The sequence below is a fragment of the Lupinus angustifolius genome, chromosome LG07 (assembly GCF_001865875.1).
Source record: "Lupinus angustifolius cultivar Tanjil chromosome LG07, LupAngTanjil_v1.0, whole genome shotgun sequence".
Classification (NCBI taxonomy): Eukaryota; Viridiplantae; Streptophyta; class Magnoliopsida; order Fabales; family Fabaceae; genus Lupinus; species Lupinus angustifolius.
Window position 1 is genome coordinate 8,091,113 of NC_032015.1, and position 72,089 is coordinate 8,163,201.

General features: G+C 31.7%; 3 protein-coding genes across 5 annotated transcripts; 2 read left to right on the forward strand and 1 right to left on the reverse strand.

Annotated features, from left to right (window-relative positions):
* LOC109352174 (ADP,ATP carrier protein 1, mitochondrial-like) lies at window positions 27,236–30,411 on the forward strand. Of its 2 annotated transcripts, none has more exons than XM_019594036.1 (4): window positions 27,236–27,252; window positions 28,478–28,987; window positions 29,080–29,451; window positions 29,878–30,411. In XM_019594036.1, exons 2-4 carry the CDS (start codon window positions 28,490–28,492, stop codon window positions 30,172–30,174), a joined length of 1,167 nt encoding a protein of 388 aa, XP_019449581.1. In that variant the 5' UTR covers window positions 27,236–27,252; window positions 28,478–28,489; the 3' UTR covers window positions 30,175–30,411. The 2 variants fall into 2 exon arrangements, with proteins under 2 accessions (XP_019449581.1, XP_019449582.1); XM_019594037.1 differs by lacking the exon at window positions 27,236–27,252 and having other exon boundaries at window positions 28,480–28,498; window positions 28,583–28,987.
* Window positions 36,658–38,552, forward strand: LOC109352175 (ADP,ATP carrier protein 1, mitochondrial). Of its 2 annotated transcripts, XM_019594039.1 has the most exons (4): window positions 36,661–36,679; window positions 36,768–37,165; window positions 37,258–37,629; window positions 38,033–38,552. In XM_019594039.1, the coding sequence occupies exons 2-4, from the start codon at window positions 36,839–36,841 to the stop codon at window positions 38,327–38,329; spliced, it is 996 nt and encodes a 331-aa protein (XP_019449584.1). In that variant the 5' UTR covers window positions 36,661–36,679; window positions 36,768–36,838; the 3' UTR covers window positions 38,330–38,552. The 2 variants fall into 2 exon arrangements, with proteins under 2 accessions (XP_019449583.1, XP_019449584.1); XM_019594038.1 differs by having other exon boundaries at window positions 36,658–37,165.
* LOC109352891 lies at window positions 55,606–56,745 on the reverse strand. Its single transcript, XM_019595074.1, has one exon. The coding sequence runs from the start codon at window positions 56,743–56,745 to the stop codon at window positions 55,606–55,608; it is 1,140 nt and encodes a 379-aa protein (XP_019450619.1).

The window sequence follows — 72,089 nt, forward strand, 5'->3', positions numbered from 1 at the left end:
TATGATCTTACATAACTAGACCAACGATTTGTTGGTACCTCTTAATATGTTTGCAAAGCAAAGCATTGTTCTAATTACATAAATTATGAAATTAGGATTCATTATAATTATCTTGTAATTAGTTTTTTCAAACATAAAACAAAAATATAATGTACATACGAATTGAGGGATATCACAATTATCAATTTTTCACACTTACTTGCATCTCAACATGAAGTATAACACAAATATTTTAAAAATGAATAACTAATTTAAAAAATAATATGTGTTGTCTCATGCCACTCTTATAATTCAAGGTTTCAGCTAGGATTAGTGAAAGCCCCTCCTCTTGTGAACTTCATTGCTTGAAACAACAACTTTTTGGAAAAGTTTCCACTTGTAACATGATTTCAACACGTGGAGCATTATCAAACTCAAGATTTTAAGAGAGGGGTAGTCGGCAATGAACAGTGTTTTGAGGAGAAGAGAAAAGTTTTAGCTTGAAAATGAAATGCTAGTGTAATTAAAGATAGTGGCTCGTAGAAGCATGTGACAATGAAGTTAGCAGAGATAGTGATGGACAAATTAAAACTATTTTAGAGATCATATTATTAATAGAGGAAATATTTGATGGGGGTATTAATTTTGGTAACAAAGGCCTAGAGAAAAATATTTCAACCATCAAGTTACTAGAAAACTAAAATAATCTTGAATTTTATTTTGAGAAATTTGTTTGGTTTTAATTGGTGACCTCATCAACCTAGCTAAAACCCATAGGATTTGAGGTTTAAACGTGGTATTAAATCCAATTCTTCTAATTCCCATTTAGTCATTATCACACTTATGCATAGATGAAAATCTTCGGATGCTTACGGCTCTCCACAATCTTAAGATGATTAATACTAATATTGGAGCTTTTATATTGTAAATGACAAACAATGACCGTATAAAGTATAAAGTATAAACATGAAGAAAATGACAGAATATGGATTAAGGGTAGATACACATCATATCAAAGATTTTTCACTTATTCCTTTGAGGAAAAAAAGATGTATACACTGATACTATAAGAATTTTTTATACTATTATTATATCACTTACTGTTTATTCTCTATCATCATTGACTCTTTGTAAAAATAAAAATAATTAAAATAAATGATGAATAATGTACTAATTATATATACATCTTGATACTATCAATGTATAATATTACTCATATATAAATAGGTATATCCGGTCATTCGTGTGGTTGACCAAAGAAGCAACAAAAAAATACACATAGAGAAATGAAAATTCAAAATCGAAATTCCACTATAGGTTAAGGTGTTCGATGATTGTACATGCCGAAACTATAGAGAAATGAAATTAAAGTGGGAAATATTTCCCACCATTTTGACACGTTAATGACACAAATTGTATCAAAAGTGTCACATACGGGCCTCTAAAATAATTGCACTAATTTAATTGGAGTAATCCCGTGTTTTCAGGCAAGTTGCAGAAACACATGGGTGTCGAAGTCATGTTGAACAAATTTTTGGCGTGAAATTGATGCTTCATGCATTTCTTAATATTTGTGTTGCCGTAGGATGATATATATATATATATATATATATATATATAACATCAATCTTCACCCATCTTTCCTACACTATTTATTTTTCTCTTACTTTTTACTTTCACATAGTACATTTCTAAGATGAAATTTTATGAATGATTAATAAATGTCTGAGCTTCTTGTTCAACAATGTGTATTACTCTCACGCACCATACTCTACAGTCTACACCTACGCCTTCACCTACACGGCTATATAAGGAACATTCAAGTGAATATTGATTTCCTATGTATAGTGATGATCAAAGACAATAGACCCTAAGGTCTACGAATGTTGTAATCCACGAGATCATATGAAAAAATGATTAAATGCTGTCGGATAACAATAGGAGATTTTCTTTCTACTTTTGTTGCAGATTAATTTCTACCTTGAAGTTGTTCGAATATATTCAAGTTCCTTGTTTATGTTACTTATTGTTGGGTGTAGCTATTAATATTTTAATTATCAATATTTATTTTTAACAAATCACAGTATGAATGTGATATTATATTTTTGTAAATTTGTGATGAGAGGTGTGAATAGGTAAGTTGAAGCATTAATAGCTTTATAAGTATTTTAAGTTTATATGGATTAATTTATTTATAGGTTACCTAGTAATATAACAAAGGCCTAAAACATTTTGAATATGAGAAATGGTAGGTACAGAAAAAACAGAGAAAATTTATAGGTTACCTAGTAATATAACAAAGGCCTAAAACATTTTGAATATGAGAAATGGTAGGTACAGAAAAAACAGAGAAAAAGAAAAGGTAGTAAGTAAATGGGCAAATTCACCTATATGGTACACCTTGACTAAAAAATTACGGTCTTAGTGCACCTTTTAGGAAAATTACAAAATTAGTGTAACTTTATTGAAATCGATGATGAAAATGCCGATTTCGGTTCTTTTTTCTCTGACTCCCCCCAAATCGACAATAGGGGGAAGTTTTATTTAAATCAATTTTTTTTTACATTTCTCCCCCTAAATCGTCAATGGGAGAGATTTATGTATTAAATTTGTTTTATTCCTCCTCCCCTAAATCGGCAATGAGGGAGGAGTTTTTGTTTTTTGATCTGTCCCCCTCTAAATTGGCAATGGGGAGTTATATTATTAGTTTTGGGGTTTAATTTTTCAAGTACTAACCCTAACAACACACAACATGATATTTTTTATCAGATTTTGGGATTTATACAATTAAAATTTTAATAGTGTCAAATTTTGTTTTTTTGTATAGTATTAGTGTTGCAAAAAATTGTGTTCTATTGTTATGGTTAGGGTTGACAAAAATTATCATGTTGTGTGTTGTTAGGGTTAGTGCTTGAAAAATTAAACCCAAAACTAATAATATAACTCCACCATTGCCAATTTAGAGGGGATAGAGAACAAAAAACAAAACAAAAAAACAAAAACTCCCATTACCGATTTAGGGGGAAGAGGAATAAAAAAAATTAATACAAAATCTACCCCTGACAATTTAGGGAGGAGAAAGGCAAAAAAAAATGATTTAAATAAAACTCCCCCTATTGCCGATTTTGGGGGGAGTCAGAGAAAAAAAGAACTCATTTCCATTGCCGATTTCAATAAAGTTGTACTAGTTTTATAATTTTCTTAAAAGGTACACAAAGATCATAATTTTTTAGTCAATGTGCACCATATAAGTGAATTTACCTAAGTAAATGTGTATTTTTATACTTATTTTTTAGTAGACTCTGGTTGTGTACATATTACTACTCTTGGAACTTTGAATATGACCCTACGGTACTTTGCATCTGCACCCATAATTTTTTTTAGCTAACCTTACTCACCGTGTGTATTTTTAAGACACGAGCTAAGATTTTCATTCCGCTGGGCAACTTATTGTTTACCATAGGAGTAATATTGCAATTTGGGCTGTCATGTGTATAGTACATGTGTATGTGTAATGGCTATGTCATTAATAAAATTGCATAAAATGTTATGTCATTAAAGTAAAATGAGAAAGAATATTGGAAAATTTTAAGACCTAAGATTTGTTTTTGAAGAAGTATGACTAAGAAAATATAAACATAATTAAGATTTCAAAATACTCAATAGGCCGAAAATTCAGCGGGTGAAACAAACGACGAAACGGTTTAATAAACACAATTGTCATGTCATGACACGGTCTAATAAATATAAAGGTCAATGATGGATGATTGCTTTCTTGGGATAATTTGTTGTTGTTGATGCGGAAGACATATGGAGAAAATATAATAGAGAAAATGACACCGAGAAATTAACGTGGTTCAGCAATTTGCCTACGTCCACGGTTGAAGAGCAACAATGATATTATCACTATGATAAAAGAGAATTACAAGTTCACTCAAGTGTTTCACTCACTTCCCAAAACCCAAGTACACCCAATATCACTCTCACTCAAGTATATCTTAAACACTAAAATATTCCTCACAATATTAGAACAAGAGAAGAAGAGAGAATATGCACTAAGGCTAGAATATTGGTGTGTCTTACAATGGCTTGGAGCATTCCTATTTATAGCCAAAGCCTTGAGGATCCTATGGCCAAAAACAAAGATGCTTCACCACAACCTCTTCTTCTCATTGGCTACAAAAGAGGTTACACTATAGTCACTCATTTTACTTGGCCACAAGAAGGTTTCATCATAGCCACTTCTTTTGCCACATCATTCTCTTTTTCTTTTAAGCCAATATTTAATAAATCTCCACCTTGGCTAAAAGACTATCATAACTATTTTCATGTTGCTCTTCTTCATGCCCACTAGAGATTCTGGACATCAATCAAGTCCAGACAATGCCTGAACTTCGTTGTTGGAACTGGTTTCGTCATCATGTCAGCAGGATTATTTGCACTGGGTATTTTCTCCACTTTAACAATTCCTTTCTCAATGATATCTCTGATAAAGTGCATCCGAACATCAATATGTTTTGTTCTTTCATGATACATTGGATTTTTTGTGAGATGTATAGCACTTTGACTATCACAGTAGATGGTTGTTTCTTCTAGTTGTATACCCAACTCTTCAATTAGACCTTTCTCCCAAATGGCTTCCTTTACAGCTTCTGTTACTGCGATGTACTCCGCTTCAGTTGTAGATAAAGCAACAATTGATTGTAGTGTTGCTTTCCAACTAACAGTACAACCACACAGTGTAAAAACATATCCAGTGAGTGATCTTTGCTTATCCAAATCTTCGGCATAATCTGAGTCAACATATCCGATGACCTTACTTCCAACACCTTTGACTTTTCCATACAATAAGCCAATATCCATGGTACCCTTTAGGTAGCGCATAACCCACTTTACAGCCTTCCAGTAAACTTTACCAAGACTTGCCATATACCTACTTACCACACTTACTGCTTGTGCAATATCTGGTCTAGTGCATATCATGGCATACATAAGACTGCCAACTGCACTAGCATAAGGTACACTTGACATCTCCTCATTTTCGCTCTCAGTTTGTGGACACAAGGCCATTGAAAGTTTGAAATGAGACGCCAATGGAGTAGTGACTGGTTTAGCATTTTGCATGCCAAATCGTTCCAACACTTTCTCAATATACTTCTTTTGTGATAGAAAGAGCGTCCCTTCTTTTCTATCTCTCTGAATCTCCATTCCTAGAATTTTCCTTCCAGCTCCTAAGTCCTTCATTTCAAACTCTGAGCTCAATTGAGCTTTTAAGCTTTTTATTTCTGACATGTTCTTACATGCGATCAACATGTCATCAACATAAAGAAGGAGATAGATAAATGACTTATTTGCCAGCTTCTTGTAGTAGACACAACTATCATGCTCACTTCTACAATAGCCATTTTCGAGCATGAAGGTGTCAAACCGTCGATACCACTGTCTAAAAGATTGTTTTAAGCCATATAAGGATTTCTTCAGTAAGCAAACATGATCTTCCTTCCCTTGAACTTCAAATCCTTCAGGTCGTTTCATATAAATTTGTTCCTCCAACTCACCATGCAAGAATGCTGTTTTGACATCTAGTTGCTCAAGTTCCATATCAAATTGAGCTACAATGGCAAGTAGGATGCGAATAGAGCTATGTTTTACCACAGGGGAGAAAACTTCATTGAAATCAATTCCTTCTCTTTGTGTAAAACCTTTGGCCACTAATCGCGCTTTGAATCTTGCATCTTCAACTCCAGGAATTCCTTCCTTCTTCTTGAAGACCCATTTGCATCCAACAACCTTTTGAGACTTTGGTCGTTTCTCAAGAACCCAAGTATGATTCTTATGAAGAGACTCAATTTCCTCTCTCATGGCAGAAATCCATTTGGAAGCTTCTTTATTGTTGATAGCTTCTTCATATGATTGTGGCTCACAATTGCTGATATCATCAGCAACATTTAGAGCATAAGACACCAGATCAGCATAACCATATTTCTCAGGAGGTTTTATATGTCTCCTTTGCCTATCCCTAGCCAACTGATAATGTTGCAATTGGGATACATCACTACTAGTAGATGCATCATGAACTTCTTCTTCTTGATCAAATGTATTTTCCTTCGTTGGCTCCACCTCAAACTCCACCTCAAACTCCACCTTCTCCGAGATACTAGGGTCTTTGTTTTCACTTGAAGACTCTTTATGAGGCTTTAGCATTTCAGCTTCATTAAAAGTAACATCCCTACTGATAATACATTTTCTTTTCTCTGGCCACCACAACTTATATCCTTTTACACCATCAGGATATCCAAGAAAAATGCATTTCAATGCTCTTGCATCAAGTTTTCCTTCTTTGTTATGAGCATATGCAGGGCAACCAAATATCCTCAAATTATCATAATTTGCAGGAACACCCGACCACATCTCTTCTGGAGTTTTAAAGTCAATAGCCGTTGATGGACATCTGTTGATCAAGTAACAAGCTGTATTGACAGCTTCCGCCCAGAATTGTTTTGGCAATCCAGCATTTGACAACATACACCTTGTCCTTTCAAGTAAGGTTCTGTTCATCCGTTCTGCAAGTCCATTTTGTTGAGGAGTGTGCCTCACAGTATAATGTCTGACAATACCATGATCCTTGCAAAAGTTTCCGAATTCTCTGCTACAAAACTCTAGGCCATTGTCAGTTCTCAGTCGCTTGATCTTCCTCCCAGTTTGCTTTTCGATCAAGGTTTTCCACTGCTTGAACTTCACAAATGCTTCACTTTTGTGTTTCAAAATGAAGATCCAAACCTTCCTTGAATAATCATCAATGAAAGTTAGCATATATCTCCTACCACCATGAGAAGGTACTTGGGAAGGACCCCACAAGTCAGAATGTACATAATCCAACGTGCCTTTTGTTCGATGAACTGCATTGTTGAATTTTATTCGACATTGCTTCCCAAAAATGCAATGTTCACAGAAGTCTACCTTCCCGACTTGTTGACCACATAGCAATCCTTGCTTGGCCAACTCGGCTAGGCCTCTTTCACTAACATGACCCATTCTTAGATGCCACAATTTGGTGACATCATAATCACTTGTTGATGAGACAGCAGCAACACCCGTGATTGTGTTTCCTTGTAGCATGTAGAGACTATTCTCTTTCTTTCCTTTCATTACAACCATAGCGCCTTTAGATATTCTTATAGCTCCACCTTCACCTTTGTAGCTATAACCTTTTGAATCTAGTGTTCCCAAGGAAATCAGATTTTTCTTCAATTCTGGAACATGCCTTACATCTGTCAACGTCCTTACGATTCCATCGAACATCTTGATTCTAATTGAGCCGATGCCAATGACCTTGCAGGGAGCATTATTTCCCAAAAGGACCTTGCCCCCATCTAAGGGTTGGTAAGTTGAAAACCAATCCTTAATGGGACACATGTGATATGAGCATCCAGAATCAAGTACCCATTCATCTTTTGAATCGTGCTCTGAGACTATTAGTGCATCTGCACTATCATAGTCATTTGCTACAGCTGCATCTCCATATTCACAAATCTTTTCCTTGCCTTTGCGCTCTGGACAATTCTTTCTTATATGACCTTCCTTATGACAATGAAAACATTTATACTTTCTAGGTTTCGCTTTAGACTTGGACCTAGATTTCCCTCTTTCACCAAATTGATTTCGCCTCTCTGTTCTTCCTCTGGCAAAAAGACTATCACCTGAGCCTTCAGATCTCGAATATGATACTCTTTTCTTCAGTTCTTTTGAGTGCAACGCCGCCTTTACTTCGTCTAAGGTCAGATCTTCTCGACCATACATCATGGTGTCGATGAAGTGCTCATAAGAACTTGGAAGGGAACATAGTAGAAGAATTGCTTGGTCTTCATCTTCAATTTTAACATCAATATTCTTTAGATCAAGAATAATTTTGTTAAATTCATCCAGATGATCTTTTATGGGTTTTCCTTCCTGCATTTGAAGGGTATATATTCTTTTCTTCAAATACAGCCTGTTGGTGAGTGACTTCGTCATATACAGGCTTTCCAGCTTCAACCATAATGAAGCAGCTGTAGTTTCATCTGACACTTCTCGTAGAACTTCATCTCCCAAGCACAACAAAATTGCACTATGTGCTTTTTCCAGGTTTTCATCCTTCTCGTCCTCGGTCAGACTCTGTGGTAACTTGTTTCTACCTTCCAAGGCTTTTCCCAAGCCTTGATGAACTAGTAGAGCCTTCATCTTCAATCGCCATAGGTTGAAATCATTTTCTCCATTAAATTTCTCCAAATCAAATTTAGCACTCGCCATGATAACCGTATACCAGAACAGTATCGTAGTCCGTGAACATACACCAGGAAAGCTCCCAGGAAAGAGAGGTGGGTCTTAACAGACACGCTTAAATACCAGGTCTTTCCTAAGACAGAACTTTCCTAGACATGCACTTTCACACTATTATACCTTTCTAGTAACAAGAACAATTCTTTTCTGGTGTGTAAGATCAGACAATGCTGCAAACACAGAGCATACTAAGAATTTTCTTTTAGATCGTACGGCTTAGCATGCAAGAGCTCTACGAGCTCTGATACCAGTTTGTTGATGCGGAAGACATATGGAGAAAATATAATAGAGAAAATGACACCGAGAAATTAACGTGGTTCAGCAATTTGCCTACGTCCACGGTTGAAGAGCAACAATGATATTATCACTATGATAAAAGAGAATTACAAGTTCACTCAAGTGTTTCACTCACTTCCCAAAACCCAAGTACACCCAATATCACTCTCACTCACTTATATCTTAAACACTAAAATATTCCTCACAATATTAGAACAAGAGAAGAAGAGAGAATATGCACTAAGGCTAGAATATTGGTGTGTCTTACAATGGCTTGGAGCATTCCTATTTATAGCCAAAGCCTGGAGGATCCTATGGCCAAAAACAAAGATGTTTCACCACAACCTCTTCTTCTCATTGGCTACAAAAGAGGTTACACTATAGCCACTCATTTTACTTGGCCACAAGAATGTTTCATCATGCAATTAGGACTAGCTAGGACGTTTTCCGACTATTGTCCTATACTACTTAAATAAGATGATCCTGATTGGGATCCGTATTCTTTTTGCACAAATAATAGATGATTATATGATTATAGATTTGACAATTTTGTAAAAGAAAAGTGGCAAAATTTGGATATATGTGGTCGGGAAAAGTTGAAGAAGCTAAAAGGGGCGTTGAAGGTTTGGAACAAAGATCACTTTGATATTCTCGATCGGAGAATTATAAATCAAGTGGACATTATTAACTCCATTGATAACAAGGGCACTAATAGTACCATTACAGATGAATATATGAACATAAGAAGAGAGGCTACAACATAACTTTGGCATGTTTCAAATAAAAAAGATAATATTTTGCTTCAAAAATCTGATTGAAATGGATTTGTGAGGGTGACTCAAATTGTAAGTTCTTTCACTCCTCTATCAATAGGAGTAGAAGGTTCAAGATTTTGGTTGGTTTGACAATCAATAAGGAATGGGTCGAAGATCCCATTAGAGTTAAAGATCACATCAAATATTTTTTGAGGCAAAGTTTTCTGAATGTCATTGGAATAGGCCGACTCTTAATGTATAGAGTTTAATAGACTACCTAATATGGATAATGATTTTCTAACGGCAAAGTTTGATGAGGAGGAGATAAAAAGGGCTATTTGAAGCTGTGATGTGGATAATGATTATCTCCTTAAATTAGTGAAGTATTCAACACACATGTTGACTTCTTTGTAAATATGATGAAGATTCACTACCCAATCAATCCTAGATCATAAAATATATATAAATCTCTCTAATGAGATCAAGTAGATAAGATGTTAAATTTTAACTCGCATTAAACACATAATTTTACATTTATGTCATATTTATCTACATTTTAATTTTAGCATATAGAGTATAGACATATGTTAGTGACATTAGTTATAAAAGGACTGGGGAGTGGGGGAAGCATTTCCTTAAGAAATATCAATAAATGATACTTTTGCACCATTAAATTTTGAGTAAAATTAACACCTTATACAACCTTTTCTTAGTGCAGTCAGGAGGTACTTGGACCAACATGCCTATATCTCCATTAATTTACTTTTGCAATTTGGTCTAAGATAGTTAGACAGGTAACCTGTGTTTAGTTTAAAAGATTTACAAGAATATATGTAATGGTCTAACCTCTAGAAATTTAGTATAAATTTTGTTAGCAATATATATGTATATCCTAGGGAATAGGTCTCACATCGAGAAAAGGTGAATAAATTAAAGAATATATAAGTTATTAAACTCATAAATTTAATGTCTTCATTTTTGAAGTTAAATGTGATTTTTAATTCACATTCTTAACTTTGGCTCATTGATTATACATTTGTTCGATGATAACAAATTCAAACATGTCAATATGCATTAATTGTTTGTGAATAAGGCTTTGCCTATAAAAAAATGGCCTTTATTGTCAGCAAAAACTCAAACCTGACTAATTCTAAAGCGCTTTGTTAACATATGGAGAAAAAAGTTAGAAAATAATAAAGGCTAAATCTCATTATAAATCGCAAATGAATCCTAACAATTTTTTTAAGAAAGCTTAACATAATTAATTGTTATGATGATTCTCGCTTCTTTTACCTCCTCACTTTTAATATGAAACTATATTATAACAATAAATATATTGTGAGGTCATTATCTCATTCATTGATAAAGTGTCTTGACCCTAGATATAAATTCTTCAAAAATTTCAACGTACAAGTTCTCTTACCGGCTACTGTATTGAGATATGTAATAACATCAATTTTCAATAAACTTATTAAAATACAGCACACGTTAGGAAAACATTAAAATAAAGTAATCACTTGCATTTGAAGTCAAAACACTTCAATGTTTTTGTTTTCACGATCAATAACATTCCTTGACGTTTCATATATTTGCAGTTCCCAATGAGTTGCGGAAGAATTGTTGAGTTTATCCTTCATAGATCTTGAGGTTTTCATATAGCTAATATCCAAGTTATTGCACGGTCCACCTCCATTCGGAAACATTAATCGAGGCATTTAAGAAAAGATAATGAGAAATCCATACTCATAACTTTGAGCTTGAGATTAGTAGAACACGACTCTAGCAACGTATATTTTGTGTTATTGATATTAATAATGGGATGGATCCGCTTACCACAAGATTAGGTTTTTTAAACTCAATCTCTATCATATCCATTAATTTTAGGAAAATATAATAGTTTGAATTAGTTGATAGATGTCCATAAAATTAATGGTTATGATGAGGAGTAAGTTTAAATATTTATCTTTTTACCACAAGAAAGTGACACATATAACTTTTAAACCAAACATTAATAAATAAATATCATCTTATGATATATGTTATTTTTTGTGATAAGAAGATTTAGTATGAAAGTATATCATTTTCCTATTTATATACCTTCCTCCTCACATTGGAAATTTTTTGAAGACTTTAAAATAAAATAGACATTCATTTTGGTTCTAAGAAGAAAAAAGTTAAACTATTACTTAAAAATTACTAATGAGAGATAAAATAATTCATGCTTTGCATCATAAAAAATACTAAATAAAACTAATTTAATCCATATTTGATTTTTTTGGGACCACTTCCGAGTTTTTAAAATTTAAGAACCAAATTGATACTTATAAAAATGTTGAGGAACCAACATAAGCATTTACTTTTAAAAATAAGAGTCAATACCAACTTTTCGCCTCTAAAATTTTTTGTGTATTAATTTGTTCCTCAAAAAGGTAAAACTAGAATTCAAATATTATGAATGTAAGTTAAAGTAATATCTATTATTGGTCATAAAATGTTACAAGTTACAACAAACAAAATTGAGTCACATTTAATAATTTTGCGACCATGTTTTATTTACGCAAAAAAATTGAATTACTAAAGTGAATATTTACCTTAAAAAACTAATACATATTTTATCTACTGCTGAAAACATGTTAGGACTTGACTTAGAGAGGTTCCCCTATTTAACATGTTGAAATATAAGTTTGACATATTTGACTATATGTCTTAAAATTCTCACGTGACTACTTAGCTTATTCAAAATTTTGATATTATGTAAGACATTTAAATATGTTAATATTTATAATTTATTTAATGATTGTATATATGTTATATAAAATAATAAATATATAATTAAACTACATAGGTGAGAATGTTTATTAAAAATGTCTAACTTATTCATATTAAATAAACATTTTTGGAAATATGAGTTTGACGTGATTATTAAAAATGTCTTACTCGACTTATTATAAGTTTGATAGTATACCCGTGATAGTTGGTTTAGCGAATTTTCATTAGGAGTGTTCACGGCCATGACTTTTAGAAAAACATTCATACAATCCAAATATATAAATATATGCAGTCTTGTTTGGTTTGGTTGATTTACATTAAAAAATTTGATCCTAAATTTATGTGCATTTTCTATCTAGTTTGGTTCGATTCTTAATAGAATAAAATAACAAGTTCACACGAATATTTCAAAAAAAAAGTTTAGCATGTTTTCAAGGTGTCAGTTCACATAGAAAATTAACAAGTTACTACTTTTGTTACCAAGGGTGATACACACTAACATAAAATTGAACATTAATAATAATCATTTGAACTAAAAATAAAAACGACGATAAAAATAAAACATCACGAAAGCAACACCAATAACACACCACCACAATTTTAAAAATAAGAAATTATTAACTAATTAATCTTTGAAAATATAAAGTGTACATTTTAGATTATCAATTGTAAGATTAATTAGATTTGTAAATGAAAATCTTCATTTTTGTATATATATATATATATATATATATATATTTTTCCTAAATTGGAACCAAAAGTCGATTCAAACTGGTCCATTTTCTAAAAACTAGTCCAATATGATGTAAATAATTTTCTTTATTGCTATCTCGGTTTTTTAGACTCGTTTTCAGTTTCTTTTTTTGATATGTCTAAATCTAAACACCCTTGATAGCCACAATTTACAAATCACTAAGAACATGAGCAATACTATATCCTCATATTAAACCTCATACTCACAATAAAGTAGGAGTGGGTAAGACCCGACCCGACCCATAAACCTATATCATCTCGATGATTTAGGGACGGGTATGTCCCGTCCAAATAAATAAAAAAGGACATACTCGTCGTCAAAAAATGTCAGGTTCGAGTCTTTGTCTGGGTCAACCGGCTCGTCCCTTATAGTTATATATCAAGAATAGTTGAATAAGTATATATCAATACTTATTATGTTCAATCCACGTAACTCAAATACCAACAAGCTCACACAACATATTTACACACTTATCATATGATCCTTATTCCTTACCTTTTTTTTCATTGTTTAATTTTCCTAGATAGTGAAGGACTGTTGTAACGAGAGTGAAAGACATTGCGACGCTTAAGAGTTAGTTATTTTTTCTTCTTTATTGTATATTTTTCTTCTCCGTTATTTATTTTTCCTCTTTCAAGTTACTAATGCTTATGTTATTGCCTCTAATTACCAATGCCCAATACCATTCAATCTGTCTTCTTCATCTTTTTTACCATTATTTTTAAGTCATCATCCAATCCATAATATACCATAGTCTTTTTCCTTGGTAGGTAACTGCACAAATTCTAACCTTTTACTTTCACAAAATACAAAATTTAAAATTGATGTGACAAACCAGTCATCTTGATTTACTAAGTGCCTATGTGGTTAATCATTCTTTTGTGTAGTAAATTTTATTTAAATAAAATTAATCATTAATTTATAATAATTATTGTAGTATAACAGTACCTTGTATCAAAATGAAAATTATAATGGCGCCTACATTTTGGAATGAGAGTGAAGGTCAGAAGTTGTCATATTTCATGAGGATGTGCTCCATTTGATTGAATATTTGTTTACATGCATATTTTATTTAACTAATTTTATATTAAGCTAAATATTCTTAGTTTTTGTAAAATTTTGTAGAATAGATTTCTACATTTAACTATGGTATTAAATGTTGAGTTGTGTCTCCTGGTCTTCTTGTTTAACATGTTCGAAAAAATTTAATGTCTTCTATTATTTGCAGTCATGTGGTTGTGATAGTTTTTAGTTTGAATAATGCAATTTACTGTTTGTAGTTTATATGCTTATGTATGTGAGATGCAGATTTTAGTTGAATTTATATACAGATTGTGATAATTTTGATTGTGCATGCTTAAATATTTGAGAAAAAAATCTATGTTTGTCATTTTGTCTTTTTTCAATCCGGACTCGTCCATATCTTGACTCGTCTTATTTTGAACTCGTCTCTTATGCGTCCCATCCTGATTAGGAACGAGTTTGAGTTTAAAAATTGAACCAATCAATATTTAGGGATGTATGAGGGACATGCTTAACCCATCCCAAACCGTCATATACTCACCCATACAAGAAAGTGACATATATCACAAACAATCCAATCACTAATAAATAAAATAACACCTTGTGACATATGTCACTTTCCTATGTGTAGGAGGATTAGTAGGATCAATTTTCCTAATAACATACTCCCTCTATTCCAAAAATTTGAATATTTAAAATTGTCCACATAATTTAAGAAGTCAATAAATAATATAAATGTTGTATATGGTTTGAGTAAAATATCTCAATTAAATTTTTATATATTTTGATAATTAATTTTCCATCATAAATAAATTTTTTTTGGAAGACAAATTATTTATTTTTTCTATATATAAAACTAAAATTTGATGTAACTTATACTACGAGGAAGCCTGGGTCGAGTTTGGACGGGTTAAGGTTTGTCATTAACCAGACCTAAATGTTGGTCACATCATTTTTTGAATACGGACTCGACCCTAAATATTGATCGGCTCAACCTTTAAATCCAAACCTGGCTCTAGACCCGATTAAATATAATGCATACTTATTTTAGATAAAACCTTCTCAATATTATTTATTATTATGATTAAGTAATTTGATATATAAAATGATATATGTATATATATTATTAATCATTTATCTATAATGAAAAATTAGAGAATCAATAATACTTACGACCAAATTGTTGCATTACTCTGTACACATTTGAATTAGGTGGAGACCTGGGACAGGTCGAGCCGGGTCATGTTTGATCCCTACCCGACCCTAAATATTGACGAATTTAATTTTTTAAACTGATCTTGATCGGACCGTACTGAGTGAATGAGTAGGATCGGGTCCTGCTCACCCCTAACTATCGCCATGGTATAATTTATATTTTCCTATTTTATTCTTAATATTTTTTAATTTCTACAAAAAAAAAATCATATAATCATAAATAACCACTACCAAAAAAATTATTGCAAATTGAAACTACAACTCTTATTTTAAATTGGAATTTTAGTAAAAACAAAAAATTATAATTTTAAGTATATCCAATAAAAATTATAGTATAATATACATCAAATATAAAAAAAATTCTAATTATACAAAATAAAATATATATATATATATATATATAGGAGCGTCTATTGACATACTAGTTAATAGAAAAGTAAAAATTGAAAAGTGGAGAGAGTAGATGAATTGAAAAGATTACTAAGAGATAATGGTATATTAAAATGTATAAAAATATATAATTTATCTTGTTTTTATAAAACATTTAAAGATGTGAAATAAGATAAAAATATTTAAATCATCACAAGGAACGAAAGAATATCTCATAGCAATAATAACTAATGCATTTAATTATTTCTATAAATTTTCCAACAACGAGTAATTAACCTCATTTGAAAGGTGACGATGTTAAATTAATTTATTTTATCTTTGTCAATATTAGCTCATAATTGTAGTGTGCGATTTCCAATTCTTCTCTTTTATTATTTTTACTTTTATTTAGGTGAATTTTTTTCTCCATCTTTTTTATTATATTTGTGAGAGGAAGGAAAATAAAACATGAGATCCATGTTAATTGTCCAAAGTACACAAGGTTAAAGTTAAAGTATAATGAATGATATGAAGATTAACTTAATCAAGTGTAGGCTACATTTTAAAAGAGCCTTCCTCGGATTAAAGAAAGTAAATGAAAATAAATGAAAATAAATGAAAATAAATGAAATATCGTTAATAATGAGATATTTCACCAAAATGTTTATATCCTCATCAGGACAGGCAGGACCGCAGGACGTGTTCCTTTTCCTTGCTGAAATGTAGGAATGTCAACAGGGTGGATCGGGGTCAGGTTTGCATATACCTAAAGTCGAACCGAACCTGAATTCAATGAGTTTGAAAATAAAGATATCATCATCGAATCCTTCGAATTTCGAGTAAGTGGAAGATATGATATCATTTTTGTTTCATTTTTCTCTAACATTTATATTTTCTTTTGTATTACTTCATTTCTTTTATGTTTGAAGATCCAATAGTATGTAAAGAAAATTTTGAAATTAAAAACATTGGGCACATGATAGAAATTTCAATTTAAAATTGAATTACATTACTTCGGGGCGCGTTTGGGTTAGGGCCTTTGCTCTACCAAACCCGAACCCGAAAATTAAACTCGAGTAAAACCTGAACCCGAACCCTATCACATCGCGTTTTCTCCGTTAATTTCGGGTTCGGTTCGGGCGGGTACTCACGGTTTCGGTTTTCATTTTCATCCCTACTCAAGTGCTATATAGAACATTTTGGAATCAACAACAGATTGGTCTAGTAGTGTAAGGTTCTTTTAGATTCTTAGGCTAGCAAAAAGGGTATGAGTTCGACTCCTGAAAGTGATATTTGTTGGAAAAGACAGTGAGACATCAAAAAATAATTAGTTTATTACTCATAAGATGAGGAAATATATTTGGTAGTACAAAGAATATTGAACATTTTAGATATATATATTAGAAACACGTTTTTTCACAATGCAATTGCTCGATGATTTAGTATATGAATCCAAATTCTTTTACTAATATTACTCAAACAATTTTCAATAGGTGCATGTTTCCAGCACATTCACACCCACATGAAATTTGATCGACACACGTACGATACACAAGAAAATGATGCACAAAATATTTATTGGATTGTTATAATTAACATATGCCATCCCCATCAAAGGACACAATGGTCTCAACAACTTTTAGCCGAAAAAATTGTTGGCTTCTGTGGCAAGATGCTATATTCTCGCTGTAATATCTTCCAAGTCTCTCTCGCTTCTTCATGAATTGCTGGGCCCTGACCTCCACCAACATAACCTTAACTAACGAACGTGAAATCAACGTGCTACGTATACAAGGTTACAAACATGTTACCTCGAAGCTAAGATATATAATTAAATTAAGAGAGTAATATCTATATGTATAAGTATTTATAAATAGTTAGTGCATTATCTACTATTTATTTATATTACTTTTTTAATAATGATAGAATACCGAATGATAAATAATACAATAATAGTGTATATAACTCATACATTATATACATTTTTTTTTGTAAAGTTTTTCTATTAAATATTTAATGCAATTCCACCATTAGGATCATTTGAACTCTAGAACTCTAATAATTAAGTTAGAATAACTCCCATCCAATAATATTTGTAAGTTATGAATTGAGCTATTCCATTTTTTATGCTCAACTTATTACTACCTATAGGATTTTGACAAATATATATTAAATAAATATTAAATTGTTTTTCAAGTTAACAATGTTATACATTATAGTATTTGATTGGTTTAGAATAGAGGGATATAGTTATTTTTACATAGATGATTTATATTTGTAAGTTAGGGGGTGCATCAAATGAAAATAACAAAATTAGACGAGACTCGGAGGATAAGCCTCAACCCTTCGATCGAAATTAAGGACCGAGATTTTTTTAAGATTCACGTGCCTCCTTTTGTATTCCTCACTTCGTGTTTCACATAATGGTGTAGAACACAAAGCACCCATATGCAAATTCGTATTGCAAATGCTGACTAATTAGTTGTGTTTTCCCTTAGAAAAACAATTACTTCGTTTTCTATGTTTATTTTATAGTGTAGAGCCACAAAATCTAGTTCCTCGTTTCTTATCACCAACACAAATTAGTGAAATTACTAAATGTGATAACATAGTCACCAAAAAATAATCCCATGCTCATATTAATAATATTATTAAACACTTATGATTAATTGTCTCAACAAATGAAATTTTGATAGAAGATGTGGAAATATTAAATTTTGGGACAGAAGGTAAAAACAAGCATCTGAGTTGAAGATAGAATAAAAAGAAGCACACATAAGAGAAGAAGCAGGGACACATGCATGATCTTTAAAAGGGGTTTCTAGTCTCGGCTCTTGATTTTAATCTAAGATTAGAGGCTTATCCCTCTCACTTATACAATTGTCTGTCACTTGATACATCACATGTTTATATATAAAAATATATTTGAATATCAAAAGTTGTTCTAGAATATGATGTTTAATGTTTTTTCATCGTGTATTTTTGGGTTATAATATGGATGAAATAAAAATGGGAGCTTGATTTAACTATATATTGTATATGTCAAATACCTTTCTCAAAAATTGGAGTTTAAATAACTAATACTTTAAACCAAAAAAATATGGAGAAATCTATTTTGAATAAGAATCATTTTCATGTAGAGATAAATATTCTTTTATCCCTTTATTTTTAATGATAAATGTATAACTTTATTATAATTGAAAGTATAAATGAGTGATTTAAAATTATATTTCCTTTTGTTTTTTTTTGAAGCATTTGTATCTTCATTAATAAAAAGTATTTTAACCCATCTATTTTACACTTTAAGAAAACCTAGTTATACCAGTATACCACCCTCTTTCATCTTATCTCATACCCACTCTAGTCAATAAAACCAGATATTCTTACTCTTTTTATATAGGATTTCCCAGAAAATATTGTCTTTTTTCTCTACTTTAGTTGTTGTGTCCCTTATGAGTGAAAGGGATGGATCAAAGGTGGGGCAGCAAAACTGCAGAAGACAACTTGTATCATAAAATAGGGTGGGGTGATATTATAAGTACTCTAACTGCATAATCAATTTAAGAGTATCCTCTCATTTTATGGGTAAGGAATTAATTTCTTTTATAATTCGTGGTTGCCTCTTCCAATAAGTATTGCTCATTGGAATATAACCTTGACCTTTTGGTCATCCTAGTAATCTAATGAGATCTTACGCTGCTAGAACAACGCCTTGTTGGTAGGGTATAGCCAATTTGATTAAAGCTTGCGAGTGATGTTGACAGATGAGGAGTAATGCATGGAGATATGAGCAAATCATGATTGGAACTCACTGTTCAAATACACATATAATGTCATACCTCATAACTCCCATGTCAATACCAAATTTTAATTCCTCAGTTTAGGTGTTGCAAGCTCTTGAGTACTTAATGTGGAGACACAATGATAGAAGAGTTTCACTTTTTTCTTCTTTTTTTGGTTAAAAAGGAAATCGTCAAACAGACGAAAAATTAAGTCTTACAGGTTCAATGAATAGAGTAGTATAATATAAAATCTTAATGCAGTTTGGTTTTTGTTTCATATTCTGCCAAGATTTCTGCAATTAAATGAGTGCTTCCCAATAAACATGGTGCAGCTCAACATGCTGCATGTGACGGTTATTATCTCACTCTTTCACAAACTTCATATCCTAGCCAGCTGGTATGAAGGATACATGCATGAACATTGGTCTTAAAATTGTTTGTAATTGTGGGGTGAGTGTTTAAGAAATAAAGTGACGGAGGTTGTTAGGTTCGAGTTTCATCCATAACAAATTAAAAAAAATAGTTATAAGATGATGGGTGAAAATTACATTGAAATGAAAGATGTTGAAAGTTCGAGTCTCACACAATAAATACTAAAGTATTAATATTTCCGAATATAAGAAGTAATAATAGAAAAATGTGTTTATTCTTGTTGTAATTGTGATAGAGAAAACTCCCATAATAATAATATTGAGACCTTAATTACTAAAAGTTAACAACTTGCGTTCAGTTTACAATTTTATTTGCCATTAGATGAATATCTCACCTATTGTTTGTGTACACTACCATTACTCTATATGCTCTAACTCATTATGACAAAAGCACCTAAATGGATTTGGATTAACACAAAATTTATACACAAATGTATATAAAGATACATTAAATCATACTTAAGATTATGGAATTTATCCACACTCAAATTTAACCCATTTGATTTTTTATAAAAGTTGAAACCAAAATCATTTAAAAAAACTACTTTTTTCAAGAAAGTATATTTTTTAAGAGAGGAGATCCACTTATCTGAGGATTAAGTTAAAAGAACTTATTTCACATCTTAGTCATTTATTTTATGAAAATCTAATGATTCACGTATTTTGAATTAGTCAGCATATCTAAACAACTAGATTTTTATAGAATGAATAACTAAGACTTCTCGTAGAATAAATGAATTCTCTCTCCTTTGTTAAATACATAGACATTAATTGTTTTAGAGGTTTATTTAGTAATACATTAAAATATCTAATCAATTAATTTTACATGTGACATTTTAAAATTTTAGGGACTTAATTAGTGACACTCTTTTTATAGAATCGAGTTAGTAGTGTTTATTAATTTGGATGGTCATTTTAACATTTTTACTCTAAGAGCAACTCTAGATCTTCCATATAGTTTAGCCTAAAAATCCATCAAACACTACTTAAATGAAGTATTGGATGATAGAGAAGATATTCTTTGAAATATAAATCACATGCAATCATTTCTTGAATTTTAGGCTAAACTTTTATGGTGATATATTTTTCCTCTCTAAATCTTTTGTATAAGTTAATTTTTTCAATCCTTAAGAACAATGGTTGACATGACCTAAAACATTATAAAGAAATTTTGCTTGTAATGCAAACAAAAATGTTTTCATTTCTGTGGAGTACAAATCCAGAAATCACTTTGTAGGCAACGTGTACAGCTTCTATGGTCTGTGTGAAAGGTGAAAACATAGTGTGGCAGAAAATAGACCTTGAAATGGGAGTACTAGTGCAGATGATAGAGACTTCTTTCATTCGATTCAATGTCATTTCATGACTTTGTTATATAAGTGGGGCAACCAACCAAACTTACCTTATAATCATATACAAAGACATGTAAAAGCTATATGAAAACCTGCATCTGAAAATGAAAACCTACATGCTATTCAGCTCTAACAATATTCTCTTTTGTAGTAAAACTTTTCTGAGTGGAAAAGGATCAGTCCATTCATTATCTATTGACTAAACGTATTTTCACCTGTGATGTTTCAGTATCTGACATCTTATATCTTTCCACTTACTAAATTTATGAATATATCTTAATGTAATCAATTTGTGTATATATTGCTATTTAGTAAAGGATAATATTGGTTTCTCACCATTAAAAATGATATAATATCATTATTTACTACTTACTAGCATACCATCATTAGTTAAGGATGAATACACAAAACCGAGTTTCATTCTTCACATAAAATTTAACTTTACCCATAAACAATAAAGAATGGATCTAAATCTTCTATCTAAAATCCTATTTTCAAATCGTGTCTTAGTCCAATCAGTTTTAAGCGATTAATATAAAAATATAACATTTTGTTTTTAAAATTTATTTATTTATTTATGCGTCAATTTTTAATTGGTGAAAATAGGAATTTGGAACACACTTTAGGATAAGTGATCATATTCCTTAAAGAATAAACAACAATTACATGTCCCAAAATTTTTGTGTATCTATGTCCTAATCACATGGCACCAAATAATATAAAAAAATATTTTTTGTTTTTGTGATTTTTCTTTTTAATTAGGTGTCACTTAATTGGATTGGTACATAAATAGAAATCCAAAAATGATCTTCATTTATTAGAATAGTATAAATGACAAGCTTTATTGTGAAAATATATTCTATCTAAACATTGGGCATATAAGATAGATAATGTCAAGGCATGGCATTTCAGCAAATGGCACACAATATAACAGTACAATATCACACCTTTATACCAATTCTGCCCTTCAAAGATAAATGGCATATCCCGGAAATCTAGTGAAAATTGACTTTATTTTTAATTTTTCTTAGCTCTTAAGAAGTTTGAAGAAAAAGTATTACTAGGCAATGGACCACACATTCTCCCTCCTTAATATCAATCGTAGGGGTCCTTATCCTTCTGAGTTATAAGAAAGCAAAGAATATCTTTTCTGCTACACAACTTGACCTATCATTGTAGAGAAATAATTCCATCTTTTACACCACTAACCTAAAGTTTCCACAAAATTCCAATTAAAAGCCTTATACATGGGGAAAAGTATTTCAAGATTGTGTAGTGATCATCAATACTGTGCTCATATTCCTGGACTAGAATCACTGTTTAGACTTTATAATGCAAATTAAACTTTAATTACATATATGGTGTGGATGTAAGGGTAGAAGTAGAATAAATTAAAAGGTTTAGTGAGTAATGAGTTCCTATACCTGAAATGTAACTAGCATAGTGGATTCCAAATGGGTATATATATTATCTTATTACATGAGGAGGTGGTAAATAAAATGGGTTATTCTATAAATTAGAAAATATTCTTTAGGGAGAAAGGCTTAGATAAATTATATATTAATTGTTACGTGGCGTATAGAACTTGAAGATCCACAACACAAGGCATGACCTACATATAAGTATTACTGTAAAATAATGAGAAAATGCAGTTATAATATAATCATCAGATACATATAATTCTTCATAGTTGAAATGCTTAGGAACTTCACCAATCAGCTTGCAGCATATGTCTTAGGAGACCTGATTTTTTTATAAGCTATAATCCATTCTTAAAAAATTGTTGTATTTGACATACTTCCCATTTATTCACTATGCTGGTGCATTTGTTTATTGCTCCTTCAACATGTTGAGTGCCATATGAATATGACCTTACAACTTTGTAATTGCTTTTTATACTTCTTGTTCTTCAAACTAACTAAATTAATTTGTCTCTCAGCTTTTGAAGTGTCAAATCCAATGGCTCAAAATCCACTCAGTTTAATTTGAACATAAAAAAGTCTGCCTCCAAATTATAAGCTGTGATATTTCTCAGCATGGAGGTGCCATTGTTCTCAGGTTCTGTCCTTATCTGGAAGAGAATGAGTAAAATTAAAGCTTTAATGCTCATGAAAAATCAAAAAGTGATTTCATAATAATTTCAATTATAATCGTGACTACACATAACTGCTGTCATGTTACCTTATTAAAAAGCACTTTGCGACTACTCAACTCTTTTCAATATCTAATACCTGTGTGCAACTTATGCTCCAGACTTAAACACTCAGTCACCTTTATTACTATTCAAAAATACACAACCAAATAGTCACACAGGCAAAGTTGCAATCCTAAAGTTCCTACAGCAGCCAAAATTAAAATTATTTGCAGCAGGCCTATGCATTACAAAAAGGTAATGCATCTGCAAGAAAAATTAATTTAGGAGCCTAAGTTGTGAAAATGGAAGAAATACAATCTTACACTGAAAAATAAATTTTCAACCCAATAAAAATTATATTTTAGTGGAAAGCTTACAACCATAATTATACAGAAATAGTTATTTCTCCTACCTACACACAGTGAGAAGTAGGAATTCTATGTCCCAAAATGGTTATGTCTCTATATCTTTAGTCAATCAATTTTTTCCAAGTAATATAAAAATATTGTTTTATGTTTTTAAAGTTTTTCTTTTTTATTAAGTGTTATTATAGAAGTTATTAAGTGTCGCTTTTTGATTGGACCGGAATAGGAAATTATAACAATAATTATTTTATGATCAATTAAGACTAATAATGTCTTAAAAGCATACTTGAACACAAAATCTAATCAAATATGATATTTTTTTGTTTTTGTTTATTCTGTTTATATAAGAATGAAATCTGCACCTATTCATGAAAACTATTACTGAGCTATTCCCCCCTCCTTAATGGGCAATAATTAACTTAAGTGCTTCAAGGTCAATGAGGGCTCAATTCCAATTTGATATATACTTCAGCTTCCAATACTCTCTACTTAATCATCATCAAAACATTACAAAATTAGTAGTCCCAACAACACAAATACTCAAAGTAGGTTCATAGAAAATAAATTACACATAAATCAGCACCAATAATAAGATAGTTTGGAATACCAACAAGGTGTTGGTCTAGTGGTGTGAGACTTTACTAGATCTCTAAAATGATCAAAAGATCAAAGATTCAATTTCTATGAGCGACACTTGTTGGAATGACAGTCACTCATCATGAAAGAGATTAGTTCATTACCCAAAAATGTGATGAATTATCTTTGATAGTACCAAAAAAACAATAGTTTGGAATAGCTTTATCTTCCTTCACCATTGCTTTGATGCCATTCATCTCTAGTATTTTTTTGGTTAGGCCCCCATCCTTTTTCTTCAGCTATCTTCAAAATGATGTTGAAATTTTTGTTAGTTTGGGTCATGATGGTCACCATTGATCCCATAAAATTTTGTTAGGTGTACTAAATATTGGGGCAGGTCCTAGGTAAGGCCCAATTGGCAAGTATAGTCCAATGGATCAATGTTCTATCCCACACCAACCTTATTTGTTAACCCAATGCATCAGCTAAACATAGAGTTTTCATTTTTTTCTTAAGAGAATGATTAACAACAATCACCTCTATAGTGTCATAATCAGAACTTAAGTTGGTGTTACCATCAAACTATGTAATGATGAGCCAAAACAAGATTCCTCATTCCCATTCCGTTCCTATGGCTAGAGAGAAAAGTCAGAAAACAGAGAAGTGTGAACATGTGATTAAGGTCATCATATCATAGCATCACTTATTACTTTTCCTGTGTGAAAAGCGTGATTAATTGTTAAACGAGAGTAAATCAAAATTTGAGAGATAAAAAAGGTTATTACGTGGATAATATGGGGGAGCATGACAAGTTACTTTTTTAGATACCTAAAGTTGCGTGGAAAAAAAGACAGACTATAAACAAGTTTAGAAACCTATTCCAAGTGAATGATTATTCACATTGATGAAGAAAACTTAATTAAAACAATATTAAATTGAAAAGCTAATATTAATTCAGGGAGAAAATGATAAAAATGGAAAATAACATGTTTTATATGAGTTGAAAAGTCAAACATTGTATTTCCGCAAGCAAAAAAATCTTTTTGATGGTCATGATTTCATATTATTTTTTGAATAAAAAATAAATAAATAAAGTTTAAAAAAATTTCAGCCACATATTCTAGCATCTCAGTTACTCTGGACGAGAGTTAAACTCTTCCACAAAAGTCAAGCTTTGAATTGAGTTTTTTTTCAAACACTAAACTATAAGTATTGTTAAAGTTAAACTTAATAATAAATTTTAAGTTGGAATTCAATCGATTATATAAATGATCTAATAATTGGATGACAACCCTAAACATATAGAGACACTCATCATATTGATTAGAAGTATTATTGTATATAAAATTTTCAATTATTGTGAGGGGAGTTGAAAAAATACACAAGAATTGAAAAATAAACAATATCATCTTAATAAATACATTTACCTGAGCTCATTTTTTATAATAAGCACTACTAATTTAATGATAGAGTTTGTTAATATGCTAGAAACCAAAGTTTAAACCTCATCTTGGGAATAGGATCAAATTTTAAAAACTTGAGAAAACTTGGATTAGATGGTGATATGCTCAAATTTAAAGTACTAAAATCCATTTTAACGGATTTAACCTAATAGTCATACAAAGAGTTCAGTAGCCATGACTTACAAAACAATTACAACCCAATTCTGTTTGAACTTACTAACATAATCTCTTTGAAGTTAATTTAATAACATGATTTCCCTACTTTCAATTTAGATTGTAATATATGTATTGATAGTGTACATATTTATATACAGTCATTATATTATCTACTATTCTTTGTATTTTTTTATTCAAGAATTAATGATAATTGAAAAATGAATAATATATAATATATTGATTGTATAAAAAACTCTTATCATGTCCGTGCATAATTATTTTTCTCTTCATTTTAAAGTATTTTTCTAATAAATAAAAGTTGTTGATAATTATATCCTTTTAAAAAAATCAAGACACAGTTTTTTACAATTCTACCTTTACGCTAATAAAGAGATAATGACTGAAAAACTGATTACTATAATTATTTTAGAAAAATAATAAAAATTAAGTTAAATATATATATATATATATATATGATTAATATAAATACATATATGAATTGCATTTTTTAATCTTTATGTCACATCCTTAAATATATAAAAACAAGTGAATAAGTATCTCACATATAATGGGTTGTTCCATCCCATTTTATCGGAGTAACGTCAACCAATGCCATTGTTCTAATATTCTCTATTAATTTCTTTTGTCTAGGCCACATGTATTTGCATAAAATATAGAGTAAATTGAATAGACACACCCTACCCTAAGTTTCAGTGAAATTATATATAAATCATTCATACCTTTTTAAAACCTACACAAATTTTTCTAATTATATATACATTATACTAACTATCCCTGTAAGATAGATAAATGTAATTTCTTAAATAAAAAATGGTGAGAGATGTAATTAAGTCAAACAAAATACGATATATTGTGAAGACAAGTCCAAAAAGTATAAAAATCGATGTTTATTATTTATTTTGGTTAGTTACAATATAATATGAATAATTTAAACACCTCCTTAGGTTAAATAATGAATATACATTAAGTTTATATTATTTGGACTTGCCTACACAATATAAATATTTTGTTTTGACTTAATTGCATTCATCATTATTTTTGTTTAAGAAATTACACTTATATCTCTTACGTGGATAGTCAGTATAATATATATGTATAAATAGGAGTGGTTTATGTAGCTTTTAAAAAAACATGACTAATTTATATAATTTCACTAAAACTGAAAGGGTGTTCTGTGTAATTCACTCTAAAATATCATATATTTTTTTGAGCAGAGAAAATCTTCAGTATAATAAAGTTTCAACAATCTATGTATAATTTTACTTATGTCACTTTCGAGTTATGAGGAGGATATAAGATTTTTCTTCGGAATTAATTTGATTTTATTGAATGGTCCACGGTGGAGGGGCAGTGGCCAAATTGCTAAACGCAAAAGGCATGCGTTAACGGAGGGCAATTTTGGTCCATCCAAACGAAGAAACCCTACTATTTAACCCTCACCCCATTCCCACTTTCCCATATATTAGTTTTTTCACACTTTTTTTCAAACCCTTTTTTCTCTGTTTTTTTGCCAACAAGGTACACGCTACACTCCTTTCATTCCTTTTTCATTTAGATCTGTCTTACTTTTTTATTGTACGATCTCATTTGAATTTCCTTGATCAGTAAGCTGAATCTCTTTTCTGAACTGGGTTTTCACAAAGTTCTTTCCTTTTTCCAATTTTCACTATTCCTCGGATCTGTTTATATTTCTATGAAATTATACTTTTTTATGCAATTGTTGTGCGTATATGATTCGATCCTTGAATATCTGTGCAAAGTTTTGGTCTTTTGGTCCCATGTTTTGCAAATCTGTGGACTTTTTTTGTTTAGATTTGATTTTTTTATATCATGGTCTTAATCCTTATGTGACATAGTATCACAAATAAGCATATTTGAAATAAAAATTCAATATCTGTTTTCAAAGCCCTAGATTGCTGCTTTTTAATTTTTAATTGTTGATGAAGTATATGTAGTCGTCCTGTTTGAATTTTTTTATGTGAAATGAATCAAAACCCTGAATACCCTTAGATATTTTATCTACTATTATGTATTTTTGGGTTGACATAACATCTTGATTGTGACTCATAGTCACGGGTGATTGGTTTAATTAATGTTTTGTTTGATTTGACTTTTCAACTTATTCCTTATTGTAAGAGTACATTTTATAATCATAATCATTTGTAATATAGAAGCTTTGTTACATATATATGTGGTGATCGACCATGTTAATGTTTAGAAGTTGTTGTGCTGTTACATGTTATGTTTCATTTTATTCTGGTGTAGTTTAGATTTACTGCTACAATTACTCATTTGGAATTAGAACTTGTCAATGATGGCATGATATGCTTTTTTTTTTATGTTATTTGGTCACCTATAAACTGGTTTCAAATTGTTTTGTCATGATATATGTATTTATTTTTTGAACTAAAGAGGATGTATACACTGAAGCACTGTTTTTTGTCTACTGTAATTTGGTATAAAATCACCTTTGTTGTGATTTATTGTCCTGTGTCTCTTGTCTGTTCTGATTTGATTTGAATCTAGTAATGCAGGTTCATGTTTTTCTGTTTCCAATATATTGAGATCTATTTATTTGTGAGTGATATTGTATGTGCATACGTGATTGGTTGGTGGGATCTTGTAGATAAATCACAGTTAGCTCGTGTTCCACTTCCCTATTATTGTAGATACTCTTGATATTAGTAATGCCCTCGATTTACTGAAAGCTGTTATGACATTGGGTCCTTGAATTCTTCAGGAAAGTCATCATGGTTGACCAGGTTCAGCACCCTACAATCATGGAGAAGGTTTCCAGCCAGCTCAGTTGCCGCTCCAGTCTTTCTTCTGATGTTCAGAATTATGATGCAGCTTTCCGCAGGCCTGCTGTATTTCAAAGGCAGTCATTTGGGAATTACTCAAACGCTGCATTGCAGTATCCAATGATGCCATCATGCAGAGCTACAAGTGATTTGTCTTCAGTCGCAACAGCCTCCCCTGTGTTTGCTGCTGCTCCTGCAGAGAAAGGCCACTTTCTTATTGACTTTCTCATGGGTGGAGTTTCAGCTGCTGTGTCCAAAACTGCTGCTGCTCCCATTGAACGTGTTAAACTTTTGATCCAGAACCAGGATGAGATGATCAAAACCGGTAGACTTTCTGAGCCCTACAAGGGTATTGGCGATTGTTTTAAGCGAACCACAGCAGATGAGGGTGTGGTTGCTCTATGGAGGGGTAACACCGCCAATGTCATTCGTTATTTCCCTACTCAGGTTTGTCATTAACCCCTTTTAAATTTAGCTAATACTTTTTTATTACTGTATGAGTGTGCGTGATGCTAATTTTTCAATTGAAATTCCACCAGGCTTTGAACTTTGCGTTTAAGGACTACTTCAAGAGGCTTTTCAACTTCAAGAAGGATAGGGATGGTTACTGGAAATGGTTTGCCGGAAACTTGGCCTCAGGAGGTGCTGCTGGTGCCTCATCCCTTTTATTTGTGTACTCCCTCGACTATGCTCGTACTCGTCTTGCTAATGATGCAAAGGCTGCAAAGAAGGGTGGAGAAAGACAATTCAATGGTCTTGTCGATGTCTACAAGAAGACATTGGCAACTGATGGTGTGGCTGGTCTTTACCGTGGTTTCAATATTTCATGTGTTGGAATCATTGTGTATCGTGGTCTCTACTTCGGAATGTATGATTCTCTGAAGCCAGTTCTTTTGACTGGTAATTTGCAGGTTAGTTGCACTCTCTTTTTCTATGGGTTCATACTATCTTATGGGCTGTATGATTTATTTCAGCTACCAAGTTATTTTTATTTGGCCAACTCAAGTGTGTTAGTATCATAGTGCTGGGCATTCGGATAGAAGAATACGATGGCTATGTTTTGTTATTTTGATTCCTCCTTTAGTGGAGCCATATATTTCACCTTTTTATCTCATGTGCTTTGCTCTTCTACTTGTGTTGTGGGTACATTTTGCTGTTCTACTTATAAAATATATGCAGAATCTATAATGTAACACATGTGTTTGATGGCTTGACATGTCTCTATCAAATGATTGTGTTTTTCTGCTGGTGTCTTATGGCAAATATGTTCTTTTAATTTTTCTGGTACGTATCAAACTGTTCGTAACGACTATTCTTGTATGTTTTGACGATTACAGGATAGCTTTTTCGCTAGCTTTGGTCTTGGATGGCTGATCACCAATGGTGCTGGTCTTGCATCATACCCAATTGACACTGTTAGAAGAAGAATGATGATGACATCTGGTGAAGCTGTCAAGTACAAGAGCTCCTTGGATGCTTTCCAACAGATCCTCAAGAACGAGGGTGCCAAATCCTTGTTTAAGGGAGCTGGTGCTAACATCCTCCGTGCTGTTGCTGGTGCTGGTGTGCTTGCTGGTTATGACAAGTTGCAGGTCATCGTGTTCGGCAAGAAGTACGGATCTGGTGGTGCTTAAGTCCTTGAATTATTCTAGTTTTAGATGTTGATGAAAATCATTTGAGCTACGAGAAGTGACTGATTGCTGCAGCAAATTTTGTTGAATAAGTTAGCATCAGACTCCTCTTTAATTTTTGAACTAGATTTAATATTTTAAGTATGATTTATTTGTGTGGCTGGCGAAAGCGACTGCTTGCATTCGTTTTTGCTTGATTTGAGTTTTCAAGAGATCTATTATATTCTACAATTATACATGTTCTACAGTAACCTCATGTTCCTAAAATAAAATGTCCCCTTTTGATTTCAGTATGTGTATAAGCATTTATTTCATTGGTAATGTTATATGCAATTATTTTTTTACATCCTTCACATCCCACTTGTCATCATGTCTACAATTTGGTCGCTTCAATAATACTGTTGTTAAGGGTTTAGGAGGAAGAGAAAAAAGCTTGTGTGGAAATGTATCCAATATATTATTTTAGAGATAAGTATATTTATATTTTTGGTGTATTATTTCGGACTAAATTTAAATTTTAATTAAATTTTAATGGGCTGTGTAGATTTTAATGATGGTGTCTATATAAATATGATTTCATACAAGTATTAAAATGTTATGTATATATCTATATACAAACACTTGATAAGAGGAAGGTCTAATTAAGTTTTCATCCTTGTTGGTAAGGTTCCCTTTGAAGTTGGTTGGGTTGAAGTCTTTTCATCCACTTTCTTACTTATGTGTTGACGTGATAGTTGGTCGTACACGTCATCTTCACCACCTCAGCAAATAGCCGTCCATGTTTATAATTAATTATTTTATAAATTAAATTGGACTTTGTTTATTTTCAAAAATAAATACAACTATATTTTATAGTCAATCAATAAAAAATATATGAGAATGTACGGATTTTTACATTGTTATTATATTACTTATATTTTATGATTATTAATCTTTAAATATAATTAATAAAAATGAAAATAGATATTATACTTTAGAATTAATTTTCGGTAAAACTGTTGAAGTTAATAAAGCACTTGGGCGTATAAAAAAGTATATCTAATTAAATTCTTAATTCTAAATATTATTGTTAGATAATGAGTATTAAAAAATTAAGCATTGGTTTACTTAAGTAATATTCATTTAATAATAGTATAAGACTTTAAAAACTAATTAATCATTATTAAGGGTATACAATACATTATTTATCATTCTTTTTCGAGAAAAAAACTCCCACATCTTACATAAGTAATTATTTGTATGACTGATTTTTCCAAACAGCTTTATATCAATCTACTAATTATGCAATTGTCAATTATAATTCCAGTTATACTATTACAACTTTTTTTTTTGCCAAAACAAATCTTTAATATGAGTGGATTCTCTCTTCAAATATTTTATTTAGGCTTCGGTAGTTAAATACTCAACAAACTAGTTTACTTAGCTAAACAAACAAGCTTGCGCTTGGAATTAAGATTGATTAGCTAGAAGCCTCGAAGTATAGATCGCAATAGGTCTAGATGATGATAGTGCACAATCTATATTTACCCTATTTTACTATTTTGGGATCCAGACTAGCCTCAAACTCATGTAATTTAGAAATATTAAAAATTACAAACAACTTATATATTTATGCAAATATTTTCACAATTACATGTATTATTTTAGACAACCAAAAGAAGAGAAAATTGATAAAAACAATTACAAAACTTTTTAATCTATCACTTAAATATTTTTTTTAGTAAACAATATAATTTAAAATAAGACAATAGAACATATTAAACATCTAAACTCCCTCTATCAACATCATATTACATCATAATTATGAATTAACAAACATTGTTTAACAACATAACAATAAAGTTATGATAGAAAATATGTTTTATTATATTACTTTATATATAAATAAATTATGTGTCTGGGTATCTCATTACTCGACCCCAACCTATTTAACAAGTTTCAAATCTTCAATCTTAACTATTCGTGGAAAAAATTACACAGACCTAATCCATTGTGAATATCACTAATGAATACTTATGGGTTTGATTACTCATTCTCAACCCCAACATTATGAGGGTACAAATAACTTGTATAAATATATTACAAGAGTAATGCTTTTTATTTATTAAATTACTAAAATCATAATTGTTTAATATTAGTCATGCTTTAAATTAGGAAAGTTTTGGTTATTTTTTCTTTCCGATCGAATGATTTAGACATTAAAACTCAATTGAATTTCCTTTTGTAATGGGAGAAAGTTACAAATTATTCAATGAATTATGAAAAAATAATATTTTATTTCATATTCTAGTATAAAAATATTTGTTAAATATCAAATTAAGAAACTAGTACTGGTTGGAGGAGAAAATTGATAAAAGAAAATATTCTTATTTTAAATAATATAATAAGGCAAGTCAAAACCTTATTTTTAATTAAGTCAACTTAGGTTTATACTAAAGGGAATGGAATATCTCAACTTGAGTATGTTTAGGGGATTCTGTGAGGTATGGAAGAGAAAAGCATATCAAAAAAAGGAAAAATTAGGATGATATTACACTTTAACATTTATATACGATGAACTGATATTTTTATTTAAATATAAAAACAAAAATAATTTGTTTTTTTTTGTAATGGTGATGATTTTTTCCATTTTTATTTCAAAAGTTAGAGTTGAGATTCCAATTCTCAATTTCATCTTAAACGTTTACATTCCTAGCCATACTTAAATAGTAAACCCATAAAGGTTTTAATGCATGTTCAATCAATTAGATGGTTAGTCTGATTTAATAACATCATATATATTACAACCAACCTACTCATTAAAATTGTTATTGATATAAATTCTCAATTATAAGTTGAGGAAGTAAACAAACAGGATTATCATATTAAATACATATAGTTTAGTGCCACAAACCTTTGTTATAATAGATACATATAGATGGAAAAGTAGCATGGTTTAATGATACATTCATAATTCCTTTAACTTGCCACAAACCTAATTTTGTTTCACTTTTCCGTTGCAATAAATTTGACCAAGTTTCGACGGGACCATACAATTTTTGTCAATTTAAGTTTATTTGACCATACAAATAATTAAAAACTAGGACCAGAAAGAACCTGACGAGGTGATTCAGTCCAAATCTAAAAGCTTAATATTTACGAAGGGAATGTTATAACAAAAACAATACTTCCTATTTTCCTGTTATAGTACCTTTATGAAGAAAATTACCTTTACAAATCTACCACTATTTGAGATATTGAATGGAAAACCAACCACTATAATTATAATAGAAATATAGTAAAATAATAAATTAGGAAATTGTTATGCGAGTTGACTACAAATTGATATTAATTATATTTATTAATTAAGTGTCACAATAAAAAAACTAAAAAATTGAGGCAATATCACATAAGAAAAGTTTTTCCATGTTATAAATAATGCATCAGTCTAAACATGATCATCTCAATATGATATGATAATTATATGCAACATGTAATTAAACCTATTAAAAGTAATTAAAATAAAAAATATTGGTTAAACTATATGGTAGAATACCAACTAAAACATGTTTGTCCATAAAAGATTTTCATGTTTTTAAAAATAACACATTAAGAATTTCAGCCTTAAACATCATAGTTATTTGTAATATATAGTTATCTATTGAATTATTCTAATAATTGAGTTATAAGCAATAATAATATTTACAAATTTATTACAAGGGAGGATCCACATATTCTAAGAGTAAGTTTTTTTAAACCTATTCTTCATCCTAGTCATTTATTCTAAGAAAATCCAATAGTTTGAATACTAGATATACATATAAATTATAATTAATGATTATGATAAAAAACTTACTTTTGGAGTAAGTGAATATCCCAACAATTTTGTATACGGAACATCCTCGTGGTGGAGCTAATTCTACGTGGTTGTTATATATAAAAGTGGGGAGTACATCTATTGTATGTTATTATATGTATTATTAGTCTATAATTGGTTGAAAAAATATTTTTAAGTTTAAAAATTAATAATTAATTAATTTTCGGACTAATTAAATCTGATAGTACATACAATAACATAATTTATGGCATAACAAATATGTATAAGAAAAGTGGAACTTAAGGGTTTATTAAGGAGAATGAAGTAGAGATGTTCACATTGGATATCTCAATTAAGGAGAATTAACTATCAACTTTGAACCAAAAAAGTCACCCGCTAATTAAAAAGTAAATTTCGTTCAGCTTAGCTTCAGTAAAGTACGAAATTACACACGATCCAAAAGTTACTTGTTGTTTGGTTCAATTTTTGTTTGCTAGCTACTTATGTTTTTTCCTATTTAAAATACAATTTAAATAAAATATAAAATCTATGTACTGACAGTGTAAAGATTTATATATAGTCAGTATATTATCTATCATCTATTAGTATTACTTTTATTTAAAAGTTAATGATAATTAGAAATGAATGACAGATGATGCAGTGACAGTGTAAAAATCTCTTACATTGTCAATGTATACATCATTTTCTCATTTAAATAAGAGTATTTTATATCCTCCTACCACAAAAAGATGACACGTGCCACTTGTAATCCAATCATAATAGTTAAAGTATCTTGTTATAACATATATCATCTTCTTGTGAGTAAGAGGATATAATAAAATGATATATCATTTTCCTTCAAATAACTTAAGGTAGTGTAAATTTTGTGTTTTAACTATAAATAAATGGTGAATTATAGTATTAGAGACAAATATACTCAAATGAAATGGGCTAAATAAAACTCTAAAAATGAGATACAACAAAAAAACTATAACCTCATGTAAATGTATCTTTTACTTTAGAGTACAAAATATATAATTATAGCCGAATTTTTTTATACTACTAAATATATTCTTTAATTCTTTTTAGATAAGGAATTAATTCATGGCTGCTCTCCTCAATAAGTGTCGCTCTTAGAAATCAAATGCTCAATATTAGCATCCAATGAAACCTTACACTATTAGGCTAATAAATTGTTGATTATAACTTATTCAATTTGATTTTATAGATAAATTTGAAAACAGATTTGATACAGCAATTTTTTTTAAAGCCAATCCAAAACAATTAGAATAAATAACAGTTTTGATGAATATCAATCTCTATAGATCGTTTTCAAAAAAAAAAACTTGGATCAGTTTTATTATAAATGTTTTTTAAAATCAAACATGTATCAACTAAACCAAACTCTAATTTTGATCCGGTAAAAGAAAGCAGCCCAACAAGCATCTTATTTAAGTCTGACCCCCACACATTCTAACTCCGTCCAACGTCACTCGCGCAGCCACCCAATCCTCCTTCACCATCTCCCTCTCGAAGGTAAATAAACCCTACTTCCTCTTTTCTCTTCTTTTCAAATACTCTTAACCCCTTTTATCTATTACATTTTTCACACCCTTTTGTTCTCTCTTTGTTTTTTTAAGGTACACACTACAAAAATTTCATTTCGTTTTCATTCAGATCTGCGTTACCTTTTTTGTTTTTAGATTTCATCTGAATTTTCTTTATCTGTAAGCTAAATCTTTTTCTTTCAACTGGGTTTTCACAAAGTTATTTCCTTTTTCTCAATTTTCCCATTCTTCCATGGATCTATCACTTTTCCAGTGAATTTTGAGTTTTGGTATCGTTTTGTGAAATTGTGGAACATATACGGTTAGATCCTTTCATATCTGTTCCAAGTTTTCATCTTTTTATACTATGCCTTTCGAATCTGTGGATTTTTTGTTCATGTTTGATTTGTTATATTGTGGACATGTTTGATCCTTATGTGAAACAGTAGCATAAATAAGCATAATTGAAAAAAAAATCAATATTTGTTTTCAAATCATTAGATTGCTATTTTATGATACCTTAAATCCTTAATTGTTGATTTAAGATTCACAGTTACACTGTTAGTACTTTTTAATATGAGAAATTGAATCGAATCCCATCACAACATTTGATTTTTCATTGACTATTGTCTCTGTGAATGATATAACAGTTTGGTTGTGACTCATAGTCATGGATGGATGATTTATTTAATGTTTTGTTTGATTTGTTTTCCCAGCTTATTCTGTTAAGAGTGCCATTCATAATAAATTGTAAAATAGAAGCTTTAGAGCATATTTGTGTGATTAGCCATGTTAATATTTAGGAGTTCTGCTGTTTGTAAAGTTTATATTTTTGTTACAATTACTCATTTCGAAACAGGGTTTCTCAATGATGGTATGCTATGAATCTTTTCACTCTGTTCTGATTTGATTTGAACCTATTACCATGACTTCATGTTTTTCTGTTTCCAATGTTATGTAGACATGTTTATTTGCTTTGTGATTTTGTATGTGGTTTGTGAGATGTTGTAGTGAATCACTGTTGTTCCTTGCTCCTTCTGGATACCCTTAATATTAGTAATGCACTTGACTTACGGCAAGATGTTATGATCACTTTTCTAGATTTATCAATTATATTTGACATTGGGCCCTTGCATTCTTCAGGAAAGTCATCATGGTTGATCAGGCTCAGCACCCTACAATCATGGAGAAGGTTTCCAGCCAGCTCAGTCGCAGCTCCGGTCTTTCTTCTGATGTTCAGAATTATGATGCAGCTTTCCGCAGGCCTGCTGTATTTCAAAGGCAGTCATTTGGGAATTACTCAAACGCTGCATTGCAGTATCCAATGATGCCATCATGCAGAGCTACAAGTGATTTGTCTTCAGTCGCAACAGCCTCCCCTGTGTTTGCTGCGGCTCCTGCAGAGAAAGGCCACTTCCTTATTGACTTTCTCATGGGTGGAGTTTCAGCTGCTGTGTCCAAAACTGCTGCTGCTCCCATTGAACGTGTTAAACTTTTGATCCAGAACCAGGATGAGATGATCAAAACTGGTAGACTTTCTGAGCCCTACAAGGGTATTGGAGATTGTTTTAAGCGAACCACGGCAGATGAGGGTGTGGTTGCCCTATGGAGGGGTAACACCGCCAATGTCATTCGTTATTTCCCTACTCAGGTTTGTCATTAACCCCTTTTAAATTTAGCTAATACTTTTTTATTACTGTATGAGTGTGCGTGATGCTAATTTTTCAATTGAAATTCCACCAGGCTTTGAACTTTGCGTTTAAGGACTACTTCAAGAGGCTTTTCAACTTCAAGAAGGATAGGGATGGTTACTGGAAATGGTTTGCCGGAAACTTGGCCTCAGGAGGTGCTGCTGGTGCCTCATCCCTTTTATTTGTGTACTCCCTCGACTATGCTCGTACTCGTCTTGCTAATGATGCAAAGGCTGCAAAGAAGGGTGGAGAAAGACAATTCAATGGTCTTGTCGATGTCTACAAGAAGACATTGGCAACTGATGGTGTGGCTGGTCTTTACCGTGGTTTCAATATTTCATGTGTTGGAATCATTGTGTATCGTGGTCTCTACTTCGGAATGTATGATTCTCTGAAGCCAGTTCTTTTGACTGGTAATTTGCAGGTTAGTTGCACTCTCTTTTTCTATGGCTTCATACTATCTTATGGGCTGTATTTGATATATTTCAGCTTTCAAGTTAATATGATTTGGTGAACTCAAGTGTGTTCGGATAGAAGAATACGATGGCTATGTTTTGTTCTTTTGATTCCACCTTTAGTGGAGCCATATATTTCACCTTTTTATCTCATGTGCTTTGCTGTTCTACTTGTGTTTTGGGTACATTTTGCTGTTCTACTTATAAAATATATGCCGAATGTATAATGTAACACATATGTTCGATGGCTTGACAAGTCCATCAAATGGTTGTTTTTGTGCTGTTCTTCTATGGCAAATATGTTCTTTTAATTTGTCTGGTACGTATCAAACTGTTCCTAACGACTATTCTGGTTTGTGTTGACGATCACAGGATAGCTTTTTCGCTAGCTTTGGTCTTGGATGGCTGATCACCAATGGTGCTGGTCTTGCATCATACCCAATTGACACTGTTAGAAGAAGAATGATGATGACATCTGGTGAAGCTGTCAAGTACAAGAGCTCCTTGGATGCTTTCCAACAGATCCTCAAGAACGAGGGTGCCAAATCCTTGTTTAAGGGAGCTGGTGCTAACATCCTCCGTGCTGTTGCTGGTGCTGGTGTGCTTGCTGGTTATGACAAGTTGCAGGTCATTGTGTTCGGCAAGAAGTACGGATCTGGTGGGGCTTAAGTGTTCAGCGCCTGATTTATTCTAGTTTTAGATGTTGATGAAAATCACATGAGCTATGAGAAATGACTAGTTGCTGCAGCAAATTTTGTTCAATAAGTTAGTCCCAGACCCCTCTTTAATTTTGGAACTTGATTTCATATTTGAAGAATGATTTATGATTTATTTGAGTGGCTGGCATAAGCCACTGCTTGCATTCCATTTTGTTTGATTTGAATTTTCAAGAGATCTACTATATTTTATGAGAAATGATTATTTTTTATTTTAATTTTTTTCTGTTAATCAAGTATATCCTTGATCTCTTTCTGGATTTGTGGCTGACATTGGTACTTACCTCTTACATTTTAAGATAAATGGCTATTCAGTAAATCCTTAAAATTTATGTACGAACTCCTTGTTTTGGGTAATGTTATAGACAATTATCAGTAAGTGTAAAGTTTTTATTTTTTGGGCAATGTTATGTGCAATTATAGTTTAGATCCTTCACATCCCACTCGTCATCATGTTGGTCGTGATTTTAAGCCTTCTATAAGATTGTACTCATTTTCCTCTCATCATTATCATATGGAAGAGAAATTCCTCAATGAGTAGCTAAATTATCTGTGTTACAAATGTAGGCTAAAACGACCAACATTAAACTAACCTACCAAAGAATAAATAGCATCTCACAGCCTTGAAATATCTACAAACTGCAGTTGAGAGTATAATTAGGAACCTTGTTTCACTCTCCATAATGATGTTTTGCCAACCTTTATCTCTAACTATCTCTTGATCTTAGAGCTTGAGAAATGAGGTATTCTTTTAAGGATTTGAGTGAGTATCCACTTATTTCAAGAGTAAGTGAATTTCTCCTCTTAAGATTTTAGTCTAATGATCCTTTGATATACTAAATTTTGTAAATAGTGAGGACACCATATTATCTTTTCTGTTTTTTTACACTATATGTGCTCATCTAGTCATTTTTGCTTCTACACCTTCTCTTTTTCTTTTCTAACGTTATTGTATTAATTTTTGTTAGCAAGGAAAAGAGAAGAAACAAAATGATTACTACTTTTCTTTTCGTGAAGCAACATGGCTAATTTTAATTCCAACTAATTACGTTTGTTTTGTATCAAGTGATTTCATTTATTTATGATGCAATTGATTGACACCTGCATGCAGAGAGTAAATAACATAAAATAATAAGGTAGAAATTCTGTTTCAAACAAGAATATGTTATCCTAAACATATTCTGAACTAATCAAAATATGTTATGTTAATTAAAAAATTAAATATTTATGACTTTTGCTTCATTTGATTAGCACGGAATAGGCTTGAGGATAACAAATATTTGTCCTATTTGAATTTCAAATTAATTACCAAGCAACTATTGTTGTTGACCGTAAGTGTAACTCAAGTTGTCGTATATCCATTTTTTGAAGGGGCAGTGTATTAGGTCATAAAATCTAGTTTCAATGTATGTGGTGATGATATTATTTGTTTGATTTCTTGTAACCAATTAGTTTCTTAAAATAAAGTGCTAAAAATTAAATAACAAACCATCCATGCTGATGCTATTTATATGAAAGGAAAAAGTGAAGGAGCCCTAATTTATGGTCTCGTGGTTATGGCACACCATCCCTTGTATTTATTATTATTAATTAATATCATTGCTAGTTTCTTCTACTACCTAATGGTTAAGTAATGAAACTCAGAATGTGAGTTTCACACATGGCCTTGTAAGGTCTATTTTTGGTATTAGGTATGATTTTGAGCACTTTCCTGGGAATGTGAACCTAGGAATGTAAAAAATCCCCTCCTAAAAAGGGGGGAATCCAAATTCTCTACGTCCTTCACAACTGAGATACCAATGAATCTTATTTGACTGAGTATTTTTTTACCTCATCTTCTATGGAACAAGGACAGACAGGTCATAATACCGGATACCAAACACTGGGAGACATTATGTCAATGATTTTTGGCTGAACATGGCTTACTTTCATAAGAAATCTAATCTTGCGCCCTGTACTTTTCTAAACACAGCAATTTTTTTTTTATAAATATTAGTTAAAATGAACAGTACTCCATGTACCCTTTGGCAAATGGAAAAATCTCCTTAAAGTGAGTTGTCACTCAAGTATGCAAGTTAGGTTGTAACTTGTATCTACCCTTAATCTAACTTGATGTGCATTGTGATTTTAACCTACCAAAATTAAATTCTGAAGTGTCTGATTCTGTCTTGCATTGCAGCAGGACATATGGCAAGACAACATTGATCCTGATAATATGACTTATGAAGTGTGGTGCTATTAATGTTTAGCATGCAAATACTGATGATTTGTGTGCATACTGTATATTTTCAGACTTATGTTTTACTTTTTTGATGGCAATGAAAAGTGAATTTGCGAGTACCTGTCCGAACTGAACCCGAATTTAATGGGGAAAACCCATTGTAACTGGGTTTGGATTTTACCTGAATTCAATTTATGGGTTTGGGTTCGGGTTTGGTACAACTGATACCCTACCTCGAACACCCTACCTCGAACGTGATTGACATATGTAAAATTATTAAATTGCAATTCAACTTGATTGTGAAGAATGAATGCTTCCCTACTGTAGGTTGTAACATCATGAATAAAATAGGTTTCGGGCGGGGTTCCCGTTGGGTGTAGGTTACCCGAAACTGATAGCGCCGAGGATGGTGGTATTGTTTTCAACCCCACTAAATTCGGGTTCGGGTTCAGAATTTCAGGTTCAGGATTGGGTTAGCAGTTTTTTCAAAAGAAAAAGTTGTGGAAAAGGTAATATCTTGGTTCTCAACATTTCTTATGGAATAGGTGAAAAATACACAACCGAAGTCCTTTTCCCATGGAGTGTTTCTTGGTATATAATGGTCTTGGTAAAATGAGACCATTAATTTCGGTCATAACCCCAGTCTTCAAAAAGGTCATTCGCATCCAAGTCCTCCTTTTTAATGGATTCACCTGGAGTGTTTCTTGGTCTTACTTTACCTCTAACTATTATAGACTGTCCTCCATCTGATATCAACTCTTCTTACTATTGTATCTATTAGTCCTTTTCTGACATGGTCTACTAATTACGCTCAACTTGGCTACATAAAACCGAATTGATTCTCCTATATGTGACTCTCCTGTATTAATCTACATTCAGCTACCCTTTCCCATAGATTTGTGGTTCACAGATTAGTTTAATCACTTGAAAACTGTGTATGCAATTCTCCATCTCATTTATCTTGTTCTTTTCAGAAATGCCCAGTTTGCAACATTGAGGTGTTTGGTGAGGAATCAATGCAATAGCATCAACATGGCAAAATGGAGCTACCTTTCTCTATCAATTTTTAATTTCATACACTTAGGTAGGTGTAGTAGAAAGAACTCTGGCATAGTGTTACATAATACATGTTCTGTTTTACTTAGAAACAAAGCAGACAGCCACATCTTCTAGTGTTTAATGTAGTTTGATTTTCTGTGTATCTGTGTGATTTATTCTCTTAGCTTTTCCCCCTTCCTTTTCGTATTTGGGGGGATTGGAAAATGGGAATGATAAATCTGATTCTAAAGTGTGATAAACATAGATATGTTGGAATATGAGATTGAGAAAGAGTACTAACCATAACGGAAAATTTAGAAGAAAAATATTCCTTAAAGAGTGTTCTTAAACACTTGTTAACACTATCTAGATGTAAGAAAAATATGTGATACTTAAACTTACTAAAATTTTCATGTCATGCGTATAAAGAGTCGTTGCAGTTTTTTCTTAACACTAGAAAATCTCAACCCATTGAAATAACTTTTTACATGATTCATTGTTAAAGACAAACTTCAAATTTTCATTGTGACGTTTTCAACTCTAGAATTGAGTTTTAAGACATCACAGGAAAAATATAGGTACAATTTGAAAACAAAGAATACGAGTTTTTATTTACTTAAATACAAAAAAAGAATCCAAGATAAATATCCATTATTAGGTTAGCTAGTAGCTATATAACAAAGTGTTGGTATAGTCGTGTAAGATCCCACTAAGTTGTCATGTTCGATTCTTAAAAATAATATTTATTGGGAGAAATAACTATACATCCCAAAAAGAATTAGTTTCTTACTCAAAAAGTGATGAATGGATACCTTCGTGATACAAAAAAATCCAAAACTATACCCCATGTATCTGATTTCAGAACAGCATATAATAATTAATATTCATTTGTTTGTTATGTAGTAGATGTAAAATGTGTATACGGACAGTGTAAAGATTTATACACAGTCAGTACATTATTTACAATTCATTTGCAATACTTTTATTTAGAAGTCAATGAAAATTAAAAATTAATAATAAATGATAAAGTGACACTATAAAAAAACTTTATACGGTCGGTGTATATATCTTTTTCCATATAATGCAAAATATATTATTGGGTGAGTGTGTGGGTTAATTTGTCGTTTTATATGTTCATAACCATATTTCGCAAATCAAAGTAGAAAAAATGAGATCTTTCATTTGTTTGTTCAGAAAGAACCAAAATCTTGGTTCTCCCAAATCACTGCACATAATAAAGTTAGACAGAGGAACTGCCGACCTAAGAAAATCTTATATCAGTACACGTGTAATAAGAAATTTTGTGTCCACTTTTTAATTATCATATTTAATATATATATATAGACAAATATATTATGATGAGCTACCAATATAAAAAACTTATATTATAAAATGCATATATATTAAAGTTTTCAAGTATTTGTTATTTTCTTATCCCTTCTTACTTTATTGAGTCATTCTTCTATTTCATACAATTTTAAAAGAACTGCATGATATCTTTAAAAACTTGTAAAACACCTTCATAGACAAATTTTATGATACTCTTATCCTATGTTCGGAAACCTAATTTATTTTAGTGTTTATTATTGTTGCATGGATGATTATAAATATTCATACACAATATAATCCAGTGAAGAGAAATGCTTTACAACAGAAAGAATAAAGAATGGCGTGAAAATTCTCCCGACTTCTTCATATAATAAGTCAAAATTTGTCCACCAAAATTAAACACAATCTTCATTATTCAAAGTTGTAATTCTCTTCATTTGCTAAGAAATTAAAGAGAATTGAGTAGTTGGTTCTTATCAGAAGGTATGTCATTCTTTAATTTTGCCAGCCATATCTCTATTGTTTATTATTTCTATTTGTTCATCAATATGAATTATAAATGTTTGAACTTTGTAAAGAAAAGTTAGAAGAATAGCAATATATTATTATATAAATTAAAAAAAAAAAGGAAATCAGTTTCTTTTTTATGTACATAATTAATGGATTTGAAATGTCATTAACTTTAGGCTATGTTTGATTGGAATGAAAAGGGAGAAAAGAAAGTGAGAGAAATGAAAAAGGAAGGAAAAAACTTTTCCATATTTGGTTACAATGAAAAGAACGAAGAAAAAAATGGCCGAAATAAAACAAGTAGAAAAATCAGATCATGATCTATGGATCCCAAAATATATCTCAAACCATATTCTATACCAATCATGATGAAGAAAAAATAGAAAAACAATGAATATTTAATTTTTTAAACTGAAATGTCATGTTTTCATTGAGAGACAACATACACACATCATGAAATAAATTACTTCCTACTCACATAGTGTTGAGATACTCTTGATGTATAAACAACTAAAAATTTACCATATTTACTACGCATTTTCATTTCTTAAGTTGTCTTTGCTCAAGCTTTTTATCCTTTAACTTTTCTTCTCTAAACCAAATAGTTGGACGATTAGTTTGTCACCTTTTCTTTTTAAATATGCATTTGATTTGAGAATGTCCAATATATTAAATATGAATATAATATTTATATACTAATACAGATTTATACATAATTATTATACTTTTTACCTTTATTTTTTATGTATATTATATTTATTTAAAAAATCAATGATAACAGAAATGAATAATAGTCAATATACTAATATTATATAAAAATCTTCCGTATATACATTTTTTCTCATTAAATAATTCTTTAGCCACTCATTACTCATTATGAAACCGACTTATATCAAATATCATTTGAAGCCTGGCCTCTAATTTTGCGCATCAAACGGGCATGTGATGCGCCAACAGGTGGCACTAACTCAGTGGCTCAAACATCAAATGACTTTAAGGATTAAGTTTCCAAATCATAAACAAATAAATAAGATCTACAGATCCTTCAATTCTTCCAAAAGATATTTGTTAAAAGGAAAAACCACAAAATATGAAAGGATCAGTTCTTGAATCAAGGAGGTGAAAGAAAACCTTGATAGGACAAAAAAAACAAATGAACACACATTTCATTGATGATTAACCAAAAGGAAGAAATTAATTTTTCAACAATCTGATAAACACCAGAAAAATCGATTATTCTTTTGAATTTTATATAGGGGTCATTGAAGATGAACCACCAAATAGGATTACCTCAAATAAGTCAAAGTAACACATAATTACAACAACTCAGCTGCATAATCCCGGAAATTAAGCAACACTAACAACATCAAATCTCTATGATGGGAATTAAAACAAATCAAATTACAAAAAGACTGAACCACAATCTAAGAACTAGCATAGGGGTCCAAGATTACACAAAAAAGGTGAAATATTTAGAGTAACTAAGATCTGGTTCAAACACATTCTGATTAAAAATCTACCTTGTATTGCAGAGAATACAATCCATGATCCTAAACCACGCTTCCCTTAGGCGAGGGTAAACCCTGATGGTGTATGTTCTTGTTTCTCTGACCATATCTTCCATGGTTTCTACAAAGAGGTTTAAGCTTCTGATTGGAGGAACATAAAGAACCAAAGGAGCAGCAGAAAAAGCCACCGTGAAGAACAACTCAAGCATATTTTCTCTTTGGTTTTTCTGAGACACCCAACTGAGAAAAATTATAGATTCAGAAACAAAGTTGAAAACTTTGGGTTTGATAAGAAGAAGGGTATTTGGATTTATGCTTTTTTAAGGTTTCTGAGATCTAAAAGACTCAATATTGTTGACTCTATGAAAGGTTGAGGAAGAAGAAAGAGTTAAATATAAAAAAAAAAAGAGAGGCAGAAAGAGAAAGAACGAGAGAGAGAAGCAAGTTCTGGAAAGTTAGTGAAGCCTGAACCAACCTGAGCAAATAAATGGAGAATAAAATAGCCTAAAATGCATAGTAGAGATCAAGAATGTATTATCGATGATGATTAATATTCATTTTCCCAATGAAAAGACAAATACTACTGAAGATTGGACAAAATAATATATTATAACATTTTTTATTTTTAATATACAATGTGAATACCTTATTTTATTTTGTCCAACAAATTGTATTTAAAATTATTCTTAAAAAAAATTAATGAGTTAATATTTGCTTTTAACAAGGTTTGATTATGAAATAAGATAAATATTTGAAAACATATAAAGTGGATATTTGATTAAGTTGCATAAATCATTTCAATAAGAATTAAATCTTTAAAGATTCAACAAAAAAATAAAATAAATTAGAGATTATAGTATGAAAAAACAAATCATACCAAATTGATTGGGTTGTGAATTAATAAGGTAAAAATGACAACTAATTTTCCTTTTTCATCTCCTATTTTTTGTTTTTATAAAAAAAAAGAGTTTTTTAAGTCTTTGGTACAGAATAGTTAGAAAATAAAGAAAAATGGAGAGAGAAATTGAAGTATATTCCATTTGGTTGACAAAATTTCTCTCTATCGTTTCTAAAAAAGATGGAAAGAAAAGATGGAGATAGTAAAAAAGTGAGGGAATCACAAAATTTCTTTCTCTATCAATATGCCAGTAATATCTTACAATATTTGATATCATAATTTTACATCTTCTTTTTTATTTAATTCATAGTAACTATTGTTATAATTATTGATAAGTAATTAAAAAAGTATACTATAATATATATATAGTCAGTACAATATTCACAATTAATTTGTATTATTTGTTGTAAATGATGAATAAAACAATGACAATATATCAAACTCATACACTTCAACTACATACACTTTTCTCTAATTAAAAACTGTAAAGATAAAATAATATAGATTTAATATATACACTAAGAGTGTAAATATTTTTTGCACTAAGGTGAATCATCCACTATTTATATATTAATCTTTATTGACTCTTAAACAAAAGTAATACAAATCAATGTTGAATTATGTATATACAGATAGTGTAAAAAACTTTACACTAATAATGTATAAATTTTAAACTCAAATAATATATAGTTTACTAACTATCAAAAATCAATATATTTTATATTATATTATTTTCAATAATATTATTGATATTTAAAAAATTGGATTGTTACTATCTTCTTCTTTTCTATCACATCAAACAAATTAACGAGAGAAAAAAACGTGACCACATTTTTGTCCCACAACATTGTATCACTCAATGTATTATGAACTATGTATTATGAACTGTTGTCGGTCCGAAAAATATTTAATAATTAAATTGTTAACTTAAATATATTGTTTTCAACCAATTAAAATTCATACCACATGAAGTGATACAAAATGTGAGATGAAAGATGTGCGCCCGAAGAAAACACACATTTCTCTTTTTCTCTCTCATTTTTCTCTTATACTAAACAATAAAAAATATACTTTATTTCTCACCTCTTTATCTCTACCCATTTTCTTCTCTTATCCACAAAGAGCCTTAATGACTTAAATAGTCAATTGTGAGTATTTTAAAGGAAGAATTTTTTATATAAAAAAATATCTATCTTGGTTTTCATTCAAATAAAAATAAAAATATTTTTAGAGTTATTATGAAAGTTGAACCCAAATCAAGTATTTTTAAGGACTCATAAGTATTTTAGAGTCAAAAAATTATATTACATTCATATGGGATATAATAAATTTTAGACCTTTTAAGAAAATTGTTTAGTATTTTCTATTGAAAATGACATTTTTTAAGGTTCAAAAACAAAATATAATATAAATTCTGATTTCAATTAATTTCAAATTTTAATTATTAAGGGTCATAGTCATGAAAACCATGATTTTTTGGATAAGGATTAAGTATAAATCAGATTTTTTTCCTTAAAAGGAATATCAAATTTTATACCTCCTCCAAGCTATAATGATAAAAATCAAAATTTTAATTCAATTAATCAAAGGAAAGGAAGATCAAATTTCACCTTTACTCTATACAAGGAATTAAACGAGAGATTTATATGTGTCAATATACTTCGACTATAAATAGTAGCATATGCCAAAGGAAAAAGGAAAATTCTGAAAAAAAGAAAAAAAGGTAGAGATAAAGAGGAAAAAGTTGTGAGAGTTAGGATCCTCTATGATCGGTTTCATTGTTAGAATCGTGCGATCGTCTTATTGGAAACTCAAGGCGTACCATGTGGCATCAAAGTCAACTCTTCAAACAAGAACCAATAGATCACGACACCAAGGTGTATACGTTCTTCCTTGCATTGGCGCCACTATACAACGTCCCCTCCTACTGTGTGATTATGTGCGGCCGAGCTTATTTTGAACTTTGTAATCTCGTCGATCCAACCAATCAATTAGCAACATGAAGGTGAGTGTAGCCCCAACGCGTAGACGCAATAATAGACAATCTATGTTTCCTTCCTGGTATTTGATTATGTGTAACTAAGTACATTCCAACCAACCCGAGACTAACACATGACCAACTCAGTTTCAACCACCAAACATATTTTTCTTTCTCATCCATTTTTTAGTTTTTTTATACGTTTCTATTTAATAATAAACAAGACTTAATTAATAAAAAATGTTTCATCTTATCAAACAATTTTTCCTTAATAATGTTAAACCCAATTTCAAAAAAACTATAATAATAAATAATTATGTTAATATTTTTGGGATAAACCATAAGAAAAGTGAAGATAATATTTTTTAGCAACTAATGAACAAATTTTTTTATGATTAAATAAAAATTACTATTAATAAAAAATAATCATAATTCTTAATATAATAAAAATTAGCTACTTCAAAAAAAAGATATTTTTATACGATAATACTTATTATAATACATAAATTTTGGTGATTAGTCAAAGATGAAGGAGAGTCGTGGTAACACTTCTTGTCTTGAAATCAACAAAATTACTATTTTTAAATAATAATTAGTAACTAATAAATAAATATAAATCAATGTTTTTACTAGAAAAATAAAAATTGTCAACCACATAAAGGATGGAGGGATGGTCGCCACTGATGACTTATTTCCCTCGACTCATCATTTGGACGGTCGCGTTACACCGCTTCTTTCCCTAATTAAAACAATCAACCAACAACCACACTTCAACTAAGAACTACACATCCTTGATTCCCTATCTAAAATAGGGATATGTAGGAGTAAAGTCACGTTAAAAATAAATAAAAGTCATCCATTTTCAATAATTAATTAAATTACCAAATAATTTTAAAAGTATAATATAAGCCATATAATTTAGTGAAGGGTACCGTTTAAAGCTGGTGGATATGGTGTTAGTACCTTCCATATTCTGTAACTGACACCCGGACTTTGATATCAAAAGTACAAAGCCCAATATAGTGTGATTCTAAGAAAGTCGTGCAGCCGAATATCGAGTTGCAATAATTGGCGACTTTGCTAGGCACTCTTTTAAGAGAGTTCGACCCATAATCACTAAACTATATGATACTTTTAATTGTTTGGTTATTTAAATTCCTTACAAAAAGACAAATAGTAATTGTTTATCATTATTAAATAATTGTATATTGTTTTGTGATAACTTGTGATATATGTTGTGGTTGTAGTTGTATGTTTCCAAAAAATATAGTACAAAAGTTTTGGCACAATCATATGTCCTACATCCACGTATTAGTAATATATTTTTGGATAGTAGAGACACTAACCTTGCTAGTCATGGCTTTAGCCATTTCTGGTATTAGTGGTGTGGATCACTCATATTGTTATCAAGAATTGTGAGTTAGCCAATTGAGACGAGCTCTTGTTTCTAACCGTATAATATTTGAGTTTCTCTTCTTTTGAAGAGGTACAATATGGGCACCTTATAGGGAGTCTAGAGTTTGTTAAGACATCCACTTTACCTTAGAACTCTACCTTACGATGTTCTTCCTTAAATATTCTAAAAAAAACTCTTGTAGGTGTACCTATTATGAACCTTGGAACATATTGTACTATACCCTACCATAACACACATAAGTTGGGACTCATGTCCCTTACATAAAGTGACCTTGTATCACGTCAAGCTCAAATGATATAGGATATTATTGCACATAAGTATCCTTACACCATAGGCACATCTCACGTGCATGTAAAATAAAGTACCCTTAATAGGATTCATCATCCTATTGGTAATTTTTTATTATAAAAAAAACATTATGTCACGACATAATTTTCGATTAGAAGATTGACTCTATAACTTAGGAAGATGCAAACTCGATTTCTAACTCTCCTAATTTCATTTGGAGTCACCACTATATTTTTTGCGGCTAAAACATAGAGAACTCTCTAATTATCCCAATTAGGATAATATGGTCTTTTAAACAAAGATTCTGAGCTCGGAAGTCAATTACGGATCGGAGAATGTATTAGCATCACATCCGCCCATATTAAAACGATACACTTGCTAATCACATGATTGTTATACCATTAAACAAATTTAAACATTTAATCATTGGAACAAAATATTTTTATTTTTTTATATTTGTGTTTGATAAGAGTTTATCTTACTCCTACGTATCCCTAGGTGCAATAGGAAAATCAAGACTACGTAGTTTTTGTTTGAAAATTGGTTCAGTTGATTATTGTTAATTTGTAAATATAGATTTAGTGGAGTTGATTTTATGAATTTGAAATATTTCAGTATATAATTGTTTTAATTCGATGTAACTAATAGTTTAGAGACAGTTTTGGTTATAGATCTTCTTCCCACTTGTAGAGAAGTTAGAGACGACTCGAGCCATGACATTACTATAAAAATCTCATAACATTCATTTAGGTGATAAAATAGTTGTTAATTGTTTTTGTATGAAATTTATAGCTTACAGACTGAGCTGATCATACCATTTTCAGAGAAGATAGAGACGTCTCGAACCATGTCTTTGCTATAAAAATTCCATAAAATTCATTAGATAAAATATCCACTCATATTTAATAAATAAAAGATGCATTATTTTAATAAAAAAGTTGACAAAATAAACCATAATATAATTAAAGTATGTAAAAAAGAAACACAAAAACGTGTACCTGTTGGTGGGTAATGGACACACATGGTTCCAATCTTGCTTGTAATAATCAATCTCTTTTGAACATCTTTTTTTATTCCACAAAATGCAATAAATGTCTCTTCCATAGTTTCTTAATTAGGACTAATGCCGGAGTAACATAAGAAAATCATGAAAACGAAAAAGGGTAGGATAATTAAGCAGAAAAATAGGACTTTTCACAGCATGAGGACAAAGAAAAGTTAAGGTGATAATGGAAAGCACATAGGATAGATAATGAGAGTCAAACTTCAAAGAAATGTCCTTGGTCATAGTAAAAAAGCAAACTTTATAGAAACTATAAATATAGTACTAAAAATGAAAAGATGAAAAAGTGAGTAAGAAAAGAGATACAAAAGGAAAGAAGCCTAGAAAAGCAAGCAATGAAATAAAAGTGGTGGTGATTTGAAATGAAAAATGCAACGTAGAATGGTGAAGTAGGAGAAAGAGGAAGTGTAGATGAAAGATGACAAGGCTTTAGGGTTGTGTTTAATGGAGTAGATGGATATGATAGGTTGGAGATTATATTTGGGAGTTAGGAATGTGTTAGAATGTAATAGAGGTTGATGAAGTTATGGGGTTGATGGTGGTGATGTTGAAAAATGTTTTTGGGGAGACCGGAAATGGGTTGGAATGGAAGAAGAATTAAAAAAAGGTATAAGGAGAGGAAACTAGAGTAAAGGTCAGCCATGAGTGTATGAAAAAGGTGAAAAGAGAGTAAGTGAGATAGTGATAAAATAATGATAAAAATATAGAAAGGAATATGGTGATTATATGTGTGATATGAGTATGATGATCTGAATTATGTGAAGAGGGAGATGGATGAGAATAAGGTTAAGTCAAAAGGTTCATGTTTACTATGATTTTGTGGCTACTATAATTGGATTAGGTGTATGAGATGCTCACTCATCTGTTCACAACAAACTTGAACACTATGATGCTCCCCAAATAAAATGGTTTAGCGCACACACACAAGAAAAATGCTTCCCATGGTCTTTTTAGTTTCTATCTTTATAATCGCGATTGTTGGTAGGAGTTGTGGAAATGAAAAAGCACACACACAAGTATTGCGAAAGTTAAACTCAATATACCTCATGACTTTTGTATTTTTTTTTCATTAATGATTACATAGCCATATGCTTCCTTATATAGAAAAGCAATGTTGCTTGCAGCAGAAACAATGTGATTGAGAGGAGAATTAACCGAACTAACTAACCAACAAACTTGCCTAACTAACATAGGGTGAGCTATCTTCTAGAATATATAAGATGTGCCCATATAAAATACACGTGCCAATTAATTGCTCATGTGCATAGAACTTTGACCGAGCAGGCCTTGAGGCCTTGGTTGAAATCTGGTGCGCCAAGGCCAGTCAAGCCTTGGTAGAAATTTGGTGCGCAGGCTTTAAGGCCTTGGTAGAAATCTGGTGCGCATGCTTTGAGGCCTTGGTTGAAATCTGGTGCACCAAGGCCAGTCAGGCCTTGGTAGAAATCTGGTGCGCCAAGGCTAGCCAGGTCCATGAGCTTGACCGTATGCTGTTGTGCGCCAACGCTGGTGTGCATAAGCCTGAGCAAGTCTGGTGCGTCAGTCTGACCGAGCCTAGTAAGCCTAACACGAGCATCCTGACCGAGGGGACTACGCCTGATGCTTGGCGTGGCATGAGCTATGTTGTCTCGGTCAAGGGCCTTATCCTGATGCGCCATGTTGTTTCGGTCAAGGGCCTCAACCTGATGCGCTATGGCGCATAGGACTCTGACCGAGCTGCTTGAACCAGTGGCTTGTGCTGGAGCATGGGATGAGTCTTTGGTTTTGTTGGTGTGAGCATGGGGCACATATGCATGTGGCTTTGTTGGCAAGTTATTGTGGTCAGCATTTTGATGTTGAGTATGTTCCAATAGCCCCCCGCAAGCTGGAGCATAGATGTTGATTATGCCCAGCTTGGAAAGCAAGTAATGAAATGGTGTAGGATCCAGAGCTTTAGTTAGGATATCTGCTGTTTGTTGAGTTGTTTGGATAGGAAGGAGGTGGAAGAGCTTGTTTTGGAGTCGTTCTCGAACCACATGGCAGTCAATATCTATGTGCTTAGTTCTTTCATGAAAGACAGAATTTGCAGCAATATATCGAGCTGAATTATTGTCACAATACAAGAGGGCATGTTGAGTGAAATGTACCTTAAAATTGGTGAGCAAATAAATGAGCCATTGGATTTCACACGAGGTAGAAGCTAATGCTCTGTATTCTGCTTCATAAGATGAACGAGCCACAGTGGTTTGCTTTTTGGATTTCCAAGAGACTAAGGAATCACCAAGAAAAACACAAGAACCAGTGATGGATTTGCGTGAGTCAATGCAGGCTGCCCAATCTGAATCACTGAATGCCTTGAGTTGAAGAGCTGATGTGGTGGAGTAAAATAATCCTTGTCCAGGGCTTCCTTTGATGTATCTCAAAACACGAGTGAGAGCTTGTTGGTGAGTGATGGTTGGTTGTGCCATGAATTGACTTAGTTGTTGCACAACATAGTTGATATCGGGTCTTGTGTTGGTCAGGTATAGGAGTCTTCCTACCAATCTTCTGTGTGCTGCTGGATCAGAGTGAGGAGTTGATGTGTCTTGGTGTAGCTTTGTGGTCTTCATAATGGGTGTTGGTGTTGGTTTTGAGGCTAGGAAGCCAGTATCTGCAAGAATATCAAGTGCATATTTTCTTTGGCACAAGGTGATGCCTTGTGTGGATCTAGCAATTTCTAGGCCTAAGAAGTATTTGATTGGGCCTAGATCTTTAATTTTAAAGTGAGTGCCCAAGCATAATTTGACCAAATCAATTTCCTTTTGACTGTTACCAGCTAACACCAAGTCATCAACATATATAAGTAAGGCAGTAAAGACAGAGTTAGAAGCCTTAGTAAACAAAGAGGAGCATAATTTGACCAAATCAATTTCCTTTTGGCTGTTACCAGCTAATACCAAGTCATCAACATATATGAGTAAGTCAGTAAAGATAGAGTTAGAAGCCTTAGTAAACAAAGAGTGGTCATGGTGAGATTGTGTGTAGCCAAGGGATAATAAGCATTTGGTTAACCTAGTGAACCATTGCCTTCCAGCTTGTTTTAAACCATAAAGGGACTTGTGGAGTTTACAAACTTTGTTTGGGTTTGTGCATGTGACACCCTGAGGAATGGACATGTAGACTTCCTCATGTAAGTCACCATGCAAGAAGGCATTGTTGACATCCAATTGATGCACAAGCCAATTTTGTGAGGCTGCAATGGCTAAGAGGAGCCTTACTGTGGTTAGTTTAATGACTGGTGCAAAAGTGTCAAAGTAATCAAGTCCCTCTGTTTGGTTATATCCCTTGGCAACCAATCTTGCCTTGTATATCTCAATAGTGCCATCAGATTTGTACTTAATTTTGTAAACCCATTTGGATCCTATAGGGGTCTTTTCAGGTGGTAAGTCAACTATGCTCCAAGTTCTATTTATCTCGAGGGCATTTAATTCATGTTGCATGGCTACTATCCAGTGATGGTGCTTGACTGCTTGGTAGTATTGTTTAGGTTCTATATTGGTTTGGACAGACAATATATGTTTTAGATGGCTAGGTGAAACTGTGTTATAGGAGAGGACAGTGGATAAAGGATGGCTAGCCTTGATGTGTTTGGTTTGAGTATGGCTAGGGGAGAGAAGATTGCAGTGGAAGTCATGCAGGTAGGCAGGGGCACTTCTATTTCTCTGAGATCTTCTAACAGGGTTGTTGGTGACCTCAGAGTTAATGGGGGTGTCAAGGGTATGATTAGGACTATTAGACTCTAAGGGCAGGTTGTTAGTTTGTTGATCTGTTGTGTCATGGAACATTGGACTCTGGTGTAGAAGGGCAAAGTCATCACTCTCTATTGGTGTGATGGTGAGATCTCTAGTCTGTTTGGTGTTATAGGGGAAGATGTGTTCATGGAATATGACATGCCGAGAAATAAAGATTTCTCTGTTTCTTAAATCAAAGAGTATGTAGCCTTTAGTGTTGTCTTTAAATCCAAGGAATATGCACTTTCGGGCCCTAGGGTTATGTTTAGTCCTATGTTGAGCTAGGGTGCTAGCAAAACACAGTGAGCCAAAAACTCTCAGATCTTGCAGGTTGGGCAGTTTGTCATTGAGAAGTTCATATGGTGACTTGTGCTGTAGGTTTGGGGTTGGTAACCTATTTATAAGGTAGATTGCATGATGGACAACGTAGGACCAAAAGGTTTTAGGGAGCTTTGATTGGAAAAGTAAGGTTCTTGCCACATTTAGTATATGCATATGCTTCCTCTCAACAACCGAGTTCTGCTGAGGGGTTTCCACACAGGATCTTTGATGCATTATTCCTTTCTCCATAAAAAACCAGGGGTGTTAAATTCAACACCATTATCTGTCCTAATGACTTTGATTAGTTTCCCAAATTGAGTATGAGCCATTTGGACAAAGGCATACATAAGATGTCTAGCTTCTACCTTATATTTCATAAGGACCAACCAAGTGTGTCTAGTGTGATCATCAACTACAGTGAGAAAGTACCTATGGCCATGTATAGAAATATTCACTATGGGCCCCCAAATATCCATATGGACAACATCAAAGGCATATGAACATCTATGCATATTATTTGGAAAAGAAAGCTTAGCTTGTTTACCTAAGTGGCAGAAATCACATACAAGATTATGTTTACAGTCTATATAGCTAAAGGTCTTGCATACAGAGTTAAGTATGTTCATTGAAGGATGGCATAGCCTAAAGTGCCACAAGTCAAAAAAAGGCAAAGTATTTAAAGTATTCACATCATGCACTATATCCAAGCTATCCTTAAGGTCTCTCCTAAGCATGTAAAGTCCATTAACAACATCAGCATGCCCAATCATCCTCAAGGTAGTCATATCCTGGATAGAGCAATTTAATTCATCAAACATTAGTTTACAGTGTAATGAGGACACTAGCTTGTGCTTTGAGACCAGGTTATATTTAAAGGTAGGCACATATAATACATTGTGTAAGGCTAGTGACTCAGAAGATTATTGTGCCTGATATCTTGGTTTGAATAGTGGTTCCATTAGGCAAGTTTATAGTGATAGGCCTTATGTGCTTGAAGGTGTTAAATTTTGATAAGGAGGGGCACACGTGATCAGTGGCCCCTGTGTCAAGTATCCATTGATCATTCATACCTGAGGGTTCTTGATGTTCTTGGGCAGGTCTACTTTGAGTGTCATTGTTTGGCATGACACTAAGTTGATTTACATTATGTCCATTCCCTGCTTCATTGTTTGTTCCAATGCTTTTGAAGAGTGACTCCAATTGACCATATTGCTCTGGCCCAAAGTTGAAGCCTATGTTCCTTGTATCAGAGGTTGGTGCCTGATTCTTTTCAATTTTGTCTGTGTTCATGTCTTGAGTTGTCGTTACATTGACTGATCCACTGTCTTGTCTTGAACTTCCTTGAGGTGTGTTGGGAGGAAAACCATGCTTGAAATCTATTGTATGCCCATTCCTCCCACAATAGGTGCATACCTTTTGTCCGCCATTTCTTTGTCCACCAAACCCTCTGTTAGAGCTCTTGCCAAAGCTCTTTCCTCTTCCTTGCATATTACCTCCTCTTTGTCCAGGGAATCTTGATTTCCATTTCTGTATAGTCTCATTTCTGTTGGTGCTAAATTTGTCGTTTGAGAAGTTGAGCATTGCCTTAGAGCTTATTGGATTGACTTCATCAAAACGACTTTCTTGCTGCTGTACTAGTGAGATTGCCTTGTTTATTTGAGGTAGTGGCTCCATAAGGAGTATTTGTGCTCTGGTTGCACTGAATTCATCATTTAATCCTTTGAGGAAACAAATGACATGTTCCACTTCTCTTTGGTCCCTTATAGCTTTTTTTGATCCACAATTGCACTTGACCTCACAAATGCATACAAGTATCATTCTCAAGGACTCTAGTTCCTCCCAAAGTGTTTTCAATTCTGTGTGATATGTTGATATGCTCTTGTCCCCTTGCTTCATTGAGTGTAGTTCTTGCAATACATCTGAAATCCTGAAGTAATCTCCCTTTGAGAATCTTTCCTTCAAGTCTGCCCATAACTCTTGAGCACTCTCAATGTATATGGTGCTTTGTGCAATCTCTGGTGAGAGGGATCTTGTGATCCACGATATGACCATGTTGTTGCATCTATCCCACATGTCATACTCCAAAGATGATTGTGTTGGAGGTGTGATAGAGCATCAATGAACTTCAGTTTGTTCTTGGTGTTTAGTGCTCTCCTCATGGATCTCATCCATGAGTGATAATTTGTTCCTTCAAGTGGTGGTGTGACCAACACAACCCCTGGGTTCTCTCCTGGATGGAGGAAATATGGGCTCTGCACTTCGCTAGTGCTTAAAGTGGTTAGCATGCTTCTTTCTTGCTCCATTGCTAATCAATTCTTGGATGCTTCTTCTTTATATTTCGCCTGAATTCTTGGCTATGTCTTCTTTGAATGAGGTGAGTGACAAAGATTTCTGCAATCTTGGGTAAACAGAGCCTTCATAGTGAAGGCTCTGATACCATATTACGAAAGTTAAACTCAATATACCTCATAACCTTTGTATTTTTTTTCCATTAATGATTACATAACCATATGCTTGCTTATATAGAAAAGCAATGTTGCTTGCAGCAGAAGCAATGTGATTGAGAGGAGCACCTGATGCGCTATGGCGCATAGGACTCTAACCGAGCTGCTTGAACCAGTGGCTTGTGCTGGAGCATGGGATGAGCCTTTAGTTTTGTTGGTGTGAGCATGGGGCACATATGCATGTGGCTTGATTGGCAAGTTATTGTGGTCAGCATTTTGATGTTGAGTATGTTCCAATAACAAGAAAAACCTACATTTCATTCCGTGGCCTTTGATATTCCTCTTTATTGAATTTTTGTAACCAACAAGTTAATGAGAATTTTACTCAAAAACAATAAATACGAACTATTTTCATTAATACTGAAAGTAAAACAGACAATCAATAATTCAAAACCAAAACCTTTACCAATTAATCATTGATTAAGATTCAGAGATAAAATTGGTTACAAGACATTTAAAAAATGTCATTATTTTATTATTTTGATTTTTTTTGTTTTATAAAATAAGGTCGGACAAAATTAGGTGTTTACACATGGGTAACTCACCTTTATCCCAAATTAGCCTTAACTATATGACAAATGTCAACTCATTGTGACACTTCATATATGGTGATGATGGCTAAACCACCCTAAGATATGGTCCATTACCTTAAGGAACATGCATTTTGCATTATCACACATTACATTTATGCTTACACTAACTCAAAGTGAGAGTGATTCTAAGTCGAAAACTTGCAACAACAGCTTATGATAATAATAAAATGAGAGATTTAGATTTAGAAACATTAACATAATGGTTTAGTTAGATTTAGATTTAGGATAATTTTGGTTAATTTAATCAACTAGATTTAAAAACCTTAACATAAATGGTTTAATTTTATTATTTTGGCTTTGTTATTTATTCTGAAAATCCATAGAAACTTCTAAAGGATAATCTTCTTTTTATTTATTTTTTTGTTAAACCAATTTTGGAATTATATTATTTTTTATTTGAAGGAGTTTTGTGATGTTTTCTGGGCCGGACAAAAATGAGTGCTCATACGCAATAAGTGCCTCAACAAATCTCTGGTTTATCATGACAAACGTGAGAAATGCCTCAATAAATATCTGATTCATCTTAGCAAGCGCGTGAACTGCCGTAATAAATCCTCCGTTTATCACAGAAAATGTGAGAACTGCCGCAACAAATCCCTATTTCATTAGGACAAGCGCGTGAACTACCTCAACAAATCTCTGGTTCATCACAACAAGTGCGATAACTGCCTCAACAAATCTGTGGTTCATCCCGACAAGCATATGAAATGACTAAATAAATCCATGGTTCATCAGGGCAAGCGCGATAACTGCCTCAACAAATCTTGAGTTCATCATGACAAGCTCGGGACCAACCTATACAAATCTCTTGTACATCATGGCAAGCTCGAGAACTGCCTCAACAAATTCATAGTTCATTATGGCAAGCACGAGAATTACTTCAACAAATCCCTAGTACATCATGGCAAGTGCAGGAACTGCCTCAACAAATCTATGGTCCACCACAACATATTCTTGAACCGCTCCACCGAATCCATAGTTTCCCCTTGATCCAAGGTATTATTAGATTTTTTTGGCCTTAACAAAATTAGTGTTTTTGCTTTACTAGTTACTTATCATGATATCTCTCCATCCCGATTAAACTATTCGATAAGCAACAAGTAAAGATGAGTAGTTTTGAACACCCAATTTTGTCCGACCAAAAAAAGTTTCATCAAAATTATTCTTAAAAAAATGAATGAGTTAAATATTTACTTTCATCAAAGTTTGATTATCAAATAAGTTAAAGATTTGAAAACATGTAAACTAAACCAAATCATATCAATTTGATTAGGCTGCATGAATCACCTAAATAAGATTTAAATCTTTAATGATTCAACAAAAAAGTAAGAGATTGTACTATGAAAAATACAAATCATACCAAATTGATTTGGTTGCATTTTAATAAGGTAAGAATGACAATTATTTTTCCCCCTTTTTCATCTCCTACTTTTTTGTTTTTATAAAATAAAATAAAAAGAACTTTAGTGAATTAAATAGTAGTTTATGGGTAATTGAAAGGAGTCAATCTTTTTTTACAAAAAAATCTCCATCTTATTGTTTATTCAAATAAGAATAAATTTGTTTTTACACTTATTATGAAAGTTGAAGCCAAATCAAAGTTTTTTAGTCACTCTTAAGTATTTTTGAGTCAAAAAATTAGATTATACTCATATAGATTACAATAAAGTGTAAACTTTTTAAGAAAAATGTTTAAGTATTTTCTAGTGAAAGATAACATTTTTAATGATCCAAAAATAATATAAATTCAAATTTTAATTAATTTCGAATGTTAATTAGAGAGATCATAATCATGAAAACCATAATTTTTGGATATGAATTAAATACAAATAATATTTTTTCCCTTAATCTCCTCCAAGCCATAATGATGAAAATCAAATTTGAATTTCAATTAATCAAAAATAGATCAAATTTCACCTTTATTCTATGCAAGGAATTAAATGAGAGATTTGCATATGTCAATATACTTAGATTATAAATAGTAGCATATGCCAAAGAAAAAAAAAGATTCTAAAAAAAAAGAAAAAAAGTAAAGAACAGGTTATGAGAGAGAAACATGTGTGGTCGGTTTCATTGCCAGAACTGTGTGACCATCTTGGTTGCCATTCAAGACACACCATGTGGCAGCAAAGTCAATTCTTCAAACAAGGCGAATATGTTCTTCCTTGCATAGACATCGCTGTACCAAATTGACACTCCCCCCCCAGCCGAGCTTATTCTTAATGTTGTGCTCCCATCGATCCTACCAGTCAAGTAACAACATGTAGGCGAGTATAGCCTCAACACATAGACGTGAACATAGGCAATTTGTGTTTCCTTCCTGATATTTGATTCTGTGTGACTAAAGTACTTTCCAACCAACTCGTGCCAACCTAGTTTCAACCATCGGTTAGATTTTTCTTTCTCTTTCCTTTTTTATTTTTTATTTTATACATTTCTATTCAATAATAAACCATACTTCTTTAATAAAAAATGGGCAATCTTACAAACACTTTTTCCTTAAAAATAATGTTAAACCCAATTTCAAAAAACTATAATAATAAATAATTATGTTATTATTTTTGCGATAAACCATAAAAAGTGAAGATAATATTTTGTAACAACTAATTAACGAATTTTATAATTAACAAAAAATAGTGTAAATTAAAAATAAGCAGAATTCTTAATATAATTAAAATAATAAAAATTAGTTACTTTGAAAATATATATTTTCATATAGTAATACTTATTATAGTTACATAAATTGGGGGATTAATCAAAGATGAAGAAGGATCATGGTAACACTTCTTGTCCTTAAATCATGTCCAAACAGTTGCGTTACTACACTTTTTTCATTAGATTAATTCCTAATATCAATAAAAATAAATTTTAAAAATAATAATTAATAAGAGTTAACGATAAAAGTCATTCTCACTATTAAATAAATATCTAAATCAATATTTTACTAAAAAAATGAAAATTGTCAACCACATAAAGGGTGGAGGAATGAATGTCACTGATTGTTTCTTTCTCTCAACTTATTATTTGGACGATCGCGCTAGCCGCTTCTTTCCCTAATTAAAACATTTAACCAAAAATTGTACTCCAACTAAGAACTACATAATTTTAATTCCCTATCTAAAATTGGGATACATAGAAGTAAGGTCACCTTGTTAGACACAACAATAAATAAATAAAATTTGTCAATTTTTAATGATTAATTAAATAACCGAATAATTTTAAAAGTCTAACATAAGCCATATAATTCAGTGAGAGGTACTGTTTAACACAAACAAATAAGGTGCTAATATCTTTCTTATTTTATAACCAACTCATGAACCTCAATATCAAAAGTCCAAAGTATAATTTAATTGGGTTAAAAGACTTTTCAACATTTTTGTCCATAAAATATAATGTCGACTCTAACAAAATCGTGCAGCCAAAAATTGGGGTGCGACATACATTAAAATAATACTTATAATTAAGACAAATGAAAAAAACATAGTCCCATCTCTAATTTTATCGAGAAGATCCTTTTTCCATACTATCTCCTACGGTAATTCCTAAGGATTTGTTTGATAGTGTGATTTTGGAGGAGAAAGAAATGAAAAATGGTTTTGGAAAGCAACCCCTTATTTGGGAGTTGGATGAAGAAGAATGAAAGCTTTTGGAAGGCCTCTATAACCCTCCACATGTCTTTTTATAGTTTACCCAATTTGAGAGTTTTTCTAGAGATAAAATGTAAAAATACTTAAATATTTTTAATAAAATTATATGTTATTATCCATTTGTCATTGTTAATTGAATTTTTAAAAGAAAAATAACAAATATTCTTATATTATCATTAGTTTACACTTCCACATTTAAATTTCGGGAGCACAACTATTGTCTCATATAATATGTCATTCTATATGTATTACTGTTTGTGATTGATTGAAAAAATGTATTTGTGTTAAAAATTTAATATTTAAATATTTTATGACCAATAGCAAACAATGGACATGGAGTGGTACATTCTTTTTGGAGAGAAGATGTCATCCTGAGAATTTCATACTCTCAAGCAAGATAAATGATTGTCTTCTTTTCCTCTTCCATTTTCCTTTCCTATCTCTTTAATCCCTCTCATTCATTTTCCCTTATAACTTCATTGTTGAATAACTTGTATTCATCTATGTACTGAGGCTTGTCCTTATGAGTAGTTAGAATTTAACTCACCTAAATTTTATATCTTAAAAAAATTGATAGTAAATTAAAGAAGAGTTTGTGATAGGTAGACACAAGTCACACAACTTAACTCAGTTAGAGGAGTAAGTTTGCATTGGAAATGAATACATTTATAAAATTTAAACTAGGTTTGTGCTAATCAACCAGCATGTCAAACTTCATATAAAATAACATATATTTTACAAAAAAATAATTTAATATTTATGTAATAAAGGTTGGACAGTTTTTTACATGATTAATATATTATCCCTATTCATATGTAGTAGTTTGTTTTAAAGTCAATGATAATTAACATATAAATATGATGTACTTCCATTTTATATGATGGTATGACAATAACAACGATAAGGGTATGTATACTGACATTGATAGTAACAATAATGGTTGTAATGATGATCACATCCATAAAGTATTGGTGATGATAAGATGGAGGTGATCGATGACATATATTCTTATACTTGAGTTATTCTCATCATCATTTGTATGTGTATGTCTATGGAATTACAATTGTTGGATAAATGTTAAGAATTGACAATATTTTTAACCCTAAAATCATTGCCACTTTTGAAACACAATATTGTAAGTTTGTTTTTTATTAGGATTTTGTTAATTCTTTCCATTATTAGATAGATGGGTAATTTTGTTTTTTCAGTTACACTAATAGCTACTATAAATAGCATGCTTCTTGTAATCTTCTAATCAATCCTTCTCAATCAATATACATGTTTCTTATAAATTGAAACCACCTTCTCAATCTTCTTCATTCCTAATCTACTTCATACCTTTTCTCGGCTATTACTTCATTACATCTTCTTCTCCTTCACAGTTAATTTTCGTCTTTTCTCCAACAAATTGGTATCAAGAGCACAAGGTTGATTCTTCTTCTTTCGTCTATTCTCCTCATCCTACTCTAAGCATTCTTTATCTGTTAACTAATCATTGGTCACTCAAGCAACAACTTCATAACCAATCTTCCCATTCTTGATGGAAATAATTGGAATAGATGGAGTGTTCAAATAAAAGCCATCATGGGATTCCAAGAAATTGAAGAAATAGTTGTAGATGGATACTCATGCATTGATGCATAATCAACAGAAGCAGAGAAGTTGATTCACAAGGAGAATAGGAAGAAAGATTGTAAAGCAATGTGCCTACTTCATCAATGTGTGGATGAAGCATATTTTGAGATGATTGCAGCAGCAAAATCCTCTCATGAAGCTTGGGGAATCTTGGAGAATTGCAACAAAGGTGCAGAGCAATTGAAAAAGGTCAAATTACAGACTATGAGGAGACAATATGAGCTTATGCAGATGGATTCTAATGAGAGGGTGGCACAATTTTGCAAGAGAATCATTAACCACACAAATGCAATGCAAGCATGTGGTGAACTGATTTCTGATCAAACTATTATGGAAAATATATAGAGAACATTGACACCTCGCTTTGATCATATTGTAGTAGCAATTGAAGAATCCAAGAAGCTTGAATATCTCAGAGTAGAAGAGCTTCAAGGATCCCTTGAGGCTCATGAGCAAAGGCTCATAGAAAGAACCATGGAAAGGCTAACTGAGCAGGCCTTGCAAGCCTAAGCTTCCAAGAAATGAAGCTATTATGGCAGAGGTGGAAGTAGAAACCAAGGTAGAGGAAGAAAATACAAAGCTAGGAGTACAAATCAAGATCAAGAAAGACTTGATCAAGAACAGACCACAAACTTCCCAAGGAAATGAGGATTCAATGCAAGCAGAGGTGGCAAGAAAAAGATAGACAAGAAGAGAATCAAGTGCTTCAATTGTAACATGATTGGACATTTCTCCACAGAATGTCAAGCAATGCCAAGACAGATTGATAGCAGACACCACAGTGAGGCTCACATGGTGAAAGAAGAACCGGAAAACAAAGACGGTGATAACCATGTATTGTTGATGATGATAATAGACCAAAGAGAAAGAGGTGAAGAGATGCGGTACATTGACTCTGGTTGCTCTAACCATATGACATGCCATAGAGTTTGGCTTGTTAATTTTCATCCAAGCAAGAAGAGCAAGGTCAGATTTGTAGACAATAGATTGATTCAAGGAGAGGGCACTGGTGATGTACTCATCAATAGGAAGGATGACAGAAAGGCAATGATAACATATGTATTGTATGTTCCCAACATTAGAAACAAACTGATAAGTCTTGGACAACTACTAGAAAAAGGGTTCTTAGTGAATATGCAGAAGGGATGCTTGGAAGTCTTTGATAATGTGGAAAGAAAGATCATGAGTGCTCCATTAACTCATAATAGAGCATTTCAATTAAGCCTCAATGCAGTTGAATCTCAATGCTTCACTATGGAAAGTCTATCAAATGATACTTGGTGTGAACACCCATTTTTGTCATGCCCAGAAAAAGCCCAAAACTATTTTAAATAAAAAGTAACAGAATTCAAAACAATGGTTTTCTAAAAATAATAAAACAAAATATGTTATGTTAATGTTCCTAAATCTAAATAATTAGGTTAACCAAAATTCAAATTTAAAATAATAAGACTAAACCATTTGTTAAGGTTGCTAAATATCAATGATTAGGTTAACCAAAATTCAAATTTAAAGTAATTGAATTCTCAAAAATAATAATAACAATAAATAAATAAAAATAAAAAGTGAATGAGTTAAAAATTTGATTGAATTATCGGATAAATTAAAGATTTGAAAATATGTAATTTGTATCACATCATATCCATTTGATTAAGTTGCATGAATCACATTGATAATAACTAAATCTTTAGGGATTCAAAAATCAAATCAAGATTGTGATATGAAAATATGCAAATCAAATCAAATTAGAAAGTTCATATCAATCTAATTGTATTGCTAAATCAATTTGATTAGAAAATTAAATCTTTAGAGATTTGGAATCAAATAAATCAAGGTTGCAAATCAATCAAATAAGTTAAAGATCGCAATTAGGAAATATGCAAATCAAATTAAGATTGGAAAATTTTATATCAATCTAATTGTGTTGCATAAATAATTTTGATTATAATAATTAATATTTAGAGATTTGATTCGATGTAAAATTAAACCTTTAGAGATTTCAAATCAAGTAAAATAAGGTTGCAATATGAGAATAAGCAAATCAAATCATATCAAGCAAATTTCAAATCAATTTGATTATGTTGCAAATATGACTTATTTCGCTTAACCTCCTCTAATCAATTAATGGGAGATACTCTCTTCATTAAGCACATGTGATAAGTCATAGTCTATAAATAAAGTGTCTTATTCACCAAAGAGGGGAAGGGGGGATTCCACACAAAAAAGCACTAAAAAGACAAGAATTCCATGTAAAAATTACAACCAAGAATTACACACAAAAATCCCTAAAAAAAATAACTCTCAATTTCTAGTCCGCATATGCGTTGACCAACCACTCATAACCAATCAAATCTCGAAACATCATGCGATTGTAGTACACCATGTCGCTCCAAATTAATACTCTCACATGAACATAAGATTATCCACATTTAAGTGCACCATTCCTCACCCAAAGTGTGCAGATCTACCACATGGTCATATTCTCCATACTTTGCAGTGTCGGCCAATCTGGTTCTGACACGTCATCGAGCCTGGTAAGTCATTTGTCTTTTGTTCGCTCTGTATCCCTGCTCCTTTGCAAGCTTCAACAAGTAAGTACCTTCATTTTTCCGAATGTGTGTATGATAATTGTACCAACTTTTATTGCCACCATTAAAGAAATAATTTTACTAATAATTTTTATAATAATATTATTAAAAATAATAATAATAACATTGTCATATGATAAATTTTATTTTTTATAATAGAAAGTCAATGATATATCTATTACCTAGCAATTAATTAATAAGATCTTTTTTTCAAATCAAATAAATATCACCATAAATTAAAGAAACAACCATATTTTTATTAACACGATTATCAATGCAAACTAATAATTAATCAAAACGCTTTTTTTCTCTCCAAAAATGCACAATAATAAATATTTTCATTAATAAAATTTGTCAACAAACAAATGTGTTTTTACTAAAGAACTAAGTAAGTCTTGATTCCCTTAATAGGGATACGTAGGATCAATGTCAATATTGTCAAGCACAATAATAAAAATAAATAATTTCGTTCCTTTTAATAATTAATTAATTAACCATATAATTTAATAATAATAATAATAAAGTCATATATTTTAGTGAAAGGTACCGCCTAAGGCGGATGGGTAGGGTGCTAATACATTCCCTACCTTGTAACTGATTCCCGAACCTCGATATCAAAAATCCAAAAGCCCAAGGTCATTGGACTTAAAATGTTTTTTCTAGATTTTTAACTATAAAATATAGTGGTGACTCTAAACAAAATCGTACAACCGAAAATTGGGGTGCGACACTTGGTTGTGGAACATGAGACTTGGACACCTCAACCTCAAGGATCTCAGTCTCATGAAGACCAAGGAAATGGCCATTGGCTTACCTACAATCAACATGCCTAAGGAAGTGTGTGATAGTTGTTTGGTTAGCAAGCAATCTAGATCATCCTTTAGTAACTTCACTACATCCAGAGCCAAAAAACTATTGCATATAGTGTACTCAGATGTATATGGGCCAATGGAAGTTCCCTCTTTAGGTAGAAACAAGTACTTCATGGCAGTTGTTGATGACTACAGTAGAAAATTGTGGTTATACCTATTGAAGGCTAAAAGTGATGTGTATGCAAAATTCAAATCCTACAAGTGTATGGTTGAGAGGCAATCAGAAAAATCTATCAAAATTCTGAGAACAGGTGGAGGGGGTGAATATACTTCCAAAGAGTTTGAAGCTTATTGCAAAGAGAATGGGATAATACATGAAGTAACAGCTCCATACACCCCTCAACATAATGGAGTTTCTGAAAGGAGGAATAGAACCATTCTTAATATGGTGAGGAGCACATTAAAGAGTAGAAATCTGTCACAAGGCCTATGAGGAGAAGCTGCAACTACAGCAGCCTATGTGTTGAATCATTGTCCAACAAAGAGACTTGCATTCAAGGTGCCTGAAGAAGTTTGGACAGATGTGAAACCATCAGTGAGACACTTTAGGATCTTTGGATCCTTATGCTACAAACACATTCCTTATTAGAGAAGCAGAAAACTAGATGATAAAAGTGAAGCAATGAGTTTTGTTGGTTATCACCCTATAGGCTCATACAAGCTATTCAACCTAAGAACCAACCACGACTCTTAGAAGGAGGGAAGAATAAGGTCAACATCTAATGCTCAAATCTCACTTGAATGGACAGATAAGGATCAAATTGATGATGAGACTCAAACAATGAATGAAATTGAGCCTCAAATGGAGAAGAAGATGATGTTGTTAACAATGAAAAAGAGCTAGTGCAATTCATTGCCCTATTTGCATATGTAGAGCCCATATATGTCGAAGAGGTAGTAAATAGGAATGTATGGAAAGAAGCTATGAAGAAGGAATTGAGATCAATCAACAAGAACAAAACTTGGGAATTGGTTCAACCTCCAACTGACAAGAAGCCCATAGTAGTAAAATGGGTGTTCAAAACCAAACTGAACCCTGATGGCACCACTACAAAACACAAGGCCATGTTGGTTACAAAAGGCTTTATACAGAAAGAATGGATTGATTTTTCTAAAGTTTTTGTACCAGTTGCAAGGCTAGAAATAGTAAGGCTGATTGTGGCTCTAGCAAGCAAGAAGAACAATTGGGCAATGTGGTAGCTAGATGTAAGATATGTTTTCCTCAATGGCCCTCTTGAATAAAAGGTATATGTTCTTCGGCCTTTAGGATTTGTGATAGAGGGCAGTGAAATCAAAGTGTACAAGTTGAGGAAAGCCTTGTATGGACTAAGGAAGGCACCAAGAGCTTGGAACAAGAGAATTAATGTCTTTCTCTCATATTCAGGGTTCAAGAAGTGTGATATGGAACATGGTGTATATATCAAGAGCATGAGCAATCTTAATATTCTCATCATATGCCTATATGTAGATGATCTACTCATTACTGACAGAGGTGAACTTGAAGTTGGATAAGGGTGAACATGAACCAATAGTGGATAGTACTCGGTATAGGCAAATGGTTGGTTGCCTAAGGTTTATCTGCCACATGAGGCCAGATATTTCATACAATTTGGCTTAGTGAGTAGGTTTATGAGTGATCTAAGGAAGTCACACATGATAGCAGCCAAAAGAATTCTAAGGTACTTGAGAGGAACATGTGATTTTGAAATTCTGTTTTCAAATAAGACAACAAAAGGGAGTCTGCAACTTGTATCTTATTCTGACTTTGTTTGGAGTTCTGATTTACTAGAGAGGAAGAGCACAATGGGCTATGTTTTCTTGGTGTTTGGATCCCCTATCTCATGGTGCTCCAAGAAACAAGAAGTGGTGGTATTATCCACTTGTGAAGTCGAATACATCTCATCTTGTACTACGGCATGTCTCTTTGCTTATCTCTTTGCTTGAAGAGTGGAAGATAGATTTTAATGGAACAGTGGAACTATTAGTAGACAACAAATATGCTATTAATCTTGCAAAGAATCCAGTTGCACATGGAAAGAGCAAGCACATAGAGAGAATATCATTTTCTAAGAGAGCAAGTTGGAAGAGGGAAGATAAACTTGAAACATTGTTCAACAGAAGTTCAAATTGCAGATGTAATGACTAATGCATTAAGAGTAGAAAGGTTTAGAAGGTTACTGAATGTAGTATGTTTGTAATAGGAATGAATTAATGGGGAGTATTAGGATTTTGTTAATTCTTTCCATTATTATAAAGGTGAGTAATTCTGTTTTTTCAGTTACATTAATAGCTATTATAAATAGCATGCTTCTTGTAATCTTTTCAATCAATCTACATGTTTCTTATACATTAAAATCACCTTCTCAATCTTCTTCATTCCTAATCTATTTCATACCTTTTCTCTGTTATTACTGCATCACATCTTCTTCTCCTTCACAGTTCATTTTCGTCTTTTCTCCAACACTTTTTCTCGATTTTCCCAAATTTGTAATTTTAGTCCCCAATTTTTATGTGTGGTTTTCATCCCAACTTACATATGTTATAAAATAATTATTTTGTTAACTTTCCATCCAAAAAATAAGGGGACAAATTGTACCCAAACAAAAAATGAGAACCAAAACTATACTTATAATTCCAAGTATCACATAAGAGTATCAAGTTGGATAACATCTGTCTGGTACGAAACAGAGTTAAGATTTTGGATGGAAAACTAACAAAATGACCATTTTTTGTTTTTTTAATTAGATTCTGATTTGAGTCATTAAATTGCATCTGCTATTGTTGAATCATGTCATCTCTCAAAGTAGTAAGATGCTCTCACCCCTATATATAGTACTATTTTTTTAAAGTTTGAATAAAATAAATATTAAGTCTGAATGTTGAAATAATAAATTGATTTAGACATAGTCAATTGTTAAGTTTGTTACTTGGTATTTCTGTTAGAAGGTTGGCATAAAATTTGTGGCATGAAATGGCCAAAAGAAAGCATGGTGACATGTAGAGAACTCCGAATGTGTTTGAGAACATGAAGACCACCACGTGTCAAAAGATTCTTGATCCTTTGTTTTTTCATGGTTGAGGATTTTGGTTGAATCATAGTCTTATTTTCCTTTTTTGGTTGAATCCTAGTCTTTTTTTGGTTGAATCGTACAACTCATAAATATAGCTTATTTGGTTGAGATTTTTTATATGATATGATTTATTTTATACCAATAAAAAGCTCTTATCTCAATTGGTGTTGTCGTGACCTGATTTTCAGTTGGAAGACCGGGCTTGCGACTTAGGGAGATGCGAACTCAGATTCTGTCTCTTCCGATTGATTTGGAGTCGCCACTATGTTTTTTGCAGTTAAAACGTAGAAAACTCTTAATTTATGCCCGATTCGGATAAAAGTGGTCTTTGAATAAAGACTTTGAATTCGGGAGTCGATTACGGATCGGGGAAGGTATTAGCACCTCGTCCGCCCATATTAAAACAGTACCCTCGCTAATAACACAATTTTTTATACCCTTAATACTTAGTCATTTAAAATTCACTTAGTAAAACCGAATATTTTATATATTTTTTATTTACATATGACAATAGATTATCCTGCTCCTACGTATTCTTGGGTGTAATAGGGAAATCAAGACTACGTAGTTCTAGTTCAAAAATTGTTTAGTTACTTTGGTTAATTGTTAGTAATTTAGAAAATATCGATAAATTTAGAAATATTAATTTATTGAATTGGTTAATATATAATTGTTTTGATTCAATAAGACTAATAGTTTAGAAATGATGTTGGTCATAGACCTTCTCCTCATTTCCATGAGAGTAAGAGATAACTCAAACCATGACCTCATTATAAAAATCCCATAAAATTTATTTGGTAAAATAGTTTTTAATTACTTATTCATATGGAATTTAATGATAAAGTAGTTTATTAATTATATATATATGGAATTAATAATTTAGAGAAATGTTGGTTGTAGATCTTTTTCTCACTTTCGGAGAAGTTAGAGACAACTCGAACTATAACCTTACTATAAAAATTCCATAATTAATTTGATAATATAGTTTCTAATTATTCATACATATAGAATTTTAGTGATAAAATAATTTGTTAATTATATATATAGAATTAATAGTTCAAAGATGGTGTTGGTTGTAGATCTTCTTCTCATTTTCGGACAAGTTAGAGACAACTCAAACCATAACCTTACTATAAAAATTTCATAATTAATTTGATAATATAGTTTCTAATTATTCATACATATAAAATTTTAGTGATAAAATAGTTTATTAATTATATATATAGAGAATTAATAGTTTAGAGACAGTGTTGGTTGTATACCTTCTTCTCATTTTTAGAGAAGTTAGAGACAACTCGAATCAACTATAAAAATTCCATAATTAATTTGATAATATTGTTAAATAGCCAAAGTTTTATCACATTATTATTATTACTAAAGAATATATTTTAAGTACTTACATATTTATAACTAGATTAAATAAAACCATATAATAAAAGACAAGTTAGTGTATATTTTGGCATAATAACATGATTATTGGACACATGATATAAATGATTTGAAACAATGTTGTAAAAACCATTTCGTATTGGTCGGTTCAACCGGAAAACCGAACTCCTAACCGTACATGTGTTGAATCGGTTAAGTATGAAAACCATCAAAATCGGTGAACCGGCCGGTACTTTACTAAACCGGCCAGTTTATACACGTATATTTTCTTTTTTGAAAAAAACACTTAAAAACTTAAAAACTCGTTAAAAGGTGACTTATCTTTCCGACCATTCTTCAACACTTCAAGGCACATGTTTCCAAGACATATATAGATTACACTTTTTGGTTCCTAACATTCGTGTGTAATCTCAGTGACATTTGTGTAATCTTGGAGTAGTGTCTGAAAATACGATTGGGTGGAAAAATATAATATCAATATGTGATAACTTTGACTCATTGGTGTTAAATATTAAAAATCCAAATTTATTTGTTTTGTAGAGTGAGTTGTGAACTTGTGTCATTTATTTATATTTTACGGTTGTTAAGTGATACTTTAGGATTAATATATGTTTTGTAATTTAAACTTTGAATTTGTTAAAAGACCTAAAGTTGTTTATTTATGTGAATTTTGAGTACATTATAAATATGGATTATAAATTTGAGTATCTACCTATTTAAAAAATTTTGTTATAGGTTTTTGTATTTATAAATACAAGTAGGTATGTCCGGTTTAACCGATATGCGGTTTAATTACTGAACCACCGGTTGAATCAGTTTCCTGACCGATTTGATAACTGGTACAGTTTTAAGAACACTTATTTGAAAAGAGACAACCCAAACAATAATAATAAACAAAAAAAAAAGCAATAAAACTAATAAACAAAAAAAGCAATGAAATTAATAAAACAAAAGAAACAAAATAATAAAACAACCAAAAAAGAAGTCACGTGTAAAAAATAAAAAAAGAAGAAGGGATAATTCACATTATCCCCATTCTTCACGAAGCTAACCTAGGGATTTCCCTAAAATCCTTCCTTTCTCACGAAGTAGCCAAG

Bases quoted from the DNA above. Each gene is read 5' to 3' on its own strand.
- LOC109352891 (XM_019595074.1), bottom strand. From the start codon at position 56,745: ATGGTCATATCGTGGATCACAAGATCCCTCTCACCAGAGATTGCACAA.
- LOC109352174 (XM_019594036.1), top strand. From the start codon at position 28,490: ATGGTTGACCAGGTTCAGCACCCTACAATCATGGAGAAGGTTTCCAGC. The intron at 28,988-29,079 runs GTTTGTCATTAA...AAATTCCACCAG, and splicing joins TTCGTTATTTCCCTACTCAG to GCTTTGAACTTTGCGTTTAA. The intron at 29,452-29,877 runs GTTAGTTGCACT...TGACGATTACAG, and splicing joins TTTTGACTGGTAATTTGCAG to GATAGCTTTTTCGCTAGCTT.
- LOC109352175 (XM_019594038.1), top strand. From the start codon at position 36,668: ATGGTTGATCAGGCTCAGCACCCTACAATCATGGAGAAGGTTTCCAGC. The intron at 37,166-37,257 runs GTTTGTCATTAA...AAATTCCACCAG, and splicing joins TTCGTTATTTCCCTACTCAG to GCTTTGAACTTTGCGTTTAA. The intron at 37,630-38,032 runs GTTAGTTGCACT...TGACGATCACAG, and splicing joins TTTTGACTGGTAATTTGCAG to GATAGCTTTTTCGCTAGCTT.